Source organism: Budorcas taxicolor, chromosome 5 (assembly GCF_023091745.1).
Source record: "Budorcas taxicolor isolate Tak-1 chromosome 5, Takin1.1, whole genome shotgun sequence".
Lineage (NCBI taxonomy): Eukaryota > Metazoa > Chordata > Mammalia > Artiodactyla > Bovidae > Budorcas > Budorcas taxicolor.
Window position 1 is genome coordinate 71,156,262 of NC_068914.1, and position 60,948 is coordinate 71,217,209.

The 60,948-nt window shown below is 49.7% G+C and overlaps 1 protein-coding gene across 2 annotated transcripts; it reads left to right on the forward strand.

Annotated features, from left to right (window-relative positions):
* Window positions 1-46,425: 46,425 nt before the first annotated feature.
* On the forward strand, window positions 46,426-60,594 carry CALCOCO1 (calcium binding and coiled-coil domain 1). Of its 2 annotated transcripts, none has more exons than XM_052639912.1 (15): window positions 46,426-46,486; window positions 48,664-48,843; window positions 49,182-49,284; window positions 50,217-50,407; window positions 51,942-52,100; window positions 52,507-52,655; window positions 54,294-54,384; window positions 55,342-55,497; window positions 55,700-55,954; window positions 56,409-56,534; window positions 56,994-57,089; window positions 57,435-57,546; window positions 57,772-57,980; window positions 58,528-58,631; window positions 59,592-60,594. In XM_052639912.1, the coding sequence occupies exons 2-15, from the start codon at window positions 48,688-48,690 to the stop codon at window positions 59,767-59,769; spliced, it is 2,085 nt and encodes a 694-aa protein (XP_052495872.1). In that variant the 5' UTR covers window positions 46,426-46,486; window positions 48,664-48,687; the 3' UTR covers window positions 59,770-60,594. The 2 variants fall into 2 exon arrangements, with proteins under 2 accessions (XP_052495872.1, XP_052495871.1); XM_052639911.1 differs by having other exon boundaries at window positions 58,525-58,631; window positions 59,592-60,593.
* Window positions 60,595-60,948: the final 354 nt, after the last annotated feature.

Here is a 60,948-nt window from a genome sequence, read left to right on the forward strand (position 1 = left end):
CTAAATACCTCCAGATTTGGCCTTCCTAAACCTCAACCATCACCCGAGGCTTCCAGATGCTGCCAGCACACACCATTAAGAAACATCTGTCACAAAAGACAGCCCCAACTGGGACAAAGGAGAGCAGGAAGGCAGACGGTGCCAGTTTAATGAGGATGGTTTAACAAAACGTCTTTTAAGCTTCCTAATTCACTTGGCCATTTGCTCCCTAGACTTGGCTGCCAATCAGGAGCAGACTGGAAACGTTTGCCAGAGAACAGCAATCTCCTCCTTATCCTTAACCCAGAAGAACCCAGGATTACAAAAATGTCAACGTGTCAGTCACTCTAAAACATGATTAATCCCACTCCAGAGCTACAGATTCATGATGATTCTGGGGGAAAGGACTTCAGCTACATCACCTTGATCAGTATGGTTAGACTGTTGGTGACCAGAGATCAGACTTGGTGGAATATAAAAATGAGCAGTAGTGTTCCCATCATACCCCATGTCCGCGCCCAGCTCTGAGCTCATAATACCTAGAACATTCTCGATACTTATTAATCATCCATAGAAATAAGCACAAAGGCCAATGGACTTCAGACATCAGCATAGACCTCTTGGTCTTTATATGGATCTCCTCATGATTTTGTAAATGTTATTATAGGGTATGGACTCCAGACAAGAAATAATGGGTATATCGAAATGCTATGAGTGTAGGAAGATCATCAGAAAAAATAAAGGACTATCTTTCCATTTTAGTTTCACAAGGAAGAAGGCTCCAGACATGCCCAAAGACAGGGCATTGGCAAAGCAGCATCTAAGGATCCTAATTTTATTCAGGGAAATTAAATTAAAATTTAGATTAAACCTAAGGAATTTTACCCGAAATCACTGGTTTCAGATGTTTGGGGATCATCAACCTAGCTATCAATTCAATTCAGCCAACATGAAGTCACTTAAACACTCAGCACCTTGTCCCCACTATCTACAAATACTGTGTATCCAGGGCCAGCCTCCTGCCAGACTCTCTGGTCCACCCTCCTGGTCCATAAAATTGGTCATTCTAAATGATGAGCTGCTCTCAGATTCTGCTCAGATTCCCCCAGCAGCCATCAGAGAGTGCTGCCCTTCCTCGAAGCAGACGACAGCCCTAAATCACGACCGCCCTGACTGCTGCATTGCAGCAGATAACTGAAGTGTGAGTGCCCTCTACCCTCCTTCTAGAAAACGACACATTCCTCAAGTCTTAAAAAGACACACACACACACACACACACACACACACACACACACACACACCCCTTCTCCCAACCAGACCTGCAGTTTCCAGATCTCTGCTAAATCTGAACTTCTATAATGGTATTTTCAGGACTTTCTTTTTGTTGTCCTTCTGTCGTGCAGTCCTACTATTAACCTTCTCCGTGGCTCTCTACTTGAACAGGACGATCCTTTCCCATACATGAACACTTCGCTGTCATTCACAGGACCGCCCTCGCACAGACTGTCCCTCTCTGCCTAGAATACCCTCCCTCCAAACCTTTTTCAACATGACCCTTCTTCACGAAGCTTCTCTAGCCACACCCACAGGTATTTGATCTCTCCAGTATATTCTCTTTGCCCGTCTCTCCCCTCGTTAGGGTCCAGTGGTATAATTCACTGGCCTAGAACTTGGCAGTGGGAGAACACCCAGCTGGGGAGAAGAGCAGGAGTCATGAATGGTGGCCTGAAACCGAGGAACACAGCTTCTGCCTAGGACGCTTTCCGCTGACTTCTCCTTCCTGCTAAAGCCTGAGGCACAAAGAGTCAACTGGGCACAGGCAGGGAAAAGTGAATTCCCGTGACAAAGGGAAAGTACAAAGGGGATAACCCAAATTATCTGAGACTAAGCACATTATCCATGACGTTTTTTATTTGCCCCAGTGTCATGCCCTTGATGTCCAAAGACTGAACAGACAACGGAGTTTTATTACTTTCATTGCTTTACTTAATTTGGAAAATAAGTCATCTAGTGCTTTGCCATCAAGCAGCATGATATGATACTCAAACTGTAATAACTAAGTTTAATATTACACTATAGTAAAGAGGAGTGGTCTAGTAGTCAAATGGCTGGATATTGTTTAAAATAGGATTTTCCTTGTTTCAGGAGGATTGTGGAGGTATGCACGAAAAACCCATGTGTTGTAAGCTCCCAGAGAAGAGAATTTTCTGAATTGGCTATCATTTATCCTATACTGCCTGCTTACTAGTATACAGATGGATTCTGTTACTTTGGGGTTGGGTCTAAAGTGAAAAACTGGACAAACCCTATATTGATTTTGGTTTCTTGTGGAAACCACAAAAACTTTCCATGTGAGAAAGACTGTTTTCAAACTATTAAAAACCAGAGTTCAACTAAGTGTAAATGAATACAAAGATAAATTGCAAGTTAGAAAACTCAGGCACCAGAATAATTCTTTGTGCAAAAGAATTCAGCCAAAACCAATGTCTTTTTCCCCGTAAATCATTAACATAACCACCATCACCTCCAAATCACCACACACTCGTTTATACACAGTGCAAGGCAATGGTGACAGACAGAGGATTCTCCCCTCTGGGAATGCACAATTAGAGGCATTTTATGAATTGTTCCCCAATTCCCAAAATAAGTAAAAGATACATAAACCAGGAACTGGAAAGGATATTCCTAAATCAGAAATGAACAGTATGATATTTACATCAGAGACAAGGGCATGTCAAGATCCCAGACGATGTTACAGCTGACAGAAGATAAGAGTAGTGGGGCTTCATTCTCCAGTGTTGGCAAGATTAGGGTGTCTCTTCTGCCCATCAGGGGACATCTGAGAAGGCTGCATGGAAGAGGGGGAATTGCTCCATCTTGGCCTTTTGTTCAAGTTTCCCAGGGAAACATCAGTTCAAACTACATCTTCATAATGGTGTGAAGCCTGGGCTATATCCAGCCTTCACAAACTCAACAAAACAAACAAATCCAGTTTGCTCAACTATGCAGACCCAGCTTAATATACACACACGAATACAGACCTCAGTACTAAAATACAACAATAATTTTTTTAAAAATCTCAGTCTTGGTCTGTGAAAAAAAGTCTATCAATCAGGGAAAAACCATTTCAATGTAATAAGTCTGTTACATCTCCCCTGAGGAGAGAAAAGTCAAGCTCAGAACGTTCCCCTGAAAGTTCGGAAAGAAAGCCGAAGTGACTAAATTCAACTCTTACCAAGGGAAATACATATGCAATCTTCTCTCCCAGAAGTCTTCCAAAATGCAGCCTCACCAAACTGATCGCTTGTCCCATGCATCTTCCCTCTGCCTATGGTCTTACTCTGTGCTGCATTCTGCTTGAATGCTACTTGGGAGAATCCTCTGTCTCCCTTTCTAAAATAGAAACTCCTTAGGGTAGAAGCTGCTTCATGTTCTCTCACTGAGGCTAAAAACCATAAGTCTGCAAGTAAATATTGCCAGCTGCAACCAAGACTTGAACTTGAAAGCTTGGCAGCCCCCAAACAGCTACCTCATCCAACTCAACTAGCTACCCCACCACCCACAGCACTACCCCTCACAAATCCCATCCCAGACTGACAGAGGCTGAATTCGAAGTAGTGAAAACCTATCCTGATATAGACCAAAATGCTCCAAATTTACACCAACCTGGTGTTGACAAAATCCACCTACCCAAATATAATCCAAAATCCGTGTAGATGTAGACCGAAACATTTTACTTCCTTCCCTCAATATTCATGGAGCTTATACTACGTGCAGACACTACACTAGTATCATTATACCACCTTTTGGGTAAACTGATAGCCAGAGCCTCTGATGTTAAATCCAACATTCCCCAGTCATGATTTGACATATTTTTAGGTTTAATTTCAGTCAGAGTCCAGTTTGGGGAATTCCTAACCTTTCTATCATTCCAAATAAGATCATCAACTTGACAAAAGCAAAAGCAGAAGCCTCAATCCCAAAGAAGGACGATGCCAGCGAATGTTCAAACTACTGAACAATTGTGCTCATTTCACATGCTAGCAAGGTTATGCTCACAATCCTTCAAGCTAGGTTTTAGCAGTATGTGAACCAAGAACTCCCAGACAAACAAGCAGGGTTTAGAAAAGGCAGAGGAACCAGAGATCAAATTGCCAACATTGTTGAATCATGAAGAAAGCAAGGGAATTCCAGAAAAACATCTACTTCTGATTAACTGACTATGCTAAAGCCTTCGATTGTGTGGATTACAACAAAATGGAAAATTCTTAAAGAGATGGGAATGCCAGACCACCTTACCTGCCCTGAGAAACCTGAATGCAGGTCAGGAATCAACAGTTAGAACCAGACATGGAACAACAGACTGGTTCAAAATTGGGAAAGGAGTATTCAAGGTTGTATATTGTCACCCTGCTTATTTAACTTATATGCAGAGTACATTATATGAAATGTCAGGCTGGATGAATCACAAGCTGGAATCAAGATTGCTGACAGAAATATCAACAACCTCAGATATGCTAATGATATCACTCTAATGACAGAAAGTGAAGAATTAAAGAGCCTCTTGAAGAGGAAAGCTGGCTTGAAACTCAACATTAAAAAAACTAAGATCATGGCATCTAGTCCCATCACTTCATGTCAAATAGAAGGGGGAAAAGTGGAAGCAGTGACAGGTTTTCTTTTCTTGGGCTCCAAAATCACTGCAGACAGTGATTGCAGCCATAAAATTAAAAGACGCTTGCTCCTTGGAAGGAAAGCTATGACAAACCTAGATAGCATATGAAAAAGTAGAGACATTACTTTGCTGACAAAGGTCCATATAATCAGAGCTATGGTTTTTCCAGGAGTCATATACGGATGTGAGAGTTGGACCATAAGGAAGGCTGAGCACCGAAGAACTGATGCTTTCAAATTGTGATATTGGAGAAGACTCTTGAGAGTCCCTTGGACTGCAAGGAGATCAAGCCAGTCAACCCTAAAGGAAATCAACCCTGACTATTCACTGGAAGGACTGATGCTAAAGCTGAAGCTTCAATACTTTGGCCACCTGATGCACAGAGCCGACTCATTGGCAAAGCCCCTGATGCTGGGAAAGATTGAAGGCAAAAGGAGAGGAGGGCAGCAGAGGATGAGATGGTCGGATAACATCACCATCAGTTTTGAGCACTCCAGAAGGCAGTGGAGGACAGAGCAGCCTGGTGTGCTGCACCATAGGGTCGAGAAGAGTCAGACACAACTTGGCAACAGAACAAGAATCTTTCTATCATACCAAACAAGATCATCAACAGGACAAATCCAAAAGCACAATCAGAAGCCTTTGCTTCTGGAGCTCTTCAGTGACTAAAGGGGCTACTACGAAGAATCAGATTTCCCAAACAGGATTCCGAAAGAGAGTTGCAAAAAGCCAAGAAGGGTATGAAACTAAAGGATTAAAAGGTGATGTGATATGTTGATGTCAAAAGTGAAAGCCAGTTCCTTCTCTCCTTCTCCCTGCGATTCTCTATTTCCCTTTTCTCAGCCTATCAACCCAGAACTTCTCATTACAGTCCTCAGAAGAAAACAGGAGAAGGAAATCCATCTTCCTGTCCACCTTATTTTCCAACCTACAGCTGTAACACAGGAAGGCTTTTGTCCCAAGGGGCACTAACCTACACTCATTTTTTCCAAGAAGCCGTGCCGAACAGCTTTAGTTTTGTTGCTCCTTCCCCAAACCTTCCTTTTCCTGCACACACAGAATCTAGAAATCCAACCAGGGATCCCATGTATCACTGTATGCTGTCTCTACTTTGAGACTAGCAGTTGTGAGTAGCCAGAGCCCACAGGCCCTTCTACCACAGACTTCCTCCCAACACCCATGATAATACACTGCACGTGAAGTGGCTTAGGAAATACCAACTAACTCTGGTTTTCTTCCGTCATACCTTTAAAGGTGTCCTCTGTCCACACCATGTAAGTAGATGACCATCTCTCTCTCTCTGTCCTCTCTCACCAGACTTTGCTGGGTTCCTCTTATAGCCCTAGGTTGCTACTCCACATCCCATCATCTCCCTTGGAGAGTTAATTTGCTTTAGAAAGACACCAGATCATCTGAGTTATAAGAAGGTTGTATCATACCTCAGAGTCCTGAGTTCTTATCCAAACATAAATCAGTGTGACTTCTCCACCAAAACCCACCCAGCTCATGCATTAGCATCTAGAACAAAGAACCTTCACCACCATGCTTTTTAGGAGATGCACTCATTCCCTGATCGCTTCTTTCTTTTCTTTTCCTTTTTTTTTTTTGACATGCCTCCTGCAGTGGAAGCACAAACTGCAAACCTCTAGACTACCAAAGAATTCCCTCCCTGGTTCTTGCTCCAGACTGCCTTGTGACTTCTGTGATAATAAAAGGAAAAAAAGGACAAAAAGAATAGAATCCAAAAATAATGTTTATGAATTTGGAATAGACTTTTCAAAGGAAGCTAGCCTCCCCACATGATTTTGCTTACACTAAAGTTAAAATGAGTCTGCCTTCTGGGGGCATGTATCACATGTCGATTAATAACAGAGAGAAGCTGCCCAAGAGCTGCTGGAGGGCAAGAGAAGACAGTTTAGAAATAAACACTTGCCACAGCCAATCAATAAGACAGGTGTCATGCACGGGTAACTGTTGTCTGAGCTTCTGTGTTGGTGGCAAGTGGGGGCTACTCTCTAGTTGCAGTGGTGGACTTTTCGTGGCAGTGGCTTCTCTTATTGTGGAGCACAGGCTTTAGGGCACTTGGCCTGCAGCAGTTGCGGTGCACAGGCTTAGCTGTCCTGTGACATGTGGAATCTTCCTGGACCAGGGATTGAACTGGTGTTCCTTGCATTGCAAGGCAGATTCTTAACCACTGGACCACCGGGGAAGCCCCTACCTCAACTTTTTTAAATTAGATAAGAAGGGGAAGGAGATTACCTTCAGCAGATGTAAAAATATCTATCTAGCTCCTTGAGCACGCAGGAAGAAGCCCACCCAATCCTCTCATTCGTGTGGACCACCTTGTTAAACTGGACTAATGCTCTGCAGAGTCCACATACATGTCCTCCCTGAGATGATGAGATATGGAGACTTTCAGAGCCACACGTGAGAAAGGTGAAGAACCCCAAGGAGACAGCAGACCCAGGAGGAAGAATCTTCGTTCCTTCAAAGGTCATGTCTAAGTACACTATGTGGCAAGCCATGCTGCAGTAAAGCGAGGCCCTCGCCAGTGCATAAAGGCCGGGAGCAACAGCACGGCCGAAGAGGGAAGGATGCCGGGGAAAAGGAGCCAAGGACTAACTTCCTCTAACTCATATTTTCCTGGGACCCATCTACTGAGGACTTGTCTGGCTTGGTGGAGAATGGAGTGTGGGCCTTCAAATCACTCTGGCTCTAGCAAACCTAGCCATCAAGCTCCCAAGGCCTCTGATCTACACCCCCAATCTAAAGTCCTACCCTGGCACCACGGAATACCCTCTGCTCAAACCCCACAGAATTTCTGTGGCCAGCAGCTCTCTGGGCCCAGGCTGCTTCCTCTCTGGCTCTGGCTATTTTACAACCACAGAAAACCACTTACTCATGGCCTTTTCCTACCTCAGAGGAGAAAAAACTGAGAAGAAAAATACAAGCCAAACCCAGGGAGAGGTAAGGAGGGGACTTGGCCAAGCAGCATCAGGAAGAAGGCCAGGGTGCCCAGAGGCGGGGCTTTGGGAAGGGGTGGGAAAGTATGAAAGAGATGGTTTAGCCTGGAATCCAGGAGGAGCTTGAGGTGGGCAATGGAGAGCAAGAAGATCAAACCAGTCACTCCTAAAGAACATCAACTCTGAATATACATTGGAAGGACTGATGCTGAAGCTGAAGCACCAATACTTTGCCCACCTGATGCAAAGAGTTGACCCATTGAAAAGACCCTGATGCTGGGAAAGATTGAGGGCAGGAAGAGAAGGGGGTGGTAGAGAATGAGATGACTGGATGGTATCACTGATTCAATGGACAGGAGTTTGAGCAAACTCTGGGAGATAGTGAAGGACAGGGAAGCCTGGCGTGCTACTGTCCATGGTGTTGCAAAGGACTGGACATGACTTAGCAGCAATGAACAGCAATGGAAGGCAACCAGGGGCCTGTCTGGGTGAGGAGGCAAAGCGTGTTAAACACTCGGTCACGTCCAATTCTTTGCCTGCCAGGCTCCTCTGTCCTTGGGAATTCTCCAGCAAGAATACTGGAGTGGATTGCCATGCCCTCCTCCAGGGAATCTTCCCAACCCAGGGATCAAACCCAGGTCTCTCGCATTGCAGAGATTCTTTACCATCTGAGCCACTAGGGAAGCCCAAGAATACTGGAGTGGGTAGCCTAGCCCTTCTCCCGGAGAACTTCCTGACCCAAGACTAGAACCAGGGTCTCCCAAATTGCAGGCAGATTCTTTACCAGCTGAGCTATCAGGGAAGCCCGGGGAGGCAAAATGAGACTTTAAATGGAGATTGGCTGGAGAATGAGCAAGAAGCTATGGATTAAGAAATACACATACTTTCTAGGGTCCTGCGTAAGCACGGGGGTTTGATTGATTGGCAGAGAGTCTGGGGAGGTGGTGGAGCCCCACATGTGGAGATGTGGGAACCAGTCCCAAATCCAGTTAAAGGATCTTGACTCAAGAGTCCTCTAAACAAGGACAGAAGAAAACAACCCCACCAGCCTCTCCCAGAATCCTCCCACCAGGCTGCTCTATCCCCACCACCCATCTGAGCCCCCCTCACCCATATTTCCCATCACTCCAGAAATAAAACTAAAAGGAAACTAGTTTAAGTTTTATATCCGGAGTCAGAGAGACAGACAGATAGACGGACAATTATACTGCCTATATTAGAGCACTGCCATTGGAGCTGAAAGAACCGCTCCAGATCTCAGAAAGGACTCCCAACTGAAGAAAACCGCAAAGCCACCGACCCTGCCCTAATACGCCTCCATCAGGCATAGAGCATTAATTGAACACCTCCTTTATTCCAGACACTATGCCGGGCAGTGGACGAGGGGGTCCCAGTCAAGGGTACAGAACCCAAATTCCTAGAGGCAAGGGAGACAGGCAGGAACTGGAAGGATGGCTGCAATGACAGAACAGTTGGGGAGGGGCTTCTGGGTGTTTGATTTATGCCTGTTCCAGCAGTCCTAGGCTGTCTTCCCCTGCTGCAAGCTGGGGTTTTCCCAGCTGTGCATCTGCTGGAGGGAAAGAAGGGCGGGTCCAGAGGGAGGGTCCACGTCCTTGCATCTGGTCCCAAGAGCAATCCCTTCCCCTTTCTCCCCCGCTATCCACTGCCTGCTGGGCAGAGGGTGGGGGCTGGGGGAAATGCCAGGGCCCGCAGATAATCACCAGGTAATGAAAAGTACTGGCCCAGGGCTGGGGGGAACGCAGAGGATGCAGAGTTGGGGCCATAAATCTCTCTGGGAGGAGGGGGCACAGAATGGGGGGGCATGACAGTTGGAGCCCATCCAGGTGATTTCACGTGAAGTATCTGAACCTTGAGGGGTGGGAGGAGGAAAAACGAGAGGTGGGCAGGGGTAGGAGCCAGAGACAGGAGAAGAGGCTGAAAGAGACACAGATAAGAGAAGCAAATGAGAGATGGAAGGGCAGGCGAGAGATGGGAACAGTGATGGGGGAGGCAGACGAGGAGACAGATGGGAGGAGGTGGAGATGGAGAGACTACAAGGCACACACGGTGAAACTCGTAAAGATGTGAGGGTCCGAGCGACCCTCGGAGAGAGGCAGGAAGGCATGAGGGAGAGAGGGAGAGAGAGGAGCTGATGGCAGAGTTCTAGAAAGACTCAGACCAAAAAAAACACCTGGAGTCAGAAAGACAGACAGACAGACTGACAGACAGTCAGATCGGCCTGACAGAGATGAAGGTGAAGGAGGCAAAGAAGAAACAAAGAAAACAGGGATGCGGTGAGGAGATGGGAGGGAGCGAGACAAAGAGAGCAGGAGGCAAGTGTAGAGCAGGAGGAGGGAGCAAGGCCGGGGAGGAGGATATATATTTTCTTTATGATCCTCTTCAATCTCACTCGGCTCACTGCTGAGCCGGTTCCCCTCTCAGGTGCTGCTCGGTGGTGGATGTGCCCAGAAAGCTGATCAGGTGAAACTGCTGCCATGGCTAGCCCCAGGCTCCCTCCCAGTGCCAACGTGGGGGATCTCAGAGACCCTTGCCCAAATGTGAAAACCTGGCCTGCCTCTCCTTCCTACTTCTCCCCCTAAATACTGCAGTCAAAAGAGGCCTGAAGCTTGGCCAGAAATTTTGCAGAGCTAATGGAGCCTCACACAACCAGTACGAGGGCAAGCGGGGCAGAGGAGAGAGAGAAATAGAGGCAGGCAGGCAAGCTCTAGCAGAAGGGACATATTTTGGTCAGGTGTCGCTTGGAGAAGAACCAGTAGAGGGAAGGACTGGGATGACGTCTGCCTTTGAGAGCTAAATGAGCAGAATGCAAAGGATAAGTAAAATAAGATACTAGTGACTGTCCATCAATTTGGGGTCGACCATTTAGACACCTTCTGAGCAATTATGATCAACCCCTTCAAGCAACTCTCCACTATAAAAGGCCCCCACAAATATATACAGGAAATATGAAACACACAAAAAGGAGAAACTGAGGCATAAAATAAAGATCCTGAGGCCAGTGTATATGCATGAATCCAGATTTTAAGGGACCAGTGATGGAGCAACCAGCCAAGGTTTGAAGACGTAAGACTTAGCCCTGCAAGCTGGACCCTGCCTTGAGCTGAGCTCTGCAAACACGAGCTCCCCCAGCTCCTCTCAGGGCAACAACCGGAACAATCTGAAGGGGAACTGTTCTCCCCACCCCCTTTTCTGTCAGCCACCTTTAAAGGTCCCAGAAGCCAGATGTCTGATTATAGGTAGAGCCCAAAGAGTCTCTTTAGCAGCAGGAGGAATCTTATCCCAGCTGGTTTCGGTCTCCCAGAGGTAAATTCAGAGGCCGGAGGACAACAGCTGAGGTCACCTAACTCTTCCTACAGCCATCTCACAGAGGTATGGGTGGATGGCCACTATGGGACAAGAAGGGAGGGACTTCACAAACCACGGAAAAGGAAGACCCAATACCCAGAGTGCCTGTCAACAACTAGGTAGGTCAGTACTTCTGGTATAGGAACCAAGGCTGGGCAGCCCAGGCTCCCAACAAGCTTAGGGACCCCAGAGGCAGCTCTAGCTCTGTGTCTTGGCTGGGTCAAGCAAAGCTGCGACTCGGAAGCGCTGCAGTACTAGAGGCGACCGCTAGGGAGTGCGCGCCAGCAGTCAGGCTCTAGAGAGCCTGGAGTCGGCTGAGGTGGAGGAGACCGGAAGGCAATCGATCAGAGTCGCCCTGGCAACCGGGCTGAGCCTGAGACAGACAGCACGTCGATAATGAAATCATCGTTAAATGACTTCAAGCCCTAATTAATAATCCCGGCCAGCCGAGGCCATGCCTGACTGGGGTCGGGGGGAGGGGATGTCATTGTTGGGGGAGCATTGGAAGCTTCTGGACAATTAATCAATTAATCCACTCACTCAATAATTGGCTCCTTTGTCCTCTGCTGTGCCCCCTCCCCCACCGCATCCACCTCTGACTGTGGAGTCGGTAAGAAGAGATGTGGGGCTAATCATTTCCAAGGGTCACAGAGCCTCCTTCTCCTTTTTATTCACACGTCTGTTTCCTGGACCATCTCACTGAAACCTTCCCCAAGGTTGGAAGTTCCTATGCTTTTATAAGACTTACCAAAGGGTGAATATTTCAGGACCTGGAGCCTTAGCTATCCAGGAACTTCCCCATAACCCTCTACTCCTTATCCTATCGCATCCTCACCCACCCACCCCACACACACACACCACACACACACACACACACACACACACACACACACACACACACACAGGTGCACAAACAGACTAATCACCCACCCACAGCCCACCCTGACTGAGGAAAGAGCCCTGAACTCCAAGCCGAGTCAGGTTTATCCCAGCCACACCGGCCCACGTTTAAATATGTGACCTTGGGCAGATTGCATGTCCTCTCCAAAGATAATCAGTTTCCCCATCTGTTACATGAGGGGATCCAACTGATTCGCAAGATTTTCTAAGATTCCTTCCTGTCCTCTATGTAGTATTCTATGACGCTAATAATGGCACCTGGATCACCTCCCACTCCTCTCTACTCAGTTTCTTTACCTTTGGGAGGTACGGGAGATTGGAAGGAGTGCCGGGCACTGATTTATCAAACTCCCCATCCCCAAAGAATTCACCTTGAGACCTGGATAAAGGGAGATGGCAGAAGAGTGTATGGGAGAAAGCTTCCCCCAGCCCATCCCCCACCTGCCCGGCCTGTCTGGTCCCCGCCACCCACCTTGCTTATTGCTCTCCACAACCCCCAGCAGGAAATGAAAAAGGTACAGGAAATTGCACTTTAAATCCCCCAGCTCCTGGCTCCCTCCACCAAGCCAGGGAGCTGGGGACAGACTAACCTCACAAACCAGGCTTTCTCTGTTTGTAATTAGTAAGCCACTTAAGAAGGGAGGGGCCTCCCTGCAGAAAGAGCCCCTCCCTCCACCACAACCAAGTGGGCTACTCAAAAAAAAAGGGGGTGTTGAGGACAGCATATGGGTTTGGAGAGAAGGAACCAGGAGGTCTAAGAAAGATCAAGAGTGTCAGTGAGGCACCTAGACTGGGCAGCACAGGTCAGAGTTTCTGGGAGAGCTGGTTTATAGCACCACCTGTAGTTTGGGGAACCCGAGTGTCGCCAAAGGCTGGGATGGGGATGGACGGTGGAGAAGGAACCCTCCAGAGAAACCCTGCAGAGAAGACCAGGGAACAAAACCCATCAGGTCCATCCCACCCCTATGGACACTTACTAGTTTAATAAAGTTCAGAATGTCCAGGGCTTATGTGTAATTAAAGCCAGGAGCTGGGTAATTACATTTCTTCTCCGAGTTCTACCCTTGACCTGCTTCCTCCCCCCACATACACACATCTTTTATGAAAGACACTGAACTTTAGAAAATATCTCCACTAAAGAGATGGGCTTCATTTCAGCAAAATAAATTGAGAGTACACTTTGAAAAGAATTTCAAAGGGGAGGTAAACGCTAGAACAAATGAGAAGTACATGAACACACACACAGCCCCAACAGGAAAAGGAAAGCCTGCCCCTGACTGCTGTTTCATGTGTGATTGACCTCCAGATGATGTATCTCACATCATGCAGCAAAATACCGTCTCTCTAAACAGGAGGACAATATTTCCCCCAAACCCTATCTCCAGGAGGGCAATGATTGCTCCCCTTGGGGTCATGGCTAACATGCCAGCAGAAGGGTTACACAGGCCACAGGCAAGAGCCCCAGGTGGAGGCACCTAGCCTGGTGTCCTATTCCCCAGGCCCTCCCTCTTCTGTTTTATCTCAACCTCTTTGTACCTCTCAGCGTCCATTCTTTGAACTCACCCTGTGAACCAAGTTCTGGGAAAGGGAAAGGGTCCAAACAGAGGAGAAGAAGGGCCCTGATCTCTGGGATGTGAGAAGAGAGACACACCAGAGAAAAGATCCAGATAGAAAGAAAATGCATGTAAGTTAACAGAGTGTAGCCAGATCCTTCAGGTGCCAATGGGCCTATGGAAAGGGGAGAGGAAATAAAGATTGAGACTCTAAAGCAAGATCAGAGAGGAGTAAATGCCAGGTTTAGAGGTTAGAAGGTGCAAAGAGCTTGGGAGGCAGGAGGCTGACGTGCCCAGCAGGTATGGAGAGAATAAGCTGGGAAGACATCAAAGATGAGGATGAGGACGATTTAAATGCCGAGTACATTTAGAGTTATAAATCTTTACAACTGTACACAGTTCTTTTGCATAAATTTCATTTTATCCTCAATAATAAGCCACAGAAGCAGGTACTGATATCGCTATTTTATAGACAATGAAATTAAGGCACAGAGAGGCTGAGTAACTTGCTTCGGTTCACAGGGCTGGTAAGTGGCAGAGCAAGGAATCAAATTGTGTGTATCGACTCCTGCTGGTTTTGCTCCTTGGGAAAGTAGTAAAGGAGAGACTGCCTCCCAGAGGGCAAAAGACCTGCCTCCTGGCGCCCTTCTCAGCATGTTCTGCGCAGGAGACTCCGGGTAAGTTAGTCAACTTGTCCAGGCCTCTTGCGTGAAACGAGGAAGTAATATCTTAACCTCTGAAGATGGAAGGTTAAACCAGGTAACTGACAAGATTTTTAGCTTTAAAATGCATAATTCAATCCATGAAAGGGGTGAGCTTCCTCTCCTTCTTTCTGTCTACTGATCCCCAGAGGCCTCTTCTCCACATTTCACAGTTTGAGCAGCTGTCTCCTCCCAGCCATGTCTCACTAGCCCATGAAATCCAGGCTCATTCATCCTCGGGCTGTAAGAGGACACATCAAGGTCAGGGAAGTCAACCTGACTTCCCAGCATCTCGCCCATGCAACCCAGGGTCACTGTGGAGCTACAGCGTGGGACATTTACACTGCCCACTGACACCCTCATCACATCCTCATCACATCCGGCCCCAGAGGGATGGTCCTCGGGACTTCTCAGCCCAAGCTCTCAGGCCAAACCCCTCCCTCCAGCAATCCTGCCCTCCCAACCCTGCCTCCTCCAGCCCTCTGCCTCCCCAACACACACTCCTTAAGCACACATGCACGTGGACAGATGCAGACACACAGACACAGACACGTCTACACATTTCTTCCTCATCTGCTTCCTGGGTTCACATTCCCTACCCTAAGATAATGCACCTCCTGAGAGTTGCCTCTTCTCTCCTTTCTACTGCTCCCTACTAAGTAAAGGAGTGCTGTCTTCCTTGTCTTCTAGGAAGTCTTCTGGACCTCCTCCTCATCTTCCTCCTTCTTCCCTCCTTCAGTCATTCCCAGTCTTCTGTCATCAGAATCACAAGAAGGCGTGATCCAGTAGCTTTTGACCAACTCAACTCACAAGCTCTTGCTAAGGGGCGGTGGTGGGGGGCGGTGTTGCCCAGCAGGCCCCTCATTGCTGGCTATCAGCCTCACCTCACCTTCAGCCTAGGAGTGCCCCAAGGCAGGGCCCAGGCTCCTCCCCTCTGGGTCTCCCTTCAGTCCATTCAGGCAGTGTATTACTCCTGGTTCTGCTCCCTAGGAGTGAGGAGCAAAGTCAGAGAAAGCAACCTGAACAGGGATAGGATTCTGAGCCCCACACTTTGTCCTGTAAGTTTAGTGTCAGAGGACAGGCAGCTAGAGGGGACTGATCTCCGGTGTGGTGCTGCTTTCCTTTAGTAATCCAGGGCTCCTTTGAATGCGTGTGTGTGTATGTGTGTGTGTGTGTGAGGGGGAGAGAGAGACACGCGAACCTGCATGGAGGGGAGAGGAACATGCAGGTATGAGGCTCTAGGAGTCTAGTACTGCCTGGGGTTGGAGTACTGGGGAAACGACTCCGAGGCTCACTGCAGCCTCTCAGCGGATCCAGCCCCAGGCCTGCATCTACAGAGGGCGGCGGCTGCAGGACTGACACAGCTTAGGCTCTGGGCGTGCCTCCATACCCCCTGGGTTTGCATCTGCTCAGTCCACTGCACCAATCCACATCGTTTCCTATGCTCTGCGGTTCAGTGCAGTCCCCAACTTCCCTTCTCGTCCACACTCAGGGCTCGGACCTTAGAGCATCTGTTAGGATGAACCATATAAAATCCCTGATATTCTATTGGTTTGGGGGCCTATAAAACCTACTGCTTTTGGGTCTTCTCTCCTCAAAACATTTTTTTTAACTCCAGGCTGAGGAGACAGGGGAGCAGACTGAGGAAGGGTGAAGAATAATAATGGTCTAATATTTATTGAGCACATACACTGATTATAGGTGTGTTACATTTATAATCGCAGCGCTAATCGCATCTAAGGTTTATTTCCAACATTTTACAGGTGAGTAAGCCCAGGTTAGAAGGTTACACGGTGAGGAACTAGGGCTGGGATTCAAACTCAGCCCAAGAGCCACTGCTTCACAACTGCCACGCGCAACTAGGGAAGTCCAGGAAGAGACTGGGAGCCAGCGATCCTTGCGTGCAGCTTCACAAAAGGCAGGGGGTGGGGGGAAACAGACCAAACTCAAACTGTCTCAGACCAGAAGAGCCCCAGTCAGAGGGGGCGGGTCAAAGCCCAAGGATCACATCTGAAACCTAAGGTTAGACGGGTCAGAGAAACAGACAGAGGGCCCGGGAGGAGGCTGGGAGGCTCCCGCCGCCGTGGGCAGAGCGCGGGGGAGCGGGAAGACAACGTGGAGGAGGCCAAGACCGGTGCAGATGAGCTGAAGGACAACGGCGCGGAGGAAGCGGGCTACGTTGTCTGCGAAGCGAAGCAGAGATCGATGGCGGCAGCAGGGGGAGGAAAGATAAAGTTCAGACGAAAGTGTGGATGGCGGGAGGGAGGGAGAGACCCTGTGGAAGAGACACGGAGACTGCGGCAAAAAGAGGACCCGAGGGTTAGAAGCAGAGCACGGAGAAGGGGGGAGCTGGACTCAGCCGCAGTGAGAGCAAGTGGGAGGGAAGGAGGCAGAGAGAAGGGAGGACGAGATAGACCCGAAAAAGAGAGCCAGAAGCTCACTCTGGCCGTCTGGTGTGAGAAGGGACCTTCATCTCAAGGACACCGCGAAACACAGATGGATGGTGGAGAAGTGGGGGAGCCGCGACCCCGGCGGGGCGGGCACCTGCCCAGCCTGCCGCCCCCGCCGGCGCGGTCCTCGCGCCCGCCGCCCCCGCGCCGCGCCCTCCGGACCGCGAGCACCCCCGCTACCCTGCCGCCCCCGCCAGGCCCAGCCCGTGCTCAGCGCTGGCATGAAATTGGCTGCAGCCGTAATGAGTCCGCGCCGCGCGGAGGAGGCTGAGGGCCCGCCAGGGAGCCCTGCGCGCCTCGTTTAGCTTGTTTATTGTTCAGGCCTAATTAAAACGTTCCACCGCTCTGCGTTTACATCCGCCCCCCGCTAATGAATTCTCTGCCGCCGGGCGATTTCGGAAACGGCTGCGGGCCGGAAGGGGGGTAGGAGGTGGCGGGACTGGGGAAGGAGTGAAGGGGAGGGGGATGCGCACAAACACACACACGCACCAAACACACTCGCTGCACACACCCACACCCTTCCACGGCCAAAGGAGCAATTAGACATCCGATGATTGACTCCGAGGTCCGAGTGAGTGCCCCCAGCCCCGTCGCCCCAAACCCTGGCAAGCAGGCGTTTGGAGGGGATGGAAGGCAGGGTTTGGATGAGGAGTGGGGAGAGGGAGGTCACGAGTGAGTGTGTGTGTCCTGTGCGTGGCAGGCCTGCGTGTGTCTGTGAGCACACCTGCTCCCGGAAGCGCGACCGGGGAGCGGCCTTGTGCGCACAGGTCTCCGTGTCTGTCTGCCTGTCTGTCCGTCCTTCTGGCTGTTCAGGCCGGTTTCTCTCCCACAGAGGGAACCTGCTCTTGGCTTGCAGTGTTTCTGATGGCTCTGGGCGCAGCATTTTGTCGTTTTGCTGGTTGCCGCCTTGTCACGACCTCAGCGAGGGCAGATGGAGGCAGTGGAGGGAGAGAGACGGTCGGTGATGCTTGGGTAGCCAGGGCTCCCTGCCGGCCCCTTTCCTCCTGCAGACACACACACACACATTCAGCCCTCCACTGCAGGTAGTCAGATAAAATACACAGAAAGCAACCGAAATGCCATTCACACTTGACCACATGGAAACACACAAATGAACAAACAGACAGAGCAACTTGCCAATCACACATGCAGATTAAAAGACCACCTGTATGAACACGTCCCCCTGCCACGCGTGTGTGCTCACACACACACACACACACAAAGACATGCAAACTTGGGTACACACTCCTCCAGGCAGTTGTACGTGAACTGTCACTGCTGACACATCTGTGTACCATTCAGTGGGCCCCAATTCCTCTCATAGAAAATTCAGATCACCCAGCCCCTCCTTCAAAATCTGCCCCTCTCCATTCCCTTTCATCCTGGTTCCCCAACCCAGTTTTTTATTCCAGGCCAGCAAAGCTATTCCTTGCTTGGATTATGGTTTGCTCCTGCTCCAGAACCATCAGAGAGGTGTTCTTCTCTTTTCCTACTCCATTCCATGCCTCCTTGAGTTTCTCCTTCCACAGCCCACACATAATTCTCCTCCTCCAGGCAGGCTTCCCTAAGGAACTGACTCTGACTCTTCCCTGGTCAGTTGCACTTGTTGATCTGGGCAGTGGTGAGTGTCACCAGGCTACTTTGATAGTACGTTGTCAGGGAGAGAAGACTGTAAGCTCCCCAAGGGCAGGGCCACTTGACCAAACATTTCAGGCCAACGTCAAGTTGAATGTGCCAGGCTTCAGTGCCAGGCTGGGATGTTCCTGGCAGTCCTATTACCTGGTTTTAACAAACAGAAAAATGAAACTAGTCCTCAAGAAGCCATCAGGAAAGTCTTCTTCTGTCACATCTTGCAAGTATCTCCTTCAGAATGACCTTTCGGTGCCCCTTGGGAGGACACACCCTCCACTGGGCCTTCCCACATTCACCTTGTTCTTAACTGGAAATGCTGCTTCCCATCTGGGCACTACCTCATCCTCCAGTCTTGGAGAAAACTTGGCTCTTTTGAAAAATTAGATTCATCCTAAAGAATAAAAATGTGCAGTATAGCTCAGAGCTGTACTGCATGCTTTAAAGGTGATTCCCCAAAGAGGAATGTCAGGAAGGACCAGGCAACTGCAGCAGCAGCAGGTGAAGATGCTACTTTGAAGAAGATGGCATGCGTTGGATTAATAAGGTTCTTTGTATTAATAAAAAGATCAGGTTATCCTAAAAATCCACTCGTTGACTTCCCCTCCCAACTGACCCGAAAGGTTGTTTTATCCCAGCCAAGATCTCTGAAGAGACAGGTGCCTGCCCACTATTCCCCTGTCCCCTTACTCTGCCTTCTTCTCAACAGCCAAGTCTCTCTCCATGCCCCTCTCCCTCCTGCAGTTAAAGGCTGCCTCCCTCTCCATGTCTTTCACCTAAGCACGCCTCGGTCATATTTCTTTCTACACCTCTGTCTTTCTCTGTCTTTTGTCAATTTCTCTACTGCCTTTTTCAATATCAGTTTCTTTCCCCCATCTCTGTTGAGGCTCTCTCCTTCCATTTTCTGTCTCAATCTAACTTCCATCTCCGCTCTGCTCTCTCCCCTATGCTGCACCTCAACTACTCAAGCAGTCACTTGGAGAGGGAAGGATGTGTAGAAATCTAGTTCAGCACCAGATGATTCTGGCATTTTGAACAGAGCTCTGAATTGCTGTGTTTCTACACACACACACACACACACAAAGCCTCTCCTCTTAACCGAGTCCCAGGTGGTGAGACACCAGCAGAGTCTAGCCTCAGGGTCTCCATCATGCTCTGGCTTACATCTCCTCTCTTCCGTTCTCTCTCTCGCTCCCTCTGTTACTCTCTCTCCCTTTCTCATTACTCTCTGTCTTGTGATCTTCTTCCCTCCAGTCGCAGGTGGATCTGTCTTAGGCTCTGGGTCCCTGACTTTCGGTTTTCCCCTGGCCTTGGGTCCACTTCCTATCTCTGAGTCCCTGTCTGTCTCGGCTCTCTCTGCCCTCTGGGTGTCTGTTTTTTTGTCTGTCTCCCATCTTTCTCTCTGCTCTCCGGATGCCCCTCTCTCTTCGCTCGCTCCTCTCTCTGACTCTGTCTCTCCCCGTCTCTCCGTTTCCTTTCTGCCAGTGCCTGTCTCTGTCCCCTCTGTGTCGCGGTCTCTTTTCATCTCCAGGGGGCCGTGACCCACTCGGCCCTTTTGGTCCCACAGCGTCGATCTTGGCTTGAATCTACTGGGCCTTTCTATCCGCGTCTGTGTGTCTGTCTCTCCCTTCTCGGCCCCTCAGCACGGCAGTCATGGGTGGGCTGGCGCGGAGGGCTTCAAGGGGCGGGGGCGGGCGGCCCTTTGTGTGGAAGATTGACGGCCGCGCGGCGCAGCCTCCGCAGCGCTGATTAGGATGCAGCGCGGGCGCCGACTGCAGCATTCTCCTCCCCGCCCAACCTTCTCCGCGGCTCCAAACCCCGGCCCCTCCCTGCCCGCTCGGGGTCGTGTGGCTCACCCCTCCCTCGCCCCAGTTCGTCCACTGGGAGCCACTGGAAATTCTGGGCGGCACCTGAGGGCCCCCTCTCTCACTCAAGTATCCACACGTCTTGGGTATTTTAAGAGGAAAGGAACGAGGAGAGGTGGGAGGCCGCCTGGAAGTGCTTTGTCCGAGGGGGGCAGGTGTCGGGAGCGCGAAGAACAGAAACGCGCCCGGGGACTTGGCCTCAGCATCATCCCGGATTGAGAATGGCCTCGCAGCTCCTTGCTCCCTTCCGGCAGGCACACGCGAAGCAACAAGTCCCGGGAGGAGACACAGATGCGTGCCCCTCTTTCACCTCCACCCCTTCATAAGACCTATAACCCTTCCTGGTGCCTAGGAAGCTCCCGATAAAATTACTGACATATTTCACCAGTTCTCCCAAAATTCGCACCAACATCTGTGGAGCTCAGTTCCTTTAATTATGCCTCCTCATTCTCTCTGCCCACTCACCGCCCGCAACTCAATATCTGCCCTCTGGACAATTCCCCCTGCAAAGCCTTCCAAGCACCCCAGTGATTATCGCACTTCAGCTCCAAATCCCAGTTATTCCAACCACTCCACCCCAGCATCTACATGGTGTTCCTCCCGCCTCCTCCCCCTCCCTCATTCCACCCCAGTGCAACCTGGCCCACTGGGTTTTTCCCCAAAGACAGTCAGTCACTAACAAGCACTGAGTACTAGAAGGGGAGGGCCAAGGGCAGCCTGGTGGGTGGGAGGGATTTCCAGAGCTAGCAAATAACGAGCCCTGTCAGCATCTGTCAAATATGCCATCTCCCTCCATCATCCCTGTCTCCTGCCTCCTGGCTCCTGCCAATCCATCTCCCTGTTGACGACTGAGCTCAGGTGCAAATTCGCCGAAGCCCAGACGCATAATGCCTGGTCCACTCCAAACCCATTTTCTCCAAGAATATCACTAGACTCCGATGTCGTTCTTTGAAACTCCTGACGATCCTAGGAAACTGGGGTGTAGATGAAACCCAAAGAAAAAGAGAAATTGCCCTCTCTGATCAAAATCTTGCCCTCAGCCGCTTGTCTCCAACGCACACCCCCAAAAGCAAAACTTAAAATATCAGGCAATAGTACAGAAGGTCACATCTCAGGAAGACCTTCCCAGCTTTAAGGAAGTCGTGAGGGCCTCAAGAAACTAAGGAGATGGTGAGGGGGTAGGGGGCAGTTCTTGGACAACCCCAAATCGCTTCTTGTAATATAGTCGATTTCCACCAGGGGGCGAGGAACGCGGCTCTGCGGATTTAAGAGGAACCTTCTCAGCGGCGACCTGCAAAGAGTTCGGCGGCCACAGGAGGGCGGCAGAGAACGGCGCTCCCTGCCGAGCCAGACCCCCGGCCCTGGGTGCTGAGATGGGGCTAGACTGAACAGGCTGGGGGTGGGGGGTGAGGGGAGTCTTGCTCCAGCAAGAACCCACGATTTTCCAAATTCAGGAAACCCCTCTTGCTTCCCTCTCCACCAGCATCTCTTCTCTGGCTCTCAGGCCCCTGAAAGGCTATCACCCACCATCCACCCCAGCCCCCTTCCATTTTCTGGTCCCCCCGCACTGGGTCCACTGGCACAGAAAGGGCCTGTGGCTTTTCCATCACGATTGCACAGCAAACTCTAAAACTCAAAGAAGTGATGTTTCATAGGGTTTCAGCTGACAACTCGAAGAAGGCAATGGTGACCCACTCCAGTACTCTTGCCTGGAAAATCCCATGGATGGAGGAGCCTGGTGGGCTGCAGTCCATGGGATCACTAACAGTCGGACATGACTGAGCGACTTCACTTTCACTTTTCACTTTCATGCATTGGAGAAGGAAATGGCAACCCACTCCAGTGTTCTTGCCTGGAGAATCCCAGGGACGGGGGAACCTGGTGGGCTGCCGTCTATGGGGTCACACAGTGTTAGACACGACTGAAGTGACTTAGCAGCAGCTGACCACTGAAGCCAGATTAGAACCCGGGTTTTCTTAATTCTCAATCCAGGGCTCTTCCCATTGTGCTGGTTGCCATTTCTGAGAGAAAAGCATACTTTACAGATCCCAATGGAAAACCAGCTTACAAATCAGTGTCAGAAATTCCCTGGAGGTCCAGTGGTTGGGACTTGGTACTTTCACTGTCGTGGGCCTGGGTTTGATCCCTGGTTGGGGAACTAAGATCCTGAAAGTCAAGTGGCATGGCCACACACACACACAAAAAGAAAATCGATGGCAAAGCTACACTCTTCCCCCCGTTTACATATGTAACTGGCGCACGTGGGACTGTTAACCACAGGGCACAGAGATGTACCCTCTCGTCCTCGGGCATACACACTCCTCCACCCCTCTCTTCCTACTTCCCGAACTACAAGAGAAACTTCTCTTCATTTATAATTTGCAATTTTCATTATATTTGCAGAGGCACCTTAAAGTGGAGTCAGAGAAGCACTTTCTCCGTTCTAACCTCGGTCCTTCCTACCACAGCCCTGTTCGGGTGGAGGAGAGGGGCCCCTCCAGGTCTCTCTCTCCCAGTGATCCTCTGTCCCAAGCCTTTCACTGCCCGATTGCCTCTCCCACCCCTCTGCTGACTAGCCTCCTCCTCTTCCAGATCTTTCTTGCCACTGGCTCTCCTTCAGCCTCAAGAGCTGAGTCACCTAGGAAGGTGAGCACAGAAAAGGGACAGAAGGAAAGGTGGGAGAGACAAGGAAGAGAACCTAGCCTCGAGTCAGGAGAGGTCTCTGTCCTCCCCTCTTTACACTCAGCTGGAGTACTACCTAGGGTATGACCCCAGCCTTCTGGCAGGTCCTCACTCCTTCCACTCTCCTTGGGGCTAAAGAGCTGATGAAGGTGAGAGGCAGTGAGGAGGGATGGTGCCTGTGGGGAGGGGTGGGAACTCATGCAAACTCCAGAGTCATGGGCTGAGTACGTGCATACAGGGATGCCACACCCCCACCACTTCCGCATAGCCCCCACATGTGCATCCCATGTCATTCCCTATCCAGGACTCATTCCTTATAAAACAAGAGGAGAAAAACTCCCCAACCTCTCACACACCTTATTCCAACTTTCATCCTCCAGGGGAGATCTGAAAAGACAAAACCTTCCCCTTGTCTTCCCCCCTCCCCATGTGCCTCCTTGTCCACTCTGGCTTTCAAGATGTCCCCCTAGACTCTCTGAGACAGCCCCCACCTTCCGCAGAATTGGGGAGGCACCAGCCAGAGCCTCCTCCCCACAAAGGACGGAGACAAACGCCAATCACATTGGGGCCTCTCACGGTGCCCATTCTGCTATGAATTCCCAAGGTCAAAACCATTCTGGTGTTATTAAAAACATAAATGTTGCATACCAGGCAGCAGGGGAAAAAATTATAAGGCAGCCAGACGAGAGGGAGATGGAGGGGCCGGTAATTGTCTTCGTCTTCCCAGAGTCAAGCTCCACGGGGCTGGAGCCGCACACAGAACATTGCTTTTTAATTTAACTCAGTAAGGTCAGCAGCAGCAAATGAGGCAGGGGAGGAATGGCACCTCAGAGGGAGGGCGCTGGGGCACAGCCCCCCACCCGGAGCCTGCAGAGCCAGGGCTCTTGGCCAGGATCTCCAAGCAGTGCCAGCAGGAGCAGAGGGAAGATAGTGGGAAGAATTTCATGCCTCTCAGCCCACCACAGAGGGAGAAGGCAATGGCACCCCACTCCAGTACTCTTGCCTGGAAAATCCCATGGACGGAGGAGCCTGGTGGACTGCAGTCCATGGGGTCGCGAAGAGTCGGACACGACTGAGCGACTTCCCTTTCACTTTTCACTTTCATGCATTGGAGAAGAAAATGGCAACCCACTCCAGTGTTCTTGCCTGGAGAATCCCAGGGATGGGGGAGCCTGGTGGGCTGCCGTCTATGGGGTCACAGAGTTGGACACGACTGAAGCGACTTAACAGCAGCCGCCCACCACAGAAAGGAGCTGGACTAGGGGCTGGAGGAGAAGGGACCATTGTGAGGGCTTCTGAGGAACTGGGATTTGGGTGCAGGGAGAGAAAAAGGCTCCAGAGGGACCCTAGGTGAAACCTGAAGGACTCAGGCTGGTGGAGACAAAACCTTCCCACAACTTGGCTCCCCACAATACCCGCTCTACGGATGACGATAATAAGGGCCATGACTGAAACTCGGGGGTTTGCCTTCCCCCGGCACCTGTGAATCCTGAGGCCCAATCAGAGAGAGTTCTCCTGTGGACCACTTTGTCCCATCTCCAAGAATCCAGCAAGACAGGGGAGTGGAGGATGGAGAACCCGAGGCAGAGCTGTGCTCCCTCAGAACCGTCCTCGCAGGTTCCTTTCTCCGGCCGCCTTCCCCTCTGCAGCCCTACTAGCTATACGGTGGTTCTCTCCATTGCCAGGGCTACAGGAAGGACTGGAGTTAGACCACAGAAGGGTCTTTCCAGATAAACCTCTTGGTCATGGCCACAACACAGGCCAGGGTAGGGAAGGCTAAGAAATCTAGGCTTTTCAGAATAGGCCCAATGAACTGAGCATGATGAAATCAGGGAACCCAGAGAAGATGGGCAATCTCCTGGGTATGGTGGGCTTGGAAAGACTATGCACCTATCAGAAGCAGTGGCATCCAAATACACATTGGGATTTACTGGGAAGTTCTTTTGCAGGTCAGACCTCAAATCCTCCAGCTTTAGTTTCAGGCTATTTCTCTTTTAGGGCTCTTTCGGGGAGGGAGAATCTGAATAGTAGGTTTGAGACTTGAGGACAGAGTTTCCATTGTCTCTCTCCATCTAGAAGTGTCCTTGCCACTTTCCTCCCAGGTTTCTACTCTCCTGTCAGTTAAGAATTCAAAGCCCCCTGAAGGAACCACCAATGTCAATTCGGAATTCTGAGGCCTGCTACCCTCACAGTGCACACTCCTACCGACCTTGCCAGCTCCCTTGCCAAGGAGGTCCCATTCTTGGCACCAGGACTCCATCCTTGCAGTTCTCAGTGTCTGCCACAAGGTGGCAGCCGACACATCGACTGGTCTAGAACTAGAGTGGGTACCTCACCAGCGCCAGGACCCTCTCCTCCACCCAGATCTGCCCTCACCCCAACCCCTCCTCCCTAGGCAGGATGCCAACCCTGCCTAGGCAGGGTGGCATCATAGTGGAGCTTCCTGCCACTCCCCACACCAGGCCAGCATCCCAAGGGCCCCAGGAGAGTAGTGTAGAGCGGCCTGTTAACTGGGCCAGAGGCAACCAAAAACAGGAAGAGGAACAGAAGCGAGGGGTGAGGCCTAACACAGAATAAAGACCAGGAAGGGTCTGTATTGCCACCTCCCTCCTCGGGAGGAGATCCAGTTGGACACCATTAGCTCTCCCATCCCCAGAGCGCAGAAAGGGGACAAGGTTCAGTCAATTCTCCACTGCAGTCCTGACCCTTCTGGTGCATGGAGAGGGGTCCTGGGAGGGAGGAGAAATCAGCCCTGCCATTGAGGCACCTTCCATTCGGAAGTGGGAGAAGGGACAAGGTACACAGCTGGAAAGAGCAGACAGAAGAACCAGGAGAGACTTGCAGCTACCCTGGCAGTGGTTTAGAAGGAGAACGTTTGGGATCCAGAAACAGGAGGATTAATCAAGGAAGACTTCCCAGAGGAGGTGAGTATGAGGTGATATTGCAAAGGGTCGAGAGGCTAGTCTGCAAGATGAGGAGATGAAATGGTTCAGACTGGGCACAGACCATGAGGCTAGGAGAAAGCAGGGAGGAGCAAACGACGTGAGGGCTGCCCCTGGATGCATCCAAGAGAGCAGATGGTGGGGGCCTGTGAGGGGGATGGGAAATTGAAGGAACAGGTGTTGGCGGGTGAGAGGCCTCGAAGCCCCGCTGGAAAGACTGGGAAGGAGTCGCTGAAGGCTTCAGCAAGAAGAAGGGGGACAGCCCCCCATTAGCTGAAGTATTCCTCCCTTTCTCCCCAACTCCATAAAACCAAGAGAAGAGAAGAAGAGTCAGGGTTCCCCAAGGGGACACAAGAAGGATTCCTAGACTAGGAGTCAGGGGCTTAGGACACTGAGTGAGTCTTCCCGCCTCTGAGGCTCTAGCTGCTGTCTGTAAAGCAAGTGAGCTGGAACCTATGGTTTCCGAACTCCTGACTCTGATACTGTCCTGTGATCATTGCCTTCCTCTCCAAGAATGACTGGACCCATCTATGATCCTCCAGGCCTCAGTCTCCCATTCTCTGAGTGTCCCTAAACTTCAGACCCTCTCCCCTATCCAGAAGAAGCTACTTCCATGCCAGGGGGTGCTAGGTTCCAATTTCACAAACTCAGCCTGGGCTTACTGGGCACATGGTATAGCAAGAGGATGTAAGGTTAGATCCAGGAAGAACTTCCCAGCACAAGAGGTCTGAAAGCCTCAGCTTGTATGTCTCCAAGAGACAAGGACATTTGTTTTGGACCTGCCTGAGTAGTGCTTACTAGAGAAAGGTGTTCTCACTGTGGTTATGGATCACCACCGCCCCCAGAGCCAGAGAGACCTTCACATGAAGCCTTTCCGGGACTCTACCACCCTAAGGCAGAATGGGTGGAGCCTAGAACTAGGACTTGCAGCCTGGGTAGAAGACACTCCTAAAACCTAATGGGCGAAGATGTGCAGAGAATAGGCCTGACCCCTCCACTGCCCAGGCCCCTGTCTGGGCCCCACCTCCTCACCGCCCTCCTGGGTCAGAGCAGGGCCTCTGAGCACTTCCAATTCAAGCCCGGAATGAAGACCTCAGGGCCCGGGTCTCCACCCAGCCTCAGATCTGGGACCCTGACACCACCACCCCCATGCCTGGTGGGGCACAGGCACCCACTGTTCAGGCTACCCAACCCCCTGAGTCCCCAGCAGAAACAGCCTTCCTCTCCTGGCCTCTCACCTCAGCCCCACCACATGCCACATCCTGGAACCTGTTAGAGATTTCAGCAAACGAAAGATATCTTCGGCTGTGAGGCTCCCCAGGGACACAACACGCATCATACACCCATTCACCTGCATAGATGAAGATACACACAAACCGCTCATACATACACGGACACCCTCAAAGTACACACACATCCACACATCACATTCTCACACACACGCAACACAGACACATGCTCGTGAACTCATACATATACAGACAAGCATATACACACAAACTTACACATATTCCTACACTCACCAACACACGTGTACACATACATGCATGTGTCTCCACTCCTTCCTTCCGGCTAAGGATGAAGAGGCCAGCCCTCTAGATTCTAGAGGTTTAGAATGCCCCCAGGGGAAGCTTAGAAACCCACAGGAAACCTATTTCCAGTTTCCTGACCCAAACTGGAACTCCTATGCTATGTTCCCTTTCCTGCCTCCAGAATCTCTGGGATTCTCGTCCATTGAAATGAAACCTGCAAAGCTCATTCATTCATTCATACAACAAACATGTTTGAGCACCTGTCTGCCACACACATGCCTACGTGCCTGAAGTTGAGGTGGACATATAAAAGAGTGAGACCTTCTCCCCAGTGGTGTGGTGGAAAGACCAAGAGTTCAGGAATCAAGGACCTGAACGCAAATCCTGTCTTTGCCTCTGAATAAGCTGTGTTACCTAAGACACAGTACACAACCTCTCTAAGCTTCAGTTTCATCACCTGTAAGGTGGAGTTAAATAAAATTTACCCAATAATACTGTGACGATTAAAAGACAGGGAAAGCCTCCATCAGCAATGTGTCCACTGTGGAAAGTCACCTTCTTTCTTTCCCAGTCCGCCTAGTGAGGGTCTCCCCAACACTCTCCCAGTCCTGCATCCCTTGAAACAGAAACCCAGCCTCCCTCCGCCTCAGACCCCCAGGTGCGCGAACCTGGGGAAACTTGATCTCGGACGTGGCCGGCTCCATCCGATTCCCCCGCCCCCACCCTGGTCCCCGCCCCTCCCGGTCCATCATGCCTCTCGCCCGTTTGCAGGTCGCGTTTTCCGTAATAACCTTTAATGCGGCTGGCCACGGCCCAAATGTTCGCGATGGAGCGCTGGGCCCCGCGCATCAGATGGACGATGAAGTGTTAATCATCCCCCAGGGAGCAGTCCCGCGGAAAGTCGTCATTAATTTCTCTGAATTACACCAATTCCGAGACATTCTTTATGGACAGACAGTGCGGGAGACAGTTATATGACAGGACTTGCTGTGCTAAGCAGATGTGGGAGAGATTGCGTCGCCCCATGAATACTAAACAATCGCTCGGAAGAAACCCCACCAGCTTCTGCTCTCAGAGCTGGGAAGCCGCCCAGCACACCCCCACCCTAATGTGCACACCCAGCAGGTGCCTGAGGCTGGGGCAGGGAACAGGATTGCACCCCTACCCCAGCTTCTTAAGAGGCCTCCTCAACGCCCCTCCAGAGTCAGGCCTCAGCCTCAAAGTGGGAAGCGGCTCTGAAGGTCTGACGCTCACCTTCCTGGGACCCTCCAAGGACCCACAAACACCCTAGCTTTCTGTATCACAGCCTTTGCTCCCTACATTCCTTCCAGAGCCTGACCTGCTTTCTGAACTGCTGTCTGTCATCTCCACTCTGAGCCTCTTCTGGCTCTCCTTCTAGACAATTCACCACCCTAACCATCTCTGAGCTTCCATCAGGCATTGCCCCATCCTGGTTCTTCCACCTCCACACCCCACCCCACCCCATATCTCTCTACCACTCCATCCTCCTCCATCTGCTCCACCACTCCACCTCCCCGCCCATCTCCAGCTCTCTGACCCTCTCATCCTGCCCACCTCCCGCTCTGCCCCCTTCCACTCCTCGCTCACCTCCCCAGCCCGATCACCTGCTTCTCTTGCCCACCTCCCCGACCAGCCCACCTCCCAGGGAGCTCTGCTTTCGCATTACCTCCATCTCTGCAACCTGCTGCATTCTACCATTTTGCCCCATTTCAAGTTATTGCCCTACATCTGCTTTCACATCTCTGCCACTCTTCAGAATCTAGAGGGGAAGGATAAGGTGCAGAGCCGAATAAAACCAAGGTCCGCACCCCCCACCCCTTTCCTCTCTCCTCAAGCCCTCTCTGCCTGCTTTCCTCCCTCTCTTCCTTCTGGCAGACAGGACAAGTGTAAATGAGAGCTTAAGAGACTTCTCCCCACGAGTAAAGCAGTGGGCGGGAAGTGGGGGAGGTGGAAGGTGACCAGGGAAAAACCTGCCGAAGCAATTCGGTCACACCTGAGGGAAGCCCCGCCCACTAGGGCGCGCCCCGCCCCCTCCTCAGTGGCCTCACGAGGCCTGGCCAGCCCACAGCTCGCCCCGCCCCAAGTCAGAAAGGACCCTGGGCAGCGCTGGGACCTCGGTCGCCCCAAAGCCACTCCTCCTCTGGAGAAAGCAGAAAGCAAAGGGGGACTGTTTCCCCATCAGGTGGTCCCACCACCCTCGCCTTCACTCGGGCTGGAGGGAAGAGCCCCCCCGCTGCTCCTAGCTTGGGATTGGGGGAGAAAAAGAAAAGTGCGCAGCCTCTGCGTCTTTTCTCCTCGCAGATAATTTATGTCTGAGAGCAGAGCAGATGGCGGGTAATTTAGCAATTACCGTGTGCAGGAATAGGACTCGCGCCTCCACGCGGAAGCCGCAGCCTCGTCTTCTTTTCTGCCCGTTTTCTCTGTTCTGTCTCCCCTTCCCCACTCACTCCCGCCACACCTTACTGAATCCCACCGCTCAAGGGGAGAGGCTATCCTTCCATCGGTCCCTTTCCCTCCTGACCCCTTCCTGGATCGGGCGGAGGATTTCTGCCTCAGGAAACGAGGAGAGCTGGCTGCTCCCTGGAAGTTATTGCTCTCTTCTCACCTTAGTCTTTCTTGCTGCTATAAGTGACCATACCGTCCTGGGAAATTGTGAGGCTCTCTCCCAACCGTCCCCCCTCCCCCTGTTTCTTTAGGTTTTTCATGGTATTTCTTCCAGGTATCTAGGTTCCACATCCCAGGCTTCAGAAGACACTTCTGGGCTCTTAAGATAGACCCAGGAGCTGAGGAGTCTGAGTCTCTGTCTGCATGAGCAGCAAGGGGAAAAGAAGGCAGTGGTTATTAAGATGAGAACAAGGAGAGAGCCTTTCGGAGCTCTGTGCACACAGTGAGCGGTAAGAAGTGTGAAATGGCTGATTGAGAAGCTGGGCTTAGTGAGGTGAGGGAGGGCAGAGGGGCCAGGCATGAGACTGGAAGGGTCTCGAATGTCTCCTCCCTGTTCCGCTCCCTTCCTCTCTGGGCCACCTGGAGAAAGGATGCTCTAAGACAGGCCCGGAGCCTGGAGGCCACTCTAAGCTGAGGGGGCTGGCCCTGCTTCATCCACCTCCACCAGCCCAGCCCAGGACTCCAGGACACCCACCACTGAGAACCCAGGCCACCACACCCCACACACCCTCTGTTCATCCAGGGCTCCCAAGTCTGTGATCCAAACCCTGCACACCAGCCTGATGCCCCTATTCTGGCAGAACCTTAGGTGACCTCTGGGCTCTGAACAGCTGGGCTCTTGGGCTTTGAGACACCCCCACCATCAGCTCCCCCAGACCCTCTTCATTCCTCAACACCAGAGGAACACTAATTAATTAGCGTGTGCAACCAGCCATAGGCACGATCTCGTTACCCACCACAGGGACCCGCTGTTAACACACCAGACCCCCAAGACGCGGGCACACACTAATTACACAGCCAGCAGCTCAGCTAATCACATCTCCTGGTGACACTGTGGCTCACAGAGGAATCCCCAGCTTTTCTCTCCACTCCCCACAAGCCCCTCCCCACCACCCCTCCATCCAGCTCCCCACCCCACCACCCCACCCCTGCCGTGCTCCTCTCTCCTAGAACAGGAAGCTGGAAAGGAGGAGGAAAAGACTGGTTAGAAAAAAGTTGAAACCTATTGGAAAACAGGCCAGCCATGGAGTAGCTGCAGGGAGAGTGGTGATGAAAAGTTGGGAGGAAAATAAAATTTTCCCTACTAATCACTTTGGGCTGTAAACAGCCACTGTGAAATTAGTAACTATAGCAAGAGGGAATGGTGGTTAGACTATAAGAAGGACTTCCTGAGAAGGTGCTAGGGTAGAATTGAATCTGGGAGAGAGCAGCTTTCCCAGAGGCAGGACCCGATGGCCACTGAGGTGGAGGAGGATGGGAGAGAGGGGCAGTTCCAGGAACTCAGGTATTGGACTCCATCCTGTCTCCAGCTGCAGTTCAAGGGTACAGAGAGGAGGCTGCCTCATTGCAGACGCAAATAGACGGCTTCCCCGCACACACGTCCCATTGACTTTGCCATTCTGCTGTCACTCCAGAGCTTCTCCAAGATTTAACATATTGACTCTTCGAGCTGCAGAAAATTGAATTTTCTTCATTACGACTGTCTCCCGACAAAAGCAGCTCATAAATTCTCCCATCTTTTTCAGGCTTCCGACCCCCTCACCACCCAACATTTCTCGAGGGGATTCACATATTTGAACACACGGTTCACATAGGTGGAAAGACAAGGCATAACCAGCACGCTCCAGAGACATAGCTCCCACCAGGACAATCCCTGACTGCCCATGACCAGAAGCAGTCTACACCAGGGCCAAGCCACTGTGCTCAGAAAAGAGGGTGCATGGGCTCCACAACCAGGGTCCAGAGATGTGATACTCAGTGCCCCATAGCGCAGATACAGTCGGTCCGTGCCAGGGGACTAAAAGGCCCCATGCCTCTGTCATACATGTATGTCTCCTGTACCCTAACAGCACTCACACATGTCATTCCCGAACGCAACAGATTCATACAGCCTGAGATGCAGTATTCACAGCAGGTTCACATCTGCGCTGCCTGGGCAGAGCTAAAAGCCCCTCCTCACAGCATCAGAGCCCCGTGCACGGTCCCAGCAGGGGATAAACCCACAAGCAGGAAACAGGCACCAGCTCACATGATTTGCAGACACAGAAAGAAGGGGAACATTTCCCAGAACCTAGTAGGGCGTCTTCCTTCACACCCAAGCAACCAATGCTGTCTCCTCAACATTGCCCCAGCCCGTCCCTGCACCAAGGGTGTCCTCCATGGACTTGCAGCGTCCACCCCAAGGTCAGATGACCCTTTCCCCTGTGGAGGGTGGGGTTGACACTGGTTCCCCACCCAGGGTGCTCTCTTTCCATCTGATTCTCCTTCACTTTGGCCCCAGCAATAGAATTGGGGGAGGGCAGGGCTGAGTAGTAGTTCCTTTTGATACCTGTGCCAGTCTGGCAGCTGAGGCTATAATGGATGGGCAAGAGGCCAGGCTGATGGCCAGCACCATGTGGCTCATGCCCAGGGCCAGATTGGGGCGGGATGTAGTGGGCTGGGTGCCCAGGCACTCCACCCTCCAAAATGCCACACAATCTGTGAGAGGAAAGAGACAGAAAAAGGGACCCAGATAGATATAGACAAAGACACTCCCTAAGACCAGACTAAGCCAATCTCTCCCCTCAATCCTGGCCCCTCAACAGCTGCTCCATCCCCCACAACTCTGACCCAGGCATAAAGGGAAGTTCTCCTGAACTGGCAGGAGGAAGGCCAGCCAGTTCTTTCAGGTAAGACAAGTCCAACCTTACACAACAGGAATTAGGGGTTTGGGGTGCAACCAGAAAAGAGAAGGACAATTCCTCAATTAGGAGAGTGGTTGAGACTTGCAGGGGGAGTCTTTATGCATTTTTATGTGTGCTAATTAATGTGCAAATGTTATGAAGTGCAGAAGAACATCTATTATCTTTGTAATCCCAACCTGCTCCTAATGGTATCTGCACATACACACACACTATTTACTTCATCTATGATTGACTCCTGTTTCTGAATTTCTGAACCACCCTCTATCTTCTCCTTTAAGAGCATGTCTGGAGCAATAGAAAGATTGCCAGAAAGGCCTAGCTCCATAATACAAAAAATGACTCTCTGGAGACCAGGAAGTATTTCAAACCATCTATGTCCAGAAGGAGAACAAATTCCTCCACCCAGCCTCACCCTGACACCTGCTCCTTCCAACAAGTTCCCCATCTCAAGGAGGAACTCCCATTTACTGAGCCAAGAACCTGTGGTCAGCCATGACTCTTCCTTCTCCCTGGCTTAGGGATAGGACAAGGGAGTCTTTTTTTTAAGCTATAAGTCAAACTTTTTTAGAGTCACATTCTATTGGCATCCAAATGACTTCAAAAATCAAAATGTCCTGCCTCCCTCTCCTTCACCCTCACACCCTGTCCGTGACACCTCCTAAAGAAATTTTCTGGGCTGCACCAGATGGTAAAGAATCTGTCTGCAATGCAGGAGACAGGGGGTTCAATCCCTAGGTTGGGAAGATCCCCTAGAGAAGGAAATGGCAACTCATTCCAGTATTCTTGCCTGGGAAAGCCCATGGACAGAGGTGGGCAACAGTTCATGGGGTCGCAAAAAATTGGACACAACTGCGTGATTAACACTTTTTCACTTTGAGGTATGTGGGATCTTAGTTCCCTGACCAGGGATGGAACCTGTGCCCTCTGCAGTGGAAGCACAGATTCTTAATCACTGGACCACCAGGGAAGTCCCTAAAGAACTCTTGAACCTACCCACTTGGCTCCATTCTCTCTGGCAGATGAGGAGCTCTCAGCAAGATGACTGAACTGCCTCCTTACTGCTTTCCCAGGCTCCGGGGTTAACCCTCTCTATTCTGATGGCACTGGGGAGGCCCAGGAAGCTTAGAGGACATTGCCACCCACACAGTTTCCCAGAGTATTTTGAAACTGCTAGAAAGGTTATAGAATTGTCAAGTGCATGAAATCAATGACTAAAATTATGACCGTAACACAGCTTTGTTTACTTTGTGGTAGTGTAAAAATTTTCAAACTTTTCAGCAGAGTATAAAAATCATAAAAACTATAGAAACAACTCTTTCTTGAGGGGAAAAGACCACTTCTATCACTAGTCACCTTGGGCCCTGATGCTTCACCAACATTTGAAGTTCTTCCCAGAGGCTTCTTTTCTTCCAGGACAACTCTTATCAAATCTTGAATGTTGACTCAACCCCATGTTGATGGAAAGTGGAAATGGCACATGGCTAAATTTGACCCCCAGCCCCTTTGCAGTGAGGTAAAGCCATAGAACTGGTTATCACCAGTGGAATATAAGCAGAAGTGATGGGTTACTTCTGGACTGAAGAGGTTAATAGTAGTTACAGTTTCTCCACATGGTTTCTCTTCCCCATCTCCTGGCAGGATGACATCTGGGCAACCTGAGGCCACACAGTTAAGATGACAGATCCATAGCATGGACAGATCCAGATTCCTGAGTTACTTGACCACAGACATCCACATTGGACTATGTGATACCGAAGTCTTGATCCTGTTTAGATGCTGAGATCTGGGGGTTGTCTGCTACAGCTGTTTTATCCAAAGTACAAATTAAGGTAACAAGGCTGAAATAGCAAGAAACCAGGCTTAAGGCACCATAGAATTTGCATTGTAATGGACGTAGAAGGAAGAGGGGAGCACTTGGGATTCAGAAATTCTTTATTCTTTATTTATTCTTTACAGCATGCAGAATCTTAGTTCCCTGACCATGGGTCAAACCTGTGATGCCCAAAGTGGAAGCACAGAGTCCTAACCACTGGATCACCAGGGAATTTCAAGGATTCAGAAATTCTTGATTTGAATATTATACCATCTCTGTGACTCTGGTCAAGTTATTTAGCATTTTAGTATTTTTGAGCCTTGGCTTCTTCACTGATAAAAAATTACATAGTAATAAACAGGGGCTTCCCTGGTGGCTCAGTGGTGGAGAATCCCTCTGCCAGTGCAGGACACGTGGATTGGATCCCTGATTCGGGAAGATGCCTTGGAGCAACTAAGCCCGTGCACCACAGCTATGGAGCCTATGCTCTAGAGCCTGGGAGCTGCAACTGCTGAATCCCACGAACCCAAGAGCCTGTGCTCGGCAAGGAAAGAAGCCACCACAATGAGACGCCCACACACTGCAACCAGAGCGTCGTCCCCGCTCACCACGACCGGAGAAAACCCCATGCAGCAATGAAGATGCAGCACAGCCAACAATAAATAAATAAATCTTTCTAATTACATAGTAATAATACAACCCACTTCACAGTATTGATTGTGAGGATCAAATCAGCCCAAGAAGGTAAAAGGCCTTTGAAACCGGAAAGCTGCGTTGTCATCAGCTGCTATTCCAGCTGTTGACACATAATCCTTATTTAAACTGTTTAACAAATAACTATAAATGAATGAGAATAAATGTATAGGTAAGTTCTCAGAGCCACATCTTCTCACCACTAATAAAGGAAGGACTGATGTGATGTGATATGAACACTTTCAGATTAGAGTGGGTCTGTGAGTCAACAGTGGAGGGGAGCTCCAGTACCTGAGTATTACTGAGAACCCTAGACCGACCACCTTTCCACCTAGCCTGAAGGAATGGTGCCAAAGAACTAAGAGGACAAAAGAAAATGGGCCAGGGGTCCTAAAGAGAAATCCGAAAGAATCCAACTTTGCCCTGAAATAACGTTAATATTTTCTTGCTGGTATACACTGATTGTTTGTGTCCACTCAAAATTTATATATTAAAACCCTAAACAGCAATGGAGTGTTTGCAGATGGGGCCTTTGGGTGGTAATTAAGGTTAGATAAGGTCATGAGGGTGGGGCCCTCATGATGGGATTAGTGCCCTTAGAAGAAGAGATCAGAGAGCTTGTCTTTTCTCACTCTCTTCCACGTGAAGACACGGTGAGAACTCAGCTGTCTAATCACCAGGAAAAGAATCCTCACCAGGAACCAAATCAGCTAGCACCGTGATCTTGCACTTTCCAGCTTCCGGAAACATGAGAAATAAATTCTTGTTGTTTGCGCCACTCGTTCTATGGTATTTTATTATGGCAGCCTGAGCAGACTAAGCAGACTAAGACACCTACTTCCCACAGAGTCCACAGTTTGGATGCACTAGTAACAGCCTACAATGTCTGATGCACCAGCTGCTTCTGTGTGTTTGTAAAGCACCCAGCAGAGCGCCTGGCACTGGCAGGCACTCAGTAAATATTAGCCATTATGATTTTCTGAGAAAGCATCTTGTTATAATGAGAAAAGTATGGGTTTCAGAATAAGGTTGTTTTTGAGATCTTGGGCAAGGTACTCTCAGAGTTTCAGATTCTTCATCTGTAAAACTGACAGCATCTTGCACGGTTTTTGTGATGATTCAGTGGGTGAAAGGACTCTCTTACACAGTATGCACTCAACTAGTGGTAGCTCCTCAAAGCATTCCAAGAGTACAAGACTAACGTCCCTTCAACATTTATTATGTATCAAGCACTGGGCTAGATGAAGCAATGCCAGAGTTAGGACTTTTACCGAAGAGAAAAGACATTTTAAACTTCAGGAATTAGGATTCATTTTGTAGCAGCTCCTTCCACAGCCTCTAGAAAGCCTCCCCAAGATCATGGCAATCTTCCCCCCAGCCCAATCAGGAGTCAGCCTGTATTCTGAAAAAAACAACAGTCCCAAGATCTCACCAACCTCACTCAGAAGGATTCTTCAATCCCTACAACTGTAATTTCCACCGGTGTTTTTTTTTTTTTTTTTTCAGGTTGCACTTGGTCTTCACTGCTGTGCACAGGCGTTCTCTATGTGCAGTGAGCAGAGGCTACTCTTCTTTGTGGAGCACCGGCTCTAGGCACACAGGCTTCAGTAGCTGCAGCTCAAGGGCTCTTTAGTACAGTCTCAGCAGTTGTGGAACATGGGCTCAGTTGCTCCAGGGCACGAGGAACCTTTCCAGGTCAGGGATCGAACCCATATCCCACGCATTGGCAGGCAGATTCTCATGCACTGTACCACCAGCAAAGTCTAAATTTCCACTGGTCTTCATAATATTATTCCCTTTGTTAAAAAATTCTCAGTGACTAACTTCTTACTCCTAATGGGAATCAAGTCCAAATCTCTTAATCTGATGGAAAAGACTAGCTACTATAAAACATAAGTCCCCAAATGTTAGTGCTTTAACAAAATAGAAATTGATATTTTTGTCAAGTGAAATCCAAAACACATGCTCCTGATTCAGTTCAGTTTAGTCACTCAGACCCCATGGACTGCAGCACCCCAGGCCTCCCTGTCCATCACCAGCTCCTGGAGTTTACTCAAACTCATGTCCATTGAGTCGGTGATACCATCCAACCATCTCATCCTCTGTCTTCCCCTTCTCCTCCCACCTTCAGCTTTCCCCAGTGTCAGGGTCTTTTCAAATGACTCAGTTCTTCCCATCACGTGGCCAAAGTATGGGAGTTTCAGCTTCAGCATCAGTCCTTCCAATGAATATTCAGGACTGATTTCCTTTAAGACGGACTGGTTGGATCTCCTGGCATTCCAAGGGACTCTCAAGAGTCTTCTCCAACACCACAGTTCAAAGGCATCAACTCTTTGGTGCTCAGCATTCTTTATAGTCCAACTCTCACATCCATATATGACTACCGGAAAAACCATAGCTTTGACTAGACGGACCTTTGTGGGCAAAGGAATGTCTCTGCTTTTTAACACACTGTCTAGGTTGGTCATAACTTTTCTTCCAAGGAGCAAGTGTCTTTTAATTTCATGGCTGCAGTCACCATCTGCAGTGATTTTGGAGCCCCAAAAAATAGTCTGTCATTGTTTCCATTGTTTCCCCATCTATTTGCCATGAAGTGAGGGGACCAGATGCCATGATCTTCGTTTTCTGAATGTTGAGTTTTAAGCCAACTTTTTCACTCTCCTCTTTCACTTTCATCAAGAGGTTCTTTAGTTCTTCATCGCCTTATGCCATAAGGGTGGTGTCATCTACATATCTGAGGTTATTGATATTTCTCCCCGCAGTCTTGATTCCAGCTTGTGCTTCATCCAGCCCAGCATTTCTCATGATGTACTCTGCATATAAGTTAAATAAGCAGAGTGACAATATATAGCCTTAAGTACTCCTTTCCCAATTTGGAACCAGTCAGTTGTTCCATGTCCAGTTCTAACTGTTGCTTCCTGACTTGCATACAGATTTCTCAAGAGGCAGATTTCTCAGGTGGTCTGGTATTCCCATCTCTTGAAGAATTTTCCAAAGTTTGTTGTGATCCACACAGTCAAAGGCTTTGGCATTCAATAAAACAGAAATAGATGTTTTTCTGGAATTCTCTTTTTTTTTTAATGATCCAGCAGATGTTGGCAATTTGATCTCTGGTTCCTCTTCCTTTTCTAAATCCAGCTTGAACATCTGGAAGTTCACGGTTCATGTATTGCTGAAGCCTGGCTTGGAGAATTTTGAGCATTACTTTACCAGCATGTGAAATGAGTGCAACTGTGCAATAGTTTGAGCATTCTTTGGCATTGCCTTTCTTTGGGATTGGAATGAAAAGTGACCTTTTCCAGTCCTGTGGCCACTGCTGAGTTTTCCACATTTGCTGGCATATTGAGTGCAGCACTTTACCTCCACTACCTTTGTTTGTAGTGATGCTTCCTAGCTTGACTTCCACTCGACCTCGCATTGCAGGATGTCTGGCTCTAGGTGAATGATCACACCATTGTGATTATTTGGGTCATGAAGGTCTTTTTTGTATAGTTCTATGTATTCTTGCCACCTCTTCTTAGTATCTTCTGCTTCTATTAGGTCCATACCACTTCTGTCCTTTATTGTGCCCATCTTTGCATGAAATGTTCCCTTGGTGTCTCAAATTTTCTTGACAAGATCTCTAGTCTTTCCCATTCTATTGTTTTCCTCTATTTCTTTCCATTGTTCACTGAGGAAGGCTTTCTTATCTCTCCTTGCTATTCTTTGGAACTCTGCATTCAAATGGGTGTATCTTTCCTCTTCTCCCTTACCTTTCACTTCTCTTCTTTTCACAGCTATTTGTAAGGCCTCCTCAGACAACCATTTTGCCTTTTTGCATTTCTTTTTCTTGGGGATGGTCTTGATCCCTGCCTCCTGTACAATGTCACGAACCTCCATCCATAGTTCTTCAGGCACTCTATCAGATCTAATCCCTTGAATCTACTTCTCACCCTACATATAATCATAAAGGATTTGATTTAGGTCATACCTGAATGGTCTAGTGGTTTTCCCTACTTTCTTCAATTTAAGTCTGAATTTGGCAATAAGGAGTTCATGATCTGAGCCACAGTCAGCTCCCTGTCTTGTTTTTGCTGACTGGTATAGGAACGGCGGTGGTAAGGAGATACCCCTCGTCCAAGGTAAGGAGCAGCGGCTGTGCTTTGCTGGAGCAGCTGTGAAGAGATACCCCACGCCCAAGGTAAGAGAAACCCAAGTAAGATGGTAGGTGTTGCAAGAGGGCATCAGAGGGCAGACACACTGAAACCATACTCACAGAAAACTAGTCAATCTAATCACACTAGGACCACAGCCTTGTCTAACTCAATGAAACCAAGCCATGCCTGCGGGGCAACCCAAGACGGGCGGGTCATGGTGGAGAGGTCTGACAGGATGTGGTCCACTGGAGAAGGGAATGGCAAGCCACTTCAGCATTCTTGCCTTGCGAACCCCATGAACAGTATGAAAAGGCAAAATGATAGGATACCAAGAGAGGAAATCACCAGGTCATTAGGTGTCCAATATGCTACTGGAGATCAGTGGAGAAATAACTCCAGAGAGAATGAAGAGATGGAGCCAAAGCAAAAACAATACCCAGGTGTGGATGTGACTGGTGATAGAAGCAAGATCCGATGCTGTAAAGAGCAATATCGCATAGGAACCTGGAATGTCAGGTCCATGAGTCAAGGCAAATTGGAAGTGGTCAAACAAGAGATGGCAAGGGTGAACGTCGACATTCTAGGAATCAGCGAACTAAAATGGACTGGAATGGGTGAATTTAACTCAGATGACCATCATATCTACTACTGTGGGCAGGAATCCCTCAGAAGAAATGGAGTAGCCATCATGGTCAACAAGAGTCTGAAATGCAGTACTTGGATGCAATCTCAAAAATGACAGAATGATCTCTGTTTGTCTCCAAGGCAAACCATTCAATATTACAGTTATCCAAGTCTATGCCCCAACCAGTAATGCTGAAGAAACTGAAGTTGAATGATTTTATGAAGACCTACAAGACCTTTTAGAACAAACACCCAAAAAAGATGTCTTTTTCATTATAGGGGACTGGAATGCAAAAGTAGGAAGTCAAGAAACACCTGGAGTAACAGGCAAATTTGGCCTTGGAATGCGGAATGAAGCAGGGCAAAGACTAATAGAGTTTTGCCAAGAAAATGCAGTGGTCATAGCAAACACCCTCTTCCAACAACACAAGAGAAGACTCTACACATGGACATCACCAGATGGTCAACACCGAAATCAGATTGATTATATTCTTTTCAGCCAAAGATGGAGAAGCTCTATACAGTCAACAAAAACAAGACCAGGAGCTGACTGTGGCTCAGATCATGAACTCCTTATTACAAATTCAGACTCAAATTGAAGAAAGTAGGGAAAACCACTAGACCATTCAGGTATGACCTAAATCAAATCCCTTATGATTATACAGTGGAAGTGAGAAATAGGTTTAAGGGCCTAGATTTGATAGATAAGAGTGCCTGATGAACTATGGAATGAGGTTCGTGACATTGTACAGGAGACAGGGATCAAGACCATCCCCATGGAAAAGAAATGCAAAGAAGCAAAACAGCTGTCTGGGGAGGCCTTACAAATAGCTGTGAAAAGAAGAGAGGCGAAAAGCAAAGGAAAAAAGGAAAGATAGAAGCATCTGAATGCAGAGTTCCAAAGAATAGCAAGAAGAGATAAGAAAGCCTTCTTCAGCGAACAATGCAAAGAAATAGAGGAAAACAAGAGAATGGGAAAGACTAGAGATCTCTTCAAGAAAATTAGAGATACCAAGGGAACATTTCATGCAAAGATGGGCTCGATAAAGGACAGAAATGGTATGGACCTAACAGAAGCAGAAGATATTAAGAAGAGGTGGCAAGAATACACAGAAGAACTGTACAAAAAAGATCTTCATGACCCAGATAATCATGATGATGTGATCACTAACCTAGAGCCAGACATCTTGGAATGTGAAGTCAAGTGGGCCTTAGAAAGCATCACTACGAACAAAGCTAGTGGAGGTGATGGAATTCCAGTTGAGCTGTTTCAAATCCTGAAAGACAATGCTGTGAAAGTGCTGCACTCAATATGCCAGCAAATTTGGAAAACTCAGCAGTGGCCACAGGACTGGAAAAGGTCAGTTTTCATTCCAATTCCAAAGAAAGGCAATGCCAAAGAATGCTCAAACTACCACACAATTGCACTCATCTCACACGCTAGTAAAGTAATGCTCAAAATTCTCCAAGCCAGACTTCAGCAATACGTGAACCGTGAACTCCCTGATGTTCAAGCTGGTTTTAGAAAAGGCAGAAGAACCAGAGATCAAATTGCCAACATCCGCTGGATCATGGAAAAAGCAAGAGAGTTCCAGAAAAACATCTGTTTCTACTTTATTGACTATGCCAAAGCCTTTGACTGTGTGGATCACAATAACTGTGGAAAATTCTGAAAGAGATGGGAATACCAGACCACCTGACCTGCCTCTTGAGAAATCTGTATGCAGGTCAGGAAGCAACAGTTAGAACTGGACATGGAACAACAGACTGGTTCCAAATAGGAAAAGGAGTATGTCAAGGCTGTATAGTGTCACCCTGCTTATTTAACTTATATGCAGAGTACATCATGAGAAACGCTAGGCTGGAAGAAACACAAGCTGGAATCAAGATTGCCGGGAGAAATATCAATAACCTCAGATATGCAGATGACACCACCCTTATGGCAGAAAGTGAAGAGGAGCTAAAAAGCCTCTTGATGAAAGTGAAAGAGGAGAGTGAAAAGTTGGCTTAAAGCTCAACATTCAGAAAACGAAGATCATGGCATCTGGTCCCCTCACTTCATGGCAAATAGATGGGGAAACAGTAGATACAGTGTCAGACTTTATTTTGGGGGGCTCCAAAATCACTGCAGATGGTGACTGCAGCCATGAAATTAAAAGACGCTTACTCCTTGGAAGAAAAGTTATGACCAACCTAGACAGTGTGTTAAAAAGCAGAGACATTACTTTGCCGACTAAGGTCCATCTAGTCAAGGCTATGGTTTTTCCAGTGGTCATGTATGGATGTGAGAGTTGGACTGTGAAGAAGGCTGAGCAAAGAAGAATTGATGCCTTTGAACTGTGGTGTTGGAGAAGACTCTTGAGAGTCCCTTGGACTGCAAGGAGATCCAACCAGTCCATTCTGAAGGAGATCAGCCCTAGGATTTCTTTGGAAGGACTGATGCTAAAGCTGAAGTTCCAGTACTTTGGCCACCTCATGAAAGAGTTGACTCATTGGAAAAGACCCTGATGCTGGGAGAGATTGGGGGCAGGAGGAGAAGGGGACGACCGAGGATGAGATGGCTGGATGGCATCACTGACTCGATAGGCGTGAGTCTGAGTGAACTCTGGGTGTTGGTGATGGACAGGAAGGCCTGGTGTGCTGTGATTCATGGGGTTGCAAAGAGTCGGACACGACTGAGCGACTGAACTGAACTGATAGAGCTTCTCCATCTTTGGCTGCAAATAATACAATCAATCAATCTGCTAATTCCTGATTAGCAGACAGTTCTTTCCTGAATAGTGATTCAGGGATCTAAGTTCCTTCCAACCTGTAGCCCCACCATCTGTAACATTTAACCTTTGGATCACTGTGCATAAGGTCCTATGCATGAAGCTAAAAAGGAAAGAACATGAAGGGTCTCCCTTGGGAGGTTTCACAAGCCAGGTGTGAAAGTGCAACACATCAGAGAGAAACCAAAACATGTGGTCCATCTTTATGTCCAAAACAAAGAAGGAAAGAGATTCTGATAAATACATAGGAGGCTCTGCTTTACCTGGCATTCAGGGTTCTCCACGCCCTGGCTTAAACTTTCCTGTCGTACTTGACACCATTGCCTAGACATGTGCATCAGTCAGCTTTGCTGCTATAACAACCAATCTCGAAATCTCAGTGACGGACAGCAACCGAGATTTATCTCTAACTTATGTACATGTAGGCCAGCTCTTCTCATCTGGGACTCAGGGAAGAGGAACAGCCCTCATATGGAATATGCCCATTCTAGCAGCAGAAAAGAACAAGAAAATATAAACTCACATGAGTCACATCTGCTCACATTCTCAACATGAAAAATGATCAATTCCAAAGTCAGTGAAATGAAGGGACTTCCCTGTTGCTCCAGTGGCTCCGTGCTCCCAAAGCAGGGGGCCCAGTTCGATCCCTAGTTGAGGAACTAGTTCTCACATGCTGCAACTAAGAGTTCACATGCCACAGCTAAGACCTGGTGCAGCCAAATAAAAAATGTAAACATTAAAAAAGCCAAGTCAATAAAATGAGACATATACTCCTTCCACAGGAGATACTGCAAGCCACATGGCAATGGGCAGAGAAGGAGAAAGTAATAATCTCAAACAATAAAGTCAATCTAATATGGCCATCTTTCATCTAGAGTACCTGACAGAATTACTAATTAATCCTAGCACTCTTTCCTCGGAATCCTCAACACAACATTTCAGGCAGTCATTACCAATAATCTGAGTTTGGAGGGGAAAAGGTGTAATTGATGTGCAGTTCTTATGTGACTTTCTTGCCGTGCTGTGCTTAGTCACTCAGTCGTGTCCGACTCTTTGGGACACCATGGACTGTAGTCCCCCAGTCCTCTGTCCATGGGGATTATCCAGGCAACAATACTGAAGTGGGTTGCCACGTCCTCCTCCAGAGGATCTTCCCAATCCAGGGATCAAACCCAGGTCTCCTGCATTGCAGGCAGATTCTTTACCACCTACCAGGGAAGCCCCTGTGACTTCCTAGGCTCTAGAAAAAGTTATACATTCCCACCACTGCATCTTTGCTTCAGCCTGGCATAAGCTTATCCTCTTCAGATCCCATTCTATTCAACAAAATGTACTGAATACCTAGCACACTACCTGACACACCTATTTGCTGAATTAATGTTTCACATCACCTCGCACTGTGTACACAAATGTTCAGTGAACACTTGTCCACTGAATAACAGCACTGTTCATTAGAACAAAGGGAGTTAGTACCCCAGGAGTTTCTGGGGTGGTAATATGGTGTATTGACTAGTTTTGCTTGAATCCTAATCCTACCACTTACTAGTTGGATGACCCCAGGTAAATACCTTAAATTGTCTGTGCCTCAATCTTTATCATATGGAAAATGGAAAAGGGGGATAATAATAAGGCCTACATATAAGACTGTGGTATTAATTGGAAAAATCCTTAGCATGGTTTTGTTGTTGCTGTTGTTCAGTCGCTAAGTCAAGTCCAACTCTTTGAAACCCCATGGACTGCAGCACCCCAGATTCCTCTGCTCTTCACCATCTCCCGGAGCTTGCTCAAATTCATGTCCATTGAGTCAGTGATGCTATCTGACTATCTAATCATCTCATACTCTTCTGCCCCCTTCTCCTTTTGCCTTTAATCTTTCCCAGCATCCGGAACTTTTCCAGAGCCAGCTCTTTGCATCAGGTGGTCAAAGTATTGAAGCATCAGCTTTAATGTCACTGATTCCAATGAATATTCAGGGTTGATTTCCTTTAGGATTGACTAGTTTGACCTCCTTGCAGTTCAAGGGACTCTCAAGAGTCTTCTCCAGCACCACAGTTCAAAAGCATCAATTCTTTGGCACTCAGCCTTCTTTACGGTCCAACTCTCACATCCATACATGACCATTGGAAAAACCATAGTTTTGACTATACAGACCTTTGTCAGCAAAGTGATATCTCTGCTTTTTAATACACAGTTTAGGTTTGTCATAGCTTTCCTTCCAAGGAGCAAGCGTCTTTCAGTTTCATGGCTGCGGTCATCATATTAAACACCGAATAAATGAAGTTATTATTTCTAGCTCCAGCTAAATCTGAGTTTTCCTATAAGCCTTTATTCTGGGCGGAAGACAAAAACCAAGAACAACTGAGACTTGAGTCCCTGGACAGGCCTCATTCTGCGTCCACCCCAGGACCTTGAGCCATCTCAGCAACCAGCAGCTTGTTCCCTAACTCATAAATCCTGACTAATGACACAGACATGTCACTTTAATGTTTGTGAAGCCCAATGACTTATTGTTAAGTGCTCGGACATCTTCAGATGAAAGGCACCCAAGGGCAAGCACCAGATATCCTTTTCAGTCATAAAAGCAAAATACTACCCCCAAACTTGGAAAAGGCAGAGGCTCCATAACTTAATGCAGGAGAGAATTAAAGCAGGCACCCAGAAAGTGCAAATCAATTCTTAGACTGTAATTCCTTAATACAGAGACAGACACAGAGAGATCATTCTGAATGTCTCAGACTACTTGGAGGGTCCAGAGCACACAGGGGGAGCAGGATACCCAAGTCTTTAATAAAACTCGGGGTGTAGGAGTATGAATCTTTCACCTCCCCTAAACAAAAACAGGAGCAACAATATGTCTCTTATCCTAAATTTAAGCCAGTTTATGAGGCTTGGAAAAAGTATTCCCCTAAGTGGCTTGTGTGTGTGTGTGTGGCCCGTCCTGAACTATGTCAGATTTCCTTTCCAACTTGAACTTCATCTTCCCCCCTTCTCCCCCAACCACCACGTTAGACAATGGATCCTCCTGGACCTAAAGACCATTCCAGGGATGCCAGGCCAGGATTGTATTGGCAGACCTCTGGCACTGAGACCTTAAAGTTGGGGAAAAAAATCGTCAGCGGTGCCCAGCACATAGTTTTTGCAGGGGCTGTCCCTGATGTTGAAGCAGAGAAACTACTGCCACAGATATTAGATTAGTTTCCTATCCCCTAAACAGTAGGGTCGCCGTGATGTAATGGCAAGGACACTCGGAGTCGTGCAGTCCTACCATCTCATAGCTTTGATACTTTAGACCGGTTCCGTAACCATTCTGGGCTTTGGCTTCTACATCTGTAGGGAGTGGATAACAAAACTTCCTATCTCACATGTTGTGTTAAAAGTACACGAAAGAGGAAAAAAAAGTAAACAAGCGGGAGAACCCGAGCGCTTCGGCCGACTCTTAAAGAATTATACAAGGGGCGTTAGAGCCGTAACTCCTCCCCACCCCCTAAACACGCACATTACCAACCAGCAGTCTCCACTAATATAGCTTGCCCCCTCCCAAGGCATCTTGGGCTGTGAAGTCCTTTGTTGGCCTCACCCTCGTTGGCTGCAGTGGAAGTGAGAACTACGCCTCCCAGGATGCAGCGGTGAGGCAGCCACCACGGCCGCCCTCTACTCCGCCCCCCTTATGCACAGCCTCTTGGGATATGTAGTCCCAGTTCTGCGCTGGTTCAACAGGGAAAAAGTGTGGGGGAACCACAAACCCCAGAAGCCCTCGCGCCCACCCATCTCCCTCCCCCTCGCAGTCCGAGTGCTGTTTTTGTTGTTGGTGAAAGGTGAGGGAACAGCTGATCCGTCTGTGGGGTAAGAAAACTTGGCCTAATTTGGGGGCGATCTTATGGGGGGGGTCACCCCACTTTCCAGTCTGTGAAAGGGTCGTCTAAGGGAACCGTAGAAGGGGGAGCAGGAGCGTTTGAGCGTTAACACTTTCCGGACTGGAGAAGCCATCCCCACTGTTTCGGGAGTTCTTGGTCTCATGGGGGGCCTGATCACGGGGGTGCCCTCTGACGGCTCTTGCCTCCCTCTCAGTCCTTCTCTATAAAGCGTGATACGCTTAAGGGAACTCGAGGGAGGCTGAAGTCTGCTCATTCTCGGCCCAGCAAGACTTCGCCCCACAAACCTTCCCTTTCCCCTTAGCCCCTACGCTGCTCGCCCCCACCAATCCAAAGGCCTTCACTACGCTGGATCCGTGGGGAGGGAAGCCTTCCAAGATGTAGAATGTCAAAGAACTCTAGAGCCCTACAGCGTGGTGGGGGGATGGGACCCCCCCCCCCCCCATGCAAACACCTGAATCTGGCTACACATACAGACCTTAGGTGCCCATAGCTCTCTTTCAAACCTGGGGGATATTTCCAGATGTTATGAATTTTGTGGGGAATATTGTCCTGGGTCCCCAGGACAATGTGTTTGAGAACAATTCAGCCCCTTTTAGAAAGCCAGAATTGTATTGAAGGGGAAAAAACATAGACTAGTTTTCACTAGGGATTTTTCAGAGATGGAAATAAAGAGACACCTCTTGTTGTCATAAGTCTCCATTTTGGAGGGAGACGTAGCTCCTTTTTATAGAGCTGGCCCACCTTCCCTCTTCCCTCAGTTTCTGTCCTCTTTTAAAGTCCCTGCCCACCTGACTTAAGCCTGGTGTGGGTTTGTGATGTCTGAGGGCGTGCACATGACTAGTGGCTGTGGTTGATTGGACGCCCATCGCTGTGGTTGACACAGGACTGAGTTCAGTGGGCTGGAGATGAGAGTTGACGAGGGCCATCTCACAGTCCTCCCCTGCAGAGTTCTCTTGATTATTGTTACCTTTCCTCACTCTACCCTCAGATTTTCCAGTGAACTCTCCTCACCCAACTTAGAACACCTTTCTTCTTAATCCCATCCTATAGCATGCCTCCAACTACCAGTCCAAGCAGATGGAAGGGTTCAGACATTTAGAATTGGGGCTAAGGGGAACAGAGAAAATGAGGGGGAAGGGGAAAACTAGAGATGGGTTAACAAACAGTCAAACCAGTAGGTTTCGAGCCCTGCTCAAGACCTGAAGAAAAGAATGTGAGGTTCTTTTTGAACTGTTTCTCCTCCTCTCAGCATTATGTGTACATTTCCCCGTTCCAAGGGCCCATACTTCCAGGCTGTCCCTACCGGGGGTGGGGCTTTCCTGGCTCCAGGCCCCCACATTCCATCTCCCCACAGCACCACATTCCTACTGAGTGTTCCACCTCACCCTTGAAACAGCCGCCTCCAGAATTCTTGACTTTCTGGAGTAATAATTGAGGGAGAGAACCTGTATTTCCATTCTTTCCCTTTGTCTCTTGGATGAGAGTACAGGCTTTATTATTATTATTATTATTATTCATGGCATAAGACAGGGGAGAGATGGGAAGAGAGGGTGAGAGTTCACAGGCTTCAGGATTGGTCAGCCACATTCCAGCTCCAAAGACTGGCTTGTTACTTTCAGAGATGGTTGCTGTTTTCAGGTGTTATAAGTCATTTCTGGGTACAGCTGGAGTGAGCAAGGAGACCTGCTCAGGATGAGGGGGGACCCCACACCTCAGTTGGAAGTTGAATTCAAGAGCCAGAAGATGTGAGGGATGGGGTGAGGAGATGGAGGCTGAAGAATTTGGAATATCCAAGGCTATTAAGAGATGGAAAAGGAGGGACTGACTGCAGGAAGCAGAGTCTAGGGTACTGAGGCTTGGTCAGTGGGGCTGTGAAAAGGGAGCAGAAATTAAATCTTAATTCTAGGAAAAGCCTGTGACTCAGAGGGTGCAGTGTGAGACAAGATGTATACCAACCACGAAGGCCAGACCAATGCCCTAGAAACAAAGACTGATATCTTTAAAGAGTCCTGTAACTCACAGGGGTTGAAAACCAGATACACTGTCATCTCCAGGGGCAGGGGCTGTGGGTGGGTAGGGACAGAGTTGTGGGGCAGAGAGGTAGAGGGGAGAGACTTTTTAGGATATTAAATCTTTGTTTCACAGGAGGACAGATAGCTCGAGACCAGAATGGAAGAGTCATCACTAAGCCGGGCACCATCCCGGGGTGGAGTCAACTTTCTGAATGTAGCCCGGACCTACATTCCCAACACCAAGGTGGAATGTCACTACACACTCCCGCCAGGCACTGTGCCCAGTGCCAGCGACTGGATTGGCATCTTCAAGGTATCCCTAGATCCCCTTTGGACTCAGGTTTATGGGCCATGGGTGGTTTGGAATATGGGGAATGACTTGATTTCTGGATTCGCAACCTCATAATGATAGGGAAGAAGGGAGAAGGATGTCAGAAATGGCTAAGGCCATCTGTGTAAGCAAAGCCCACCTTCTCCCTATCTTAACCTTGCTCTCTCCTGACACACTAGCATCCCTCCACTTTCCCTGTCTCAGCATCCTTGCCACAGCCACACCATCCTGCCCGCCCCTGTTCGGTCCCTCAGCCCTTTGCACCATCCGGAGCTGGGAGGTGCATCGCCATACCCCTCTCCCACTGTGGGCTCTGACAGGTGGAGGCTGCCTGTGTCCGGGATTACCACACATTTGTGTGGTCTTTGGTGCCTGAAAGTGTTACTGATGGTTCTCCCATCCACGCCAGTGTCCAGTTCCAAGGTACAAACAAGAGGGAAAATCGGGAGGGAGGGGTCAAAGGGATGGAGTTTGGAAGAGGGTAATGGGCTCACCAGATATATTGATAGAATCATGGGGTTTTCACAGCATTAGGGGTTCAGACATGAACAGTAAAGGGCCAATAGCCCTGCCTCCTAAGAAAAAAGGAGGGAACTCCTCCTGTGGAATTAGGAGGTAGGGAAGAGGGAAAAGTGGCTTCGTATATTAGAAGATGCTCGTTAGATTCTGAAAGCGTCAAATCTCAGCTCTAATACTTATAAGCTGTTTGACCTTGGGCAGATTACTTAACCTATCTGTGTCCCTTATCGTAACAGTAAAAGGGTATGCCTGGCTTATAGGAAGATTTAAAATGATACAAATAAAGCTGTTAATACAGTGCCTGGCACATAATGGGTACTCAAAAAAAATGATAACTTGCATTGTTACTGGCTTTCCCTAGTGGCTCAGTGATAAAGAATCACCTGCCAGTGGAGGAGATCTAGGTTCAATCCGTGGGTCGGGAAGATCCCCTGGAGGAGGAAACGGCAAGCCACTCCACTACTGTTGCTTGGGGTATCCCATGGACAGAGGAGCCTGGTGGGCTATGGTCCATGGGGTCGCAAAAGAGTTGGACATGACTTAGCAACTAAACAACAACAACAGCAATGTTATTGTTGTTGTTGTTGTTATTAAAGAGGGTCAGTTTGGACAAGAGAGGAAAGAGAGGGCAAGGCAGAAAGGAGGGAAAGAGTATCCCAGGGATCAGAAATAGCCTGTGGGAGACGGAGAGGAGAGAAAACAGTCTGTAGAACAGGGAGCAAGGGGCTGGAGCCAAAGACAATGGCTAATAAGACACACCAAGGGGAAGAGGGTCTGCTGAGCACCTGAGGGCCTGGCATCATATTGGGGTCCTGGGTCTGTACTTTTCCCCACAGCCAGCTACCTGCCCAAACCCGGAGCCCAGCTCTACCAGTTTCGCTACGTGAACCGCCAGGGCCGGGTGTGTGGGCAGAGCCCCCCTTTCCAGTTCCGAGAGCCGCGGCCCATGGATGAACTGGTGACCCTGGAGGAGACTGATGGTGGCTCTGACATCCTGCTGGTTGTCCCCAAGGCAACTGTGCTGCAGGTGAGAACAGAGCAGCAGAGCTGCTCCTGGGCAAGGGTGCCGGAGGATAGCATTGCAGGGGACCCCTCCCGCTTCACCCTGCCCTCGCTGTAGCTGTGACCTCATTGGGAGTTACCAATGAGGATAGGATTGCAGGGGGCCCCCTCCCGCTTCACCCTGCCCACCCTCAGCTGAAACCTTATTGGGAGTTACCCAAAGCCTTGCCTACCGGAAAGCCTCAGTCCAACACCGTCACAAACACGATGGATAGGAAAGCAGACCACCCACAGGCCAGCATCACTCAGGATTTCCTAAGAACTTTTTGAACCTCCTCTTTCTGGGGCTGCATCCTTCCCTGGGCTCTAGAGGAAGATGCAGAGGGTGGAGGGAGGCCCCGTGGGGAAGGAACATTCCGAGGGAGGGAAGGATGAGACCCACTTCCAGGATAAGTGAGGAGGGAGAGCAGATCGGTAGGGCCCCAGACCCTGTGGAGCAGCTACCCATGTGTTGCTCTTCAGCTCTTGAAATGTGACTGGTCTAAACTGAGATGTTCTGTATGGGTGAAATACACACTGGATTTTGAAGACCTAGTATTAAAAAAAAAAAGAATGTAAAAGATCTCAATAATGGTTTATATCGATTTCATGTTGAAATGATAACATTTTTGATTGACTGGATTAGATGAATGAATTTCATCCGTTTCTTATTATTTTCCTTAAGCGTCTACTAGAAAATTTTAAGTTATATATGTAGCTTGTATTATTTTTCTATTGGACCAGATAGAGAAGAATAAGGGAGAGGAGGCAGATGTTAGCAAGGAAGACTTCCTGAAGGAAGGGGAAAGATAGGGCCTGGTGGGGAGGACGTCCATGCCCCAGACAAGAGGACAGGCCTGGGGAAGGCTCAGAAGGTGGAAATGAGTAGTTTGTGATTTATACAAACTCCTGCCCTCTGGAACCCTCTAAGCTTATGGAATCACCAGAAGGATGGGAAGAAGATGCTCATATCTTACATAAGTCAGCGGTGGGAGAACTCCTACCCGCTTTCTGTTTTTACATTCTTTTTTCTCATTTAAACCTTCCAACAATCCAGGCTAGGGAATCACATGACAAATGAGGAGAGAGACTCAGAGAAATTAAGTACTTTGTTAAGAGTCACCTAGCTAGTTAAAAAAAAAAAACGTACTGGAGATTTAAACCCACATTTGTCTGACTCAGAACAAATAGAGTAAAATTAGGGGAGGCATCCCTTTTGTCTGTGTGGATTGAGAAAGACTTCTGCCAGGTGAGGAGTTCCTTCCTGCCATTGCTGGGCAAAGAAGGGGCAAGACCTCGGGGGGAAGAGAAGAGGGGTGGGCAGTTGAGAGTTCCGGGAGCCTGTGTATGATGGGAGGTGGGCAAGATTTGGTAGCACACCAGGCCTCCTGACTCTCCCCTTTATAGCCTGTACTAATGTAACTTCCCCACCCTGACACGCATCTGCAGAGTGTTGGGGACAGGACCTTGGAATGGGTGCTTCACAGGCAGAACCCAACTTCTCATCCTGTCCTCCATAGAACCAGCTGGATGAGAGCCAGCAAGAGAGGAATGACCTGATGCAGCTGAAGCTACAGCTGGAGGGGCAGGTGACAGAGCTGAAGAGCCAAGTGCAGGAGCTTGAGAAGGCTCTGGCCGCGGCCAGGCAGGAGCATGCGGAGCTGGCAGAGCAGTATAAGGTGGGAGTTGGGCCAGTGGGGGGAAGGTCCTGGCTGCCTACTTGGGGTCCAAAATCTAAACCCAATAAAATGAAGACAGTGAAAGGGAGATGTTAGTGGGCTCTTAATGGTTCTGGCATCAAAGATACAGGCTGAAGGGGTCACAAGTAGTAGCCAACTGACTATGATGGGAGACTTGTCCCAAATTGGTAGTGAGACTCAGTTCTCTGAGTCACAGGAGTGCTGAGATAGGGTGGAGGTGGCCATCTTCACTGGAAGGGGATGTTCCATTACAGTTTTTTCTTCAAGGAAGGTGACCGGGTAGAAGGGTAGATAGTCAAAGTTAGGAATTCTCCTCCTAAGCCTTTAGTCCACTCATTGCAAGGTGAGTCTCAGCTTCTCTCTTCTTGGGGAACCTTAATTCCAGGGGCTTTCCCGGTCCCACGGGGAGCTCACAGAAGAGAGGGACATCCTGAGCCGACAGCAGGGAGACCACGTGGCCCGCATCCTGGAGCTGGAAGATGACATCCAGACCATCAGTGAGAAAGTGCTGATGAAGGAGGTGGAGCTGGACAGGTAAGGGACCCCTTCCACCCCCATTACTTCCCTTCGCTTCCTTTGACCCTCAAACCTCAGCCTCCTGTGTCAGGCAGGCAAGACCTGCCTGACGGTTTTTTCCTTCCCTTCTCAACCTCACTCAGGGTATTCCAATTCCTAAGGATATCTCTGTCTGCCAAGCTCTCTTCCATCTTTCCTAACTTATTCTGTATTCCTTACCTTTAGAAATAATCATTGGTATTTATTGTGCAGCGAAGGTGAAGCAGGAGCTAGGAGTGCAGGATTTGGAAGAACGGAATGGATAGAATGGTCCAGGCAAGATAAGAGAGGATGGATTTCAGACTTTACTTCAGCAAAGCATAAGATTAGACTCTGTTCTCATTATTAGGAAATGTTAGAACTGGTGATCCAGAAATGTTAGGGGATCTTTGCCCTGAAAACAGGTATAAATCATAGAACCTTAGCATTGGGAGAAATGTAATGTATTTAAGAGGGTATGTGAGGGAAGATCACTGCCTCAGAAGGTGGCCTGTTTATCACAAAGCCGTCATTTTTTTTTATCTCTTTTGTCATAGTTACTCTCCTGTAGCTTTCCTGATTGGTCCTGGTGTAGACCTCTGGAGCAACATAGAATAAATTTCCATCTTCTGCTAGACAACTATTCTCTCTACCAGATAGCACAAATATTGGCCACCTCCCTTGCCTCTCCTTCAGGTTTTCACTGGGAGAAACAATTCTTTCATCAAATGACATAATTAAGTTTCTTTCATTCAGTGCACGTAGATTTAATATCTTTTTAAAAACTCTTTGGAGAAAAGCAGCATGCTATCCAAGACCCAGAGTAAAGAGTGAGTTGGTCCCTAAGGCCTCTTCAGTCTAGGATGTGTTAGTCTTGCCCTAGGGAGATACTAAATGTCTAGGTTCTAAATCATGGAATAGAGACGTTGGGATCAAACCAAGCACCTGGAAAAGATCAGGGACTGTCTAGACCAGGGGTCAGCGAACTGCGGCCCACATGCTGAATCCAGCCTACCACATGGTTTTGTATAGCCCACAAGGTGAGAATGGTTTTGACAATTTTTAATGCTTGAATAACAAAAGAAGAGTTATATTATGTGACATGTAAAAATCAGATGAAATTCAAATTCCAGTTTTCAAAAAAATTTTATTGAGACAGCCAGGCTTGTTCATTTACATACTGTCTATGGCTGTTTCCACATACCCATGGCAGAGGTGAGAGGTTGCCACAGAGTCCACACAGCCTGCAGAACTAAAATACTTACTCTCAGGCCCTTTACAGAAAACACCTGCTGACTTCTGACCTAAATCAAAAGTTTATCATTAACGATGACTGGCCCCTGTCTACAGAAATCTGGATTCCAGTCTCTCGATTGAGTGCAGACAACTGGGAAGCCATCAGCAGAGCTTCCCTCAAAGTGACACACAGAGAGGAAGGAACAATTGTGGACCCCTAGACTGCACTCTAAAGCCAGCAATCTTGGATACATGGGGCTTAGACCTGGAATTTGGGTGTCCCAGAGAGGTGGAGTTCTGAGCTAGACGAGCCCCAGCAGAAGGGCTGATGATAAAGTCTGAGTTTTTTTGTTCCTTCTCCGGAAATGGATAAGTCACCTGCATTGTGTCCACCACTCACAGGGTTAGAGACACGGTGAAGGCCCTGACTCGGGAACAAGAGAAGCTCCTTGGGCAGCTGAAGGAAGTGCAGGCAGACAAGGAGCAAAGCGAGGTAAGGGCTCCAAGTTGGTTTGCTCTCTCAGTTGTCCATCCCATGTCTTACTATAGACTTACTTCTATAAATTCAGATGTATAACATTTCCTTATTAAATGATGAAAGCAATTAGATAATTTTGATGGATACCAAACTCTGAAATTGGAGGTTATGGATGACTGTTTTGTTGGCCTCAGCAGCTGACCTGTTTCTGTATCGTGTGTGGTTATACAGTATTGAGTACACCTTGAGTCTCACATACAGACCAGTGCAAATGATCATTTTTAAGCTTCTACCTTGCAATCTCAGTTCACTCTTCACATCAATAGAAAATACAGTTGAAACTTTATTCTGAGGTTTTCGCAAAAATGAATGAACCTGGAAGCACATGTCAGTGCTTGGGGATCTCCAGTGTGCTAACATGTGAGTCTATGCACTGTTTTCCAACATGATTTTTCATAATTTGGAAGAAACTGAAATCAAATATTTAAGCTTCCAAATGGCTTCATCAGAACCCAAGGATGGAGAAGCATCCATCCTGTGGGCCGCTAGGGAGAGAACAGAACCACACATGGCACCAAGGTGTCTAGCCTGAATGACTTGGGAAGTAGTTAGTACCATGGACAGAAACAAGAGTGGCAAGGACGGGGTGGAGTGGGAGGTAGAATATGGCAAGTGTGAGAGCCCACAGGACATCCAAGTTGAGTTTTGGTCTAAAAGGAAGTGTAGGGGAGCAGACATGAGACATGGGATGGCTAGATTCACATAAGACCCCAGGCTGTGGCACTGGAGATGGGACGTTCAGGATTGAGTTGCTTTGAGCTGAGAACCCAGGAAGGGCTGGCCAGGGCTGACGGCTTGAGTTTGTGCTAAATCTGAAGAGGGGAACTTTGGCTTTTCTCATCACAGAGGTCCATCTGCCCGGTCACCCCAAATATGTATTCCCTTTCCTTACCTCCTCTCCGCCTTCACCAGGCTGAGCTCCAGATGGCACAGCAGGAGAACCGCCACTTGAATTTGGAGCTGCAGGAGGCCAAGGACCGGCAGGAGGAGCAGAGTGCTCAGGCCCAGCAACTGAAGGACAAGGTGGCCCAGATGAAGGACACCCTCGGCCAGGCCCAGCAGCGGGTGGTGAGTGAAACCCCTGGGCAGCAGGAAGTAGAGAATGTTCTAGGGCTGGTTGTAAACAAATTGGGGGAAAGGCATGGCTCAAGACTAAAGAACCCAGTCCTGAGGTCCTGATGCAATGGGGGACAGGAAGGAAGCTAGTTGTCTTCCTGGCTCAACAGATGACTCCTGGGAGCCCTGATTCCATCTCCTCCTTTCTCCTAAGGCTGAGCTGGAGCCCCTGAAAGAGCAGCTTCGAGGGGCCCAGGAGCTTGCAGCCTCAAGCCAGCAGAAAGCTGCCCTTCTTGGGGAGGAGTTGGCCAGCGCAGCGGGAGCCCGGGACCGCACCATAGCCGAGCTGCACCGCAGCCGTCTGGAGGTGGCCGGAGTCAACGGCAGGCTGGCCGAGCTCAGTCTGCACTTGAAGGAAGAAAAAAGCCAGTGGAGCAAGGAGCGGGCAGGGCTGCTGCAGAGTGTGGAGGTAGTGGGATGGGGGATCTGCAGGTTCCTGGTCACTACCGCCCCCACCTCAGTGTGGTCAGATCCCCTGGGGGGAGAGAAACAAGGGTGAGAACCTTCATGGACTTAGGGGTGAGGAGGGCCTATGAGGGAGGTATATTCACTGTCCCGATGCGGCCCCTCCCTGCAAGGAGTGTCTAGTTCCTGATCTTCATAGCAACTGCTTTTGTTAACATCTTGATTCAGATACATGTTCCACTCTACACCCCAGCCCTGCACGATACCCATTCCTACTCAGCAAGGCACCTTGCTGTCAGAGCCCTTCTTTCAGGGAATGAGGAAGGCAAGAAGGGAAGATGTCTCTAAATGGCTCCAAAACATTCAGTCCAATAAAGAACAGACACAGTGAGGAATGGCACTGTTACCAGTGGCATCCCCTACCCTTAATGTCCTGTTTGCCTCTTCGGCATCTCCAGGCAGAGAAGGACAAGATCCTGAAGCTGAGTGCAGAGATACTTCGACTGGAAAAGGCAGTGCAGGAGGAGAAGACTCAGAGCCAAGTTTTCAAGACTGAACTGGCCCGGGAAAAGGACTCTAGCCTGGTGAGGCACCCAGCCTCCCAAGAGCCCCAGGCAGGGGCCTCCTGAGACATCAGTGCCCCTTCCCTCTGCCTTGGCTGTGGGCTCAGAAGTGCTGAGCACTCACTTCCCTGGTGGGCAGCATTCCACTTGCAGGCCTCCCAGCCCTCATTGGTCGGAAGCCTGCCGTGTGCCTTTCTGCCCTCGGCACACATTCTGGGCCCAGTGGGGATGACTCAGGAGAATTCTAGGGTGGCCCTTCTCTGACCAAGGCCTCTTCACCCCAGTCCAGAGGCAGTCCTCCCAGTCCCCACTTGGGAGGTGGAGGCAAGGACTCAGGTGAGTCTCCTGCGGTTGAGACAGGGCTCCCGTGTGTCGGGGCAAGCGAGGAGCGAAGGCATGAAGAATCGTTCCACGTTGTGGCATCCAGGTTCTAGGAGGCACGTTCTAGGCTCCAGATTCTATCTGGCCCTTTCCCCCCAGGTGCAGCTGTCAGAGAGCAAGCGGGAGCTGACAGAGCTGCGCTCAGCGCTGCGTGTGCTCCAGAAAGAAAAGGAGCAACTACAGGAGGAGAAGCAGGTGAGAGCCCAGAACCGCCCCTGGATGCCTGAGTGGAGGACCCGAGGGCTGGGAGCTCAGTGTCTTCTTGTCATCTCGACTTAGAGACGGGCATCAGTAAGAAGGGCCCAGAGGCTAAAAATGGGGCCATGGCTCCTCTTAGAAGCCCACCTGGCAGGACAGGGGAGGGTTGCTGGGGGAAGCAGGGTGGGCATGGCTGGGTGGAAATCTGCCTTAAGCCCTCCCACCCTTTGATGAAGGCATCAAATTCTGAAGAGCTCAGAGATCACCCTGGACGAGGGGAAGGCTTTGTGGGGCTGCCTGGTTCATACCTTCTCAGCCTCTCATACTTCTCCCCACTTCCAGGAACTGCTGGAGTACATGAGAAAGCTGGAGGCGCGCCTGGAGAAGGTGGCTGATGAGAAGTGGAGTGAGGACCCTGCCACAGAGGACGAGGAGGCCGCTGCCGTGGGGCTGAGTCTGTACACCCACAGTCTTGTGACCACCCCCACCCCGGCCACCTAGCTCTCCCTCCCCGTGTTGGGAAAACTCCACATGACCCCCGGGGAGCAGCCTCTGCCCTCCGTGTTTTGCCTTCTTCCTTCCCAGACCCTGGTCCCTGATTTGTTAACTATATTTCTCCTCCAGAGAAGCCAGAGCTGATCCAACCTTCTTTCTTCTCTGCCTGCTCCCTCGCCTGCAGGCTGTCCAGCAGCTCTGACAGACTCGGAGGACGAGTCTCCAGAAGACATGAGGCTCCCACCCTACAGCCTATGTGAGAGTGGAGACCCGGGCTCCTCCCCTGCCACAGGGCCGCGAGAGGCTTCTCCCCTCGTGGTCATCAGCCAGCCAGCCCCCATCGCTCCCCAACTCTCAGGGCCAGCTGAGGGTGGGGACAGTAGCTCAGACTCGGTGAGCAGAGAGGAGAGACTGAACAGGGACAGGGACAAGGGGTAGGCCCAATCCCAAGTGGCCCAGCTTGCAGAGCAGCGAGCTTTAGCTATACAGGGCTCTATTGCTCTTGGAGGAGAGCAGGCAGGCCCAGGCTGTCTTTAAGGCCGCCCAGTAGACACCACCCCAAAACCCAGTCTGACCCAATAGCTCACTGCTGCCACCCCCTCTTCCCATACCCGTTTTCTCTTCCTGTGCACCAGCCCCCATCCAGATGCTTCTCCTGGAACTTCCCTGGCAGTCCAGTGGCTAAGACTGCTCGCTCCCAATGTCCAGGTTCCACCTCTGGTCGGGGAACTACATCCCACATACCATGATTAAGACCCAGTACAGCCAAATAAATACTAAAAAAAAAAAAAAACCATGCTTCTCATGCCCCACTCTTACTGCAGCCCTCTGTTAACAACCCGGGCCTAGTCTGTTCGTCCCTTACCTGCCCCAGCACTCTGCTCCCCCCGTCTTGGGATACTACCCCAAGACTCAGCCCTATCCCTTTGGTGCCCAGGAGGCTGAAGATGAGAAGTCGGTCCTGATGGCAGCTGTGCAGAGTGGGGGTGAGGAGGCCAACCTGCTACTTCCGGAACTGGGCAGTGCCTTCTACGACATGGCCAGGTGAGTGCTCAAGGGGGCAGACAGCAGGGAGGATGCCCGTGGAAAGGGCACCCAGGTGAACAGTCCTCATGCGCTTCCACCACCTCCCTCTTCTTGGCCCCAGCTAAGAAAAGGAGATGTAGCTGTGCTGACACAGAGAATGACCCACCACCCCAGATCACTGGTGCCTTCAGGCAGCCCTCCCCGATCCTATCACTGCACATGTGCACTCAGGGGCCCTGCCTTTAACTGGCTTCTGTGTTGTTCTAGCACCGTCCTCCGCGGAGCCCAAATTGCCCTGCGTCCCCCCTCTCCTGCCCTTACCCCTTCCCCAGCCACCAGGTAAGTGCCTAGGCTCTGTCAGGGGTTGAAGGGAGGTGACCAAAGCCCTCAGGGACAGGAACAGAGAGAAGACTGGGGTCCAGCATCCATCTGATCACCCCTCAGATGCTGTCGCTGCTCTCTGACTCCCCTGGGCAATCCTTTGGGTGGCGAATTCAGGTATCAGATTGTGCCCCCTCCCCCGCCTTCCCTTTTCCCCCCCTCAGATCAAGAGGGGAAGGCAGGGAGGCAAGAGAGGTTTTATCGTCCAGCCCCCAGCTTCGCCTGGATATGAGATGGGCTCGGGGCAAGGAGGAGGTGATGCTGTCATCCTTTCAGGCTGGAGCAGGAAGATGAAGGACGATGTCAGACTCATTTTCAGCCTCATTAGGCAGCAGACGGAGATGGAGGGAGGAGAAGGGTTGGGGGAAGGGCCGTGTACTAGAGCAACCAGCAGGGACTAAAGAAAAGAGGGCACGGGGAGCTGGGAAGCTAAGGCTTCCAGTGCTGTGGGGAGAGGGGACTGTGAGAGGCTTGGAGAGGACGTTAGGAACAGGGTCATCTGGGAGCCCACGTGTGTGGGTCCCTCTCCCTGAGGTCTGAAAGCCGAGAAGGCAGCAGAGCATGCTGACCCTCTCTTTCCCCTCTGTCTTTCTCTAGTGGCTTTGCTGTGGGTCCCTTGACAGAGGCCAGCACTGGGGGCCCTGCCACCCCACCGTGGAAGGAATGTCCCATTTGTAAGGAGCGCTTCCCAGCCGAGAGTGACAAGGATGCCATGGAGGACCACATGGATGGACACTTCTTTTTCAGCACCCAGGACCCTTTCACCTTTGAGTGACCCCACCCCCCACCCCCAGTCGACACACAGACACACACTTACGCACATGCACACACTCATCCATAGACATACACTTAGCTCTTTTCCAACACCCTCGGCTCCATGATATTCTGTTGCCTGAAAACATCCCAGGCTCCCCAACATCATCCTCTCCCAGCTGGCTCTTCTGTCCAGGCAGGGGTTCCTTCTTGGAAGCAGTGGCTGAATTTACTCCCTGAAAGCGGTTTTGGAGGAACCCAGATGGAGGAGGCCTTCTCTAGGGGGAATAGAATCACCCCCTCCTGGCTCCAGTTGCTTCTGTTAGTCACACCAACCACTGCACCACCACCACACACACTCACACTCTCTGATGCCCCAAAGCCAATTCCTGGGGCACGCCCCCCCTTTTGTTCGGGGTCTGTTTGTTTACTGAGTTTTCTCTGGGGCCTGCATTGATATCATGACCTTTTTAGGTCTCTTCTGGTTCTGAGCTTCTCTGGTTCCTCCTCCTCTTCCCCCGCTGCCTTCCATACCCCAGCCCAGCCTTTTCCATACCATTAGATACCAAGTTTGGAGGTTTCTTTTGTATTTTTGAGGTTTTCTGTACTTTATCTCCTGTCCCTCTCCACCACCATTCCCCAGGGTCCTCACATGGAAAGAAATAATGTACTTGTGCCTTCTCTGAGGGATGGGGGAACAAATGGTCCCAGGTGTCCCCACTTGCCAGCCCTTCCTCGCTCACCACGTCCCCCCTCAGCAATAAGAGCTCCCCCCCATTGCCCTCCCCCTGCCAGTAGTTGAACAAATATATTTATATGATATGTATAACTATTCTAATAAAATGTGTTCTTATCATGAGGTGTGACTAGAGCAAAGATGCTCAAGACCTCTGGCTGTTAGACCTTGGTGGAGGGAAGAGGAAGGGAGGAAGGGCCCTCCCCAGCCCCGTGCCTTAGGGAGGAGGCTGGCAGTATTTTTCCATGATGCCTCCTGATACGCTGGCCGCTGATGGGAAGTGAGGAGAGGGGAACCTTTGTCTCAGATGGGGGTCTGGTTGGGGAACACTGCAGTGCAGGAGGGGGCAAACTGAGGGGGAGGGGAGGGCTGTTCCGAGGTGGAGCAATGTGGGACCTGGGATATGGGCCGAGGTGTGTGTCTTGAAAGTAGGGTGAAGTTTCCACCGCTGAGACCTTTACTCTC

Coding starts and splice junctions, on each gene's coding strand:
- CALCOCO1 (XM_052639911.1), top strand. CDS start 48,688: ATGGAAGAGTCATCACTAAGCCGGGCACCATCCCGGGGTGGAGTCAAC. Junction 49,285..50,216: donor CGCCAGTGTCCAGTTCCAAG/GTACAAACAAGA, acceptor TTTTCCCCACAG/CCAGCTACCTGCCCAAACCC. Junction 57,981..58,524: donor GGGACAGTAGCTCAGACTCG/GTGAGCAGAGAG, acceptor TTTGGTGCCCAG/GAGGCTGAAGATGAGAAGTC.